The sequence below is a fragment of the Enhydra lutris genome, unplaced genomic scaffold (genome assembly GCF_002288905.1).
Source record: "Enhydra lutris kenyoni isolate GAN:26980312 unplaced genomic scaffold, ASM228890v2 scaffoldscaffold60, whole genome shotgun sequence".
NCBI lineage: Eukaryota > Metazoa > Chordata > Mammalia > Carnivora > Mustelidae > Enhydra > Enhydra lutris.
In genome coordinates, this window is record NW_019154144.1 from 9,304,337 (window position 1) to 9,376,425 (window position 72,089).

Genomic DNA, 72,089 nt, shown 5'->3' on the forward strand with positions numbered 1-72,089 from the left:
AAAGACTGAGGAGAGTAGAAGGAAATATTTCTCCTTCCAATGGCCATTTTGCTAAAGCAAATAGGCAGACTTTAGTTTCTGTTTGTTTTTTGCCCCTTGCAATGTGTTCTGATCTATAGAGAAAGATAAATGACTATTCACAAAAGTGTTGTGAAATTGTCCTGGACAACTCAAATTAGTAACTTGGGCTTTAATGTTTAAATGCTTGACTATTTCATGTAGTTTGAGTTTTCTAAAATGAATTAAATTATCAGGATAATTCCTTAGTATTTGCTATATTTCTCTAAGTTATAAAAATAACTAAGAGTAGAATTTTTTCTACATTGCTTATAATTAAGACTTATTACTAATTGTAAAATTAAAGTTACTTCATTATTTTGATATATTTATACTCAAATTTTATGTATATTTAATTATATATTATATATTGACTTATTGTATTATTTATTTTATTATTAGTCTATGGGAAAAGAAATAGATATTATTCATTTGAAACCTATTCTACAATGAAATTTAATATATTTACATAACTGAGGTAACAGCTGAAGATTAAAAAACAACTAATTGACATAGCTTGGAGATTGATGGTCACACTCCATAAGAGATAACATGAAATATTAAGAGTTCAGAAGACTATAGATTGAAGACTTAAAATAACATTGAAATCCATATTTATAATTACAGAAAGACAAGAAGAGTGTCATAAGTGTAGCAAAGATCTAAATCTCTCGACCAGATCTTTTTCCTTTAATATGGGTCTGGAGAGCTATATATATGTATATAAATTGTTTTTTCTTTGCTCTCTCAGCCTTTATTTTAAATGTTTCTAAATTGCCACAGTGCCCATATTTCTGTCTCAATAAATAAACTTATCAAAAAATCGTTTTGGAAAAATTTTTCCAATAAGGTAATTAATTAGAGGATCTCCGGATCTGATATATGCCAATATTTACTAGTCTACATTGAAACCATGAATCATATATATGGCTAATGGAAAAGGACTTTAGTATGGATGATAGTTTCCATTCAGTGATTTTAATTATTACTAGATCATGACTACAAGTGTAATTATAATTTCCTACCTTATAATATATACCTTATCTTCAAAATTAACTTTCTCTAAAGTTTCTTCAATCATTTCCAAACACCATGGACATTTCTTTATTATATCACTTTGCAGTACAGTCAGTATTTGTATATTGTTTTGATCTTTCTTAACATACACAAGGCAGGAAAATCATATCCATGTGCCTTTCTTTCTCCAGTTAGATAACACATGAGAACAGAGGTTACTTTTTCTCCCTGTTTTGGATCACTTATAGCAATCTAGTCTGGAAATAGGAATTAGTGTGATGAAGGTGATTTGTCACATTAGATATCAACCTAAATCTATGGACAGAATTATTTGGAATGTTGGTTTCCATTTGATGAGCTTTCTTGGGGTATATCCAAATTTTGAATATGTCAAATTCTTTTGGCAGATACATATTACTCATACTTAATATAGAGCCATGGTTTGCGAACCACTATGCTAGGCATTGGGGAATAGTAAATGAAGATTAATATAAAGATGGTGCTCTCTGCCTTCAAGGTGAGATTAACTGAAAAGGGGTTTGGGGTAAAGCAGAGCATATAGATGAGAAGCAGGCAGTGAGAAGCAGGCAGCATAACTTTTCAAGGGAAACAGCAGTGGTAACTTGTGTAAATCACTACTTCTCATAATGGTAAAAGAAAGTGAGTATATTTGGAATTATGACTGAGTTGAATACATACAAAACCACAATTACAGAGAAAAAGTTACCATCTTTATTTTACTATATCATTATGAGTAAGAAAGAATCTGTGATATCTTGAGAAGAGTCAGTTATTTATTCATTAGTTTTTTAATGCATATACTCACCTAATTGTCATCTATTCTTTATTCCAAGATGTATTGAACATCTACTACCTGCCATGTTCTCTTCTAGGTGTTAGGGATACAAAGGAAATTAATGTATCATGTTTACCGTCATATATGATTTCACAGTCTATTTGGAAGAGATTCATAATCTACCTTGAATAAGAACAAACCCAGTCTTTGCACTGGAGGGCCAGCAGTGGTCCAGGCCAATTCCATTGCCCCAGGATATCCATAGCAGCACCTATTTCCCCACCATTATTATTCCAATCTTTAAAGACATCAAAACTTTCCTCTTTATAAAATCCTTTTCAGAACAGAAATAATCATTGAAGGATCACATTCAAAACTATTGCTAGCTAATTCTAGTGATCTGGCAAAATTTTGGAAAGAATTCATTAGATGCTCAGATAAAAATGGAGATCAAAATACATTTTCAGTGGAGGTCACAAGGGCACTGATAGAACAGGTAAAGGTGCCAATTCATTTGTGATATATTTTATTTTTTTTATTTTTAATTTAAAAAAAATTTTATTTATTTATTTGATAGAGATTACAAGTAGGCAGAGAGGCTGGCAGAGAGAGAGGAGGAAGCAGGCTCCCTGCTGAGCAGAGAGCCCAATTCGGGGCTCCATCCCAGGACCCTGGGATCACGACCTGAGCCGAAGGCACAGGCCTTAACCCACTGAGCCACCCAGGCGCCCCTGTGATATATTTTAATGTTCTGTGAAGAAGAAAATGACAACAACAAAAAAGAAATGATGGTGTCACCATATAGAGAAATAATAATCATAATGCTATTTTAGAGATATTATTAGGGAAAAATGTTTGTTCACAATATGCCAAAACATGAAAAAAGAATTTTGGAAAAGTGCTATGTTATGAATATTTACTTTGTTGAAATACATATATAACATATGAATAGAAAAAATCATAAATATATAGACCAAAAAATGTGTTAATCCTGAACAGTTGGATAAATTTATGGTTGATGTTCTAAGATTTTTCTAGTATCTGGAGCCTGTTTTACTCTGTACTCTTTCTACCATTTTGAACTTTTTAATTGAAGTATAATAGAAGTATACAAATGTGTGCAAATCATAAGTGGATAGCTTGATGCCTTTTCACAAATTGAGTCCATCCATTTACACAGTGCCCAAATCAGGAAACAAAATATTATCAATATCTCAGAAGCAGCCTATTTGCTTCTACTTCCTTCTATTTACTGCCTTATAAATCATTTTCTTAAAGGTATTAACTTCAGTCTTGGGTAGAGTTCTGTGTGAACATATGGCATAATGTTAATGTACAAATTGCTGAATTCTTTTTGTGGTTAATGCATGTTGGGTACACAAAGTTCCAAATAGTTAACTGAATCAGTATTTGTGAATATACTTGTAAACCTAAAATACACTGTGCAAATGCAAGTAATTATTTATACTTCTCTGACCTAAGAAGCAAAGATACTAACTGATTGCTTCTGATTTTGTTTCTCATTTTTTTAGTTAACTGATACTTCTTTCACACAATTTCGGGTTATTCATGTAGTTAACAGAATACAGTTCAAGGCTTTTTAAATGACGGCATTTTCCTATTCCAAGACAAGGATCAGAGATTTGGCCAGTTTTGTCAAAGTGGATGACTAGTTTGGAAAGATTACAGTTTAGATTGGATGCTGTTTTCTGAAAGAATCTGTGCTTGTCAGCTTCCCAAACCGGTCAAGTCAGCGACCAAATCCCCATGAGACTGCACACATGTAAATGATATTTGTAAAGCCTCTCAGAGTTAATGAATGTGAAATTTATAGCAGTCTCTCAGTTGGGGAACTGGCTTTCTGGATGGATGTCAGCTTTAACCCCGTAATTACTTCTCCGGATTTCTCCCAACTCCTCTAAAAGTACAGTATTTTCAAAACTAGAAGCCAGCTATATATTATTTGAAATCATGATTCTCAAATTTTGAATTAATAAAGTACCACTAAAGTAAATTATGCCCATTTTTAAAATGTATTATTTTTATCATATATAGTAAACACGAAAGGAAGTTAGTTATGGGAAGATTTAAGATATCAGCCAAGAGCTAAATAAGTTTATCTTTTTGCTTCCTTCTTTAATAACAATTTATATTAACTGAAAAAATATGAGACCAGCTTGTATCAAAGAAGAACACTTCTGCAAAACTTAGGAAGCTTTGAAAAGGAATGAAATAGCCCTGTATATGCCAATATGGAAGATATTTATAATATAGTACTATTTAAAAAAAAAGATTGGCACAAGAAATAGGTTTAATATGCTACCTTTGATGTATGGAATGAGTAAATAGATAAACAGATAGATAGATATGCTCATATTTGCATAATATATTTTTTGAAAAGAACACAGAAAATTGGAGAGAATGGCTAGGACAAGGAAGGAGATTTTCTTTTTAAAAATATGGTCATCTCTATTTTTTATTTCATGCCACATATATTTATTATCTCTACCAAAACATATTTTGAAAATAAGAAAATGGAATACTCTGGACTGTACAATTTAGGACCCTAAGAACAAAGTCAAACCTATAAACCCTTGATTCAGATATTTAAACCTTGCTTCCTAATGAAGTTGCCTTCTTTCCATTTTGTCACACTGTCACTTAGAGCCATAGGCCTTTCATAAATCATTTTTGTTAGTTTCTTTTCTAGTGTTTTTTCAAATACATGTTAATTAGTGTCTGTGACCAGCCATGCATGGTAGTCAAGTATATGGAAAGGCAATGGATTCAGTTAATGAAGGTGCTTTGGACTCACAATAGGTTTTTGTGTTGTTACAATTGATGTCAGAGCCTCTATGGAAAAGCCAATAAATTAATCACCTAATTGGTTTGTAATCTTCTTAAAGGTGTTATTTTGCACAAAGAAGTGGTCAGTACTTCCATGTTTTACAGGCTTTGCTATTATTATAACATGGTGAATACTTTGTTTTTTTGATGTTTGGTATTCTGTTTTCTAGGAGTTTTAAGCAATCAAACTTACTTTTAGCAAGCATTTTATTTACTATTTCTGAATTATTTATGTATAACCTGAATTAGACTCAGTAAGATAAAAATCCAAACAAAAAATTAAAATTTAAAAGGTCATTAAGGTGAAATACAGTCATATTATGTGTTTATTGGCAGTTTAACATAATCCTATTTTGAGCAGTTGGTCCCATACAGTAGAGACTCTATTTTAACAAATCCACTCTTTCTTTCTTTTTTTATTATGTTCTGTTAGTCATCATACAGTATATCATTAGTTTTTGATATGGTGTTCCATGATTCATTGTTTGTGTACAACACCCAGTGCTCCGTGCAATATGTACCCTCCTTAATACCTATCACCAGGCTAACCCATCCCTCTACCCTCCCACCCTTAAAACTCTCAGTCGTTTCTCACAGTCCATAATCTATCATGGTTTGCCTCCCTATACGATTTATCTCCCTTCATTTTTCCCTTCCCTCTTCTAATGTCTTCCATGCTATTCCTTATGTTCCACAAATAAGTGAAACCATATGATGATTGACTTTCTCTGCTTGACTAATTACACTTAGCATAATCTCCAGCCCCATCCATGTTGATGCAAAAGTTGGGTATTCATCCTTTCTGATGGCTGGGTAATGTTTCATTGTATATGTGGACCACATCTTCTTTATCCATTCTTCTGTTGAAGGGCATCTTGGCTTTTTCCACAGTTTGGCTATTGTGGACATTGCTGCTAGAAACATTGGGGTGCATATGGCCCTTCTTTTCACTACATCTGTATCTTAGAAGACATGAACAGACACTTCTCAAAAGAAGACATACAAATGGCTAACAGACACATGGAAAAAATGCTCATCATCATTAGCCATCAGGGAAATTCAAATCAAAACGACATTGAGATACCACCTTATAGCAGTTAGAATGGCCAAAATTGACAAGGCAAGAAACAACAAATGTTGGAGAGGTTGTAGAGAAAAGGGAATGCTCTTACACTGTTGGTGGGAATGCAAGTTGGTACAGCCACTTTGGAAAACAGTGTGGAGGTTCCTCAAAAAGTTAAAAATAGAGCTACCATATGACCCAGCAATTGCACTACTGGGCATTTAGCCCAAGATATAGATAAACAAATCCACTCTTTCAACCTCATGATTTTTTTTCTCCTTTATAGGTCCCAAGAGTTTATAGTCAACTAGTTTCAATTCAACTGAATATTCCAAAGAATTACCTTTTATTTTGTATTTTGTACACACTCTTCAAATTTATGCCAGATTATTAATTCTTCCTGCTCTTTCACTCACTCTTGTGAACCCTCATTAAGCTCTCCTTTTTAAAAATCTAGTTTCTCATATAGATCTTAGTTTTATATTAATTCCATAGAATATTTAAATGTGCTTCTCTAGCACTGTCAACTCTCCTACTCACAAATTTTCTCTTGTTCCTGCTTTCTTGATCCCTAACATTACATAGTAAAACTTCTTTGTCCTTCTTCCAGCTGTTACGAGCTGATGAAGAAAATCACAATATCTTTAGAATCATTTCCAGCATAAAGATGTGGTCTAAACTGGAAAGTGACCAACAGCAGAAGGCATGTGGGGCATGCTTATAGGTATTTTGAAAGGTGGTGTGGTATATTTAACAAGATGTAATTCAATATTCAGAATAGTGAAAAAAAATCACAAATTTTTATTACCTTGTTTTGGTAATACAGATCAAAGTTCAATAAAATTTTAAAGTTTATAAAACAGGTAGAGATAACTTCTTATGTCTGGGTAAGAAGCAGTTAATTGCAGACAAAGACTTCCATAAAAGCAAGAAAAAGCTGGAGAAGTTATTCAAATCATATTTCATAGGGAGCTTTAGAAAGAATGAGTACTAGATGAGATAATGTTCCAGAGAGTGGAGAACCTTTCTGTTCCTCCAACCCAAGGGACATCTGCTGATGATTGGGCTTAATCTTGACAGAAAATTTTTGTTGGGATCTGGAAGCTTAACTACTGCTCTTAGTAGTCATACTAAGCTATGGTGACAAATTGGAAAATTGAGACATTTTTAGGGGGCATTTGATGACTCTGGGGCTCTATAGAAGCTGGGGAGCTATGATTGGTCTTCCAAAAAGACAGAATGAATCTCTGACAGTTTTACATCTCTTTAGGAAGCCAGTGCTGCAAGTGGGAAGAGGCCAGCTGAATCTCATTGCCAATCTCCACCTCAAGATATCTGCCAGATTTTGAAGCCATATTGGCAAGAAGTTGGAAAGCTTGGCTGGAAATCTTTAATACGCATTTAATTTTAAATTCAAATATTAATTATTGTTTTTAATATTTAGTATTTTAAATGCAGAATTTGAAGACTGATGAGATGGATATTTTCCACATGTTTTCAATCTCAAGCCAAGGACATATATGCAAGAAAAACTGAATTGACCCAGAAATAGATAGATTCAAACTAAATCTCTAAGGAAATGCAGAGCAAGTTTATTCTCAGACTTAATTGTTATGGACAGCAACTTAGATCATTTGCCTAATGGAGGAAAAGGGCAACAATCTGGTGGAAGATATCATCTGTAGTCTCAGGTTTTCCTTTGTATATGCATGGTATTTATCCTGCAATGAAATATTTATAACAATCAGAAAATTACAAAAATATGACTGCAAATGAAAATTTATAAAACAACTGACAATAAAGGCACAGTTAATTCAGATGTTGTAGTTGGCAGTAGATGACTCTGAAATAACTTGATTATGATATTCAAGAAAATAGACAAAAGTTGGGGCATCTGGCTGGCTCAGTTGGATGAGCATGCAACTCTTGATCTTGGGATAGTGAGTATGAGTCCCATGTTGGGTGTAGAGATTACTTAAATAAATGGAACTTTAAAAATAGACAAAAAATTGGACAAAATAGATGAAAGTACAAAAATAATATCAGAAAATTATAGAATGAATTATACTGATATTCTACACCTAAAAAATGTGATATCTAAAATTAACAAGTCAATAGATGAGATTACCAGCAAATAAGATGCATTAGAGACACAATTAGTAAAGTAAAAAAGATGTCAATAGAACATATCTGAGCTGAAGCACACAGTAAAAAGCATGAGAGTCACTGAACAGAGCAGAAATGTCTGACATGCTAGAATAACATAACATACATGTAATTGAAGTCTCAGAAAAAGGGAGAAAGAATAAGGAATAATAAATATTGAAGAGTTAACAGTCAAGAAAACTTTGAAAGCCAATGAAAGATACAACACACATGTTCAAAAAGACCAGAGAACACAAAAACTAACAACAGTGAAGGAAACAATCAACAAAACTAAAAGGCAGCCTATGGAATGGGAAAGGGTATTTGCAAATGATGTATCTGATAAAGGATTAGTATCCAAAATCTATAAAGAACTTAACAAACTCAACACCCAAACCAAATAATCCATTTAAGAAATGGGAGAAGATATGGATAGGTATTTTTCCAAAGAAGATATACAAATGGCTAACAGGCACATGAAAAGATGCTCATCATCACTCATCATCAGGGAAATACAAATCAAAACCACAGTGAGATACCACCTCACACTGGTCAGAATGGCTAAAATTAACAACACAGGAAACATGTTGGTGAAGGTATGGAGAAAGATGAACCCTCTTACACAGTTGATGAGAATGCGAACTGGGGCAGTTACTCTGGAAAACAGTATGGAGTTTCCCCAAAAAGTTAAAAACAGAACTACCCTACAACTCAGCAATTGTACTACTAGGTATTTATCCAAAGGATACAAAAATACAGATTCAAAGGGGTACAGCACCCCAGTGTTTACAGCAGCATTATCAACAATAGCCAAATCATGGAAGGAATCCAGATGTCCATCGATTGATGAATGAATGAAGAAGATGTGGCAATATGGGTGGAGTACTATTCAACCATCAAAAAGAATGAATTCTTACTATTTGCAATGATGTGGATGGTACTAGAGTCTATTATGCTAAGCAAAATAAGTCAGTCAGAGAAAGACAAATACCATATGATTTCACTCATATGTGGAATTTAAGAAACCAAACAGATAAACATATGGAAAGGGGGAAAAAGAACAAAGCAAACCATAAGAGACTCTTAATGATAGAGAACAAACTGAGGGTTGATGGAGGGAGATGGGTGTGACATAGGCTAAATGGGTGATGGGTACTCTGGAAAGCACTTGTTATGATGAATAATGGATGTTTTATATAAGTGATAAATCACTAAATTCTACTCTTGAAACCAAAAAAAGAATAAAGTAAAACAAAAAGATATCACATAATCAAGTTGATGAAAACCAAAGACAGAGAAGATCTTAAAAGCAATCAGAAGAAAAAAAGGCATATTACTATCAAAGGAGCAAAAATTACTAACTTCTCACCAGAAATGTTGAAAACCAGAAAATAATATAATGACATATTTAGTTGCTGAAAGAACATAATTACTAAATTATTATTCCATACCCTGCCAAGATAACTTTCAAAAATGAAGGTGATATGAAGCCTTTTCAGACAGAGTGAACGTGCCAATATCTAACCCAAACTGAAGGAAAAAAACTAAAGGAATTTTTTTCAGTCATAAAAATAAAAAGTTAAAAACATGAAAAAGCAAGAGGGAATAAAGAACAAAAGAGTAAATATCCAAACGTAAGTGAACATTGACTTTACAAGCAATTACTATTATACTAAAATTATGTGTGGAATTAAAATGCCTGACAACTCTAATGCAAAAGTTCAAAGTATAAGACAATGGAGCTGAAAGTTTCTAAAATTTAACAGTATTAAGGAATTGGAAACTTCCTTTGTTTTTATCCCTGTGATTATTCTAAACTTCTGTCTTCTCTTCTAGCCAACACTTTGACCAATCCCTTTCCTTTTAAACCCATGATAATAAATGAATTTACTTTGTATCATAAAGAATATTCTGGTCTTTTCATTTGGGTAGTTACAAATAGTAGACTATTATAAAAATACCTGTTTTTCTTTAGAAATGGAATATGGAAGAAAGACATTCTTTGTACTGAGGTAACTTAAATACCTTTACATTGTAAACTCTTACCAGGTTCTGTTTCCTTATTGTGTGTAAAAGCCAGATATGGCCCAAATTAGGGTTGACATAGTTTCTCCACCTCACTTTTTTTTTTTTCTCATTTGTGTATTGTCAAAGCATTGATGACTGATGATGTAGTTTTTTCACATGTTCTCAGGCTTTGGCTTGAGTAGACTACTCCATAGCCTCTGAAAATTGGAAGCAATTAATATATAAGCTTGTACAGATGGTAATAAAGTGATGTTTTGAATCCCAAAAGGAAGATCTCAGAATGTAATGATTTTTTTGATGATGGCTGATGAAATTTTGTGGATATTCAAAAAGTATGTGGATGTTTTTTGGAGAACTGAAAAGGGATCCAAACTTGAGAGTCTAGATATTGCTTCCACATATAGGAAAAAAATGATAGTTTGGAAACACTTTATAGAGATTATTAAAGGTAGTGGAAAGAAATGTTCTCCTCTTTGGTACATTTTCCTCTGTTTTTTTTTTTTTTTTTTCTCTCCCCTACTGCCTGCTTGAACTTTTAGTACTGAGGGTGCATAAAACTGGATTTAATCTTGATTTTTTAATATAATAATTCCAATTGTCAATTTTACTTCATTGTATTGTGCCACAGGAAATATTTAGAATAGTTTTTGATCAGAAAAAAAGTATTTTTAAAAAATCAGGGTGCTGGGTAATTTAGTTTCATAAATTTTGCATTTGCCTGAATTGTCTAAATGAAGATATTGCCTGTCCCAAATGACACTGACCATAAATAGAATAATGCCAAAACCAAATATCAAGCATTAAAAAGAGAAATAAAAGAACACCATGTATCTAAAGCAAATACTTAAAAATGGATACCTGGATAGAGAAAATTGTTTTAGGAAAATTATTTTCTAAATTTAATTTTAATAATTTTCATTTTCTTTAATTCCCTTCCAGTATTTTAAAAAACCCCTAATTTCCATATGTTTCCTATATTTCTTGACATGTAAATTACATTCTTGGAATATTTATTTGTTGATGTTTATAAAATAATGTAATTTCATTGTGGTGACAGTTGATAATTCTCAGTCTTGAATGTAACCAAGATGACACAACTGTTGAGGACAGTCAGAAGTTAGGTTCCTCAGTTCATTTCTCATTGATCCATGAATGTGCCTTAGGAACAGGATGAGACCTGAATATGTGCTGTGAGAATGAGGTGAGGTGCAGGTTTAGAGATTATGTAGGTAGAGGGAGTCATGGGCAAGTAAAGAACTAAAGAAGACAGCCTCAAGGATGTGGAGGAGATCAGAGATGGATTCATCCAGACATGATGAAGTGACTTCCAGTCAGAAGTGAGAAGGCAGGAAACCTGTAAATCAATTGGCTTTATGTTAATAACTGCAGCTCTAGAATTTTGTTGTCTGAGGCGGGCTCAAACTTGTGTTTTACTACGGTTTATTCTACGTTTTCCTAAAGCAAGATGGTGGGTCCTTCTAGAAACCAACTACTCAGCCCATATGTGATTATGCTAAATAATTCTCGAAATGACAAGCTCTCCATGTTTGGGACATAACAGAGTAAGAAGTTAAGTGCACTTTCTTTTCCTTTCCCCTTTCATAACAATCTGAGTGTAAAAAACAAATTCTGAGTGTATTTGCAGCAGGCAGATTGCTTTGTCTCCTGTTGTTCATTTGCAGAGAATAAAAGGTAAGAGAAGAGAAATTGAATAGGGAAACAGAGGTGAATAGAAACCATATTTTGAAGGCCTAATCAATTTTAAAAATGTATACATAAGACTGTGCCAAAGGATATTTTTGTTGCTATTTTGCCATATTATTTAAGGGATGAAGACCTTTAAACATTTTCTTTTGTTTTGTTTTAATAGTAACATCAAAAAATATGCTACATCAAAACTTGCAGGATCATCTTACTTAGATTAGCCAAGTAATAAGAAATAAAACTTTTCTTCAAAAAATATGCAGCCTATTTTGAAGAAAATATGGTTATTATTAATGTTGCTTTTTATTTTCCTCCAATCTTCTATCTGGTTCAAGTAGTGAATTTAAAATTTTTGTTTGGTAAGTTACTGCAAATGTGCCAGAATTTGACATCTGCAATTCTTAGTATATGCTATGTTAAGAAAAACAAAGTGTTCTTTTAATTAGGTATGATTTCAGACTCATAAACAAAACAGTGAAGTAATTTTTTCCTTTTGCTTCCCAGGAATGGATGTTCATCCAGATCAGTAGTTCTCAAATAGTTCTCATATTGAAACTAAAATTCATTTGGGGGATGTCTATAGATTATAAATCCTTCTTTTATCTCCCTGATATGCTTTCAGGTCCTTCCAGCTATTTTGCTATACCCTATGCTAAGAACAGTTCCAGGCATTATGCCCTGTCCAGGTGCCACAAAGTTCATGAACCTTTGCTCTTGCCTTCAAGGACCTTCTGTTTCCTTCCAGTTCTGACAAGAAAACCAATGATAGGATACAGGGAGATGAGTGCTATGATGCGTAAAATGTATTTTATGGAATCAGAATCTAAAACTAACTAACAGACTAAGGAAAGTTTGCCAGAAGAGGTGACGTTTGAGTTAACAGTTGAGAGATGAGTAAATGTAAAAAGGGCTTTAAAGGGAAAGGCTGTGTGTGTTTATAGGTATGCTTTGAGTATTGGGATTATTGCAGAGAACATTCTAAGCAAATGTGTATTCTAAGCATATGCAGAAATATGAAGAAGGGAGTCAGAATATACTAAGTACATCATTGTAGTTTGGGTAAATGGTGCATGATGAAAAAAGTGGGAGGAGACGTTCAGTAGGTAGGGGCTGATTTAATGGTAAGAATCAGGGGCACTTGGGTGTTCAGTCAGTTAGGCATCTGCCTTTGGCTCAGGTCACGATCCCCCACTCAGTGGGAAGCCTGCTTTCCCCTCTATGCCACCCGCCTCCCCCACCCCCGTGCTCTCTCTCTCTCTCAAATAAATAAAATCTTTTTAAAAAGATATAAGAATCAAAAATTAGAATAAAAGTTTTCACTCACATTTCCTTACCTGAATGAGAAAACCTGTTTAGAAAAAACAGTGAAGGTAAGTACAAAAGCCATCAGGTAAAGAGGCTAGTGCCACATAGGATGGTTGCAACATTTACAGCAACAGATGGGGAGGCAACAACAAAAACCTTCACCTTTCATCTCCCATTTGGGGGAAATGTCTGAACTATTATGAACCCTTCCAGTACCCAGAAACTCCATTTTACCTGACCATACATGTTAAAATAGAATCGCACTATTAAGCTCCCATGTTGTTCATCCAAACTTCATTATCTCCATGGAGCTTGGACTCTCCTTATTTACTCTCTTTTGTTATCTTGGACTTTCTCTCCTGATTTTATCACAGAAGTCCCCAACATGTTACACATTGTTGTACATTGTGGTAGGTTTTTTTTAGGAGAGATCTGGGTCTTCGTAAAGTTGTATGCGTCCTTATTACCACATTCTCCTTCCCACAGTGAGTGGGCCAAAAAGTGGACATGTAACTCAAGAAGATCAGCTGGTCTCCTTTGTAGGCACTGAAATATAGAACCATTCTTTCTTCTAGGCTTTTCTGGATTGGAATTATTAGTAACCATGTTTCAAACCACGGGATACCCAGAGACAAAAACAAAAACTCTGGGAAGACCTAGACATTATTTGCACTGTGTTTCCGGTCCAATTTCTAAGGTTCTGGTCTGCAGCTCTATTTTTGAATCTTAGGAGCTATTTTATTATATTTGCTAGTCTATAAACTAAAACGTTTATTGTTTTGGTTCAATTTATTTTAAGTTGACTTTCTGTTGTTACAAGCTAATGAATCCTGAGTAATAAACACATAAATATAGAAACTAAGAAGTTTGGTTTTAAAAAAGTGTATAATATTCAGTTAGATAATGTGAGAACATAACATTTAAATTAATTTTCTCTAGCTCTTACTTGTAGTGATTCATAAAACTGAAAGGAATGGCATACTGCATTAAATTTTGTATGATTCTGAATTCTGTGTCCATGCATTTGTATATGCTCTGTGCACAGACCTGACAAGCATTTATAATTATGCTTATGAATAAATAGCAATTTTAGTATTTGTAGAATGAAATTCTATAAGTTTATGAATTTTCAGGAGCTTATATTTGTGATTGGGTCTGTGGTAGTGAGATCGGCTTCATAATGGGGCAATCATTTTTGCCAAAAGCAATTCCTCATTAACAACACACTATTAAGAACCAAATAATCTCAGGGCACCTGGGTGGCTCAGATGGTTACGCATCTGCCTTTAGCTCAGGTCATGATTCCAGTGTCCTGGGATTGAGCCCCATATAAGGCTCCCTGCTCAGCAGGGAGTCTGGTTCTCTCTCTCTCTCTCTCTCTCTCTCTGCCTCTCCCCACCACTCCTGCTCTGTCAAATGAATAAATACAATCTTTTTAAAACCCTTAAGAACCAAATAATCTCTCAAAATCCCAAAATATTAAAAATATAGAGTGATTTCAAAGTAATATTTCCTGTGTGAATTGTTCTCCTTTCAGAAAGAAAGAAAAAGAGCATCTGTAGTTCCCAGAACTATGTTCAACCTGCTATTGATTATGAGCTTTTACACTTAACCAGTATAAAAAATGAGCAGGAAGGCTCAGAGGAGGAAGCCAAGTTTTCATACATGGGAAGAGCTAGTATACCCAGGATCTAATGATGGTTGGCTAATATAAAGGGATTGTGAAGGAGAATTTAAATAAAACTTGCAACTCTTAGACATTTTCCTGTGACCAATAATGACCAACAGATGTATGCAGATGAACAACAGCTTGAGAAGATTCTGAGACTACTTTTTCCCCACAAATGTCTTGTTTACAGCCTTATTGTTGAGGAATGACTGCTCAAAAAGGAAATAAATTGGACTGATTCACAACTGGAAACACTGCAACTCTGATTTAGGAGAAATTGCTGAAAAGTATTCAAGAAAATTTTGAGCAAACAAGTATTTATTTCAATCATCATTCATTAAGTGTAATTTATGTAAAACATAGCTGATTAGGAGCTATAGGGATATTAAGAGGACAAAAAAGTAGCACTTTCTCTCAAATCTAAAATTTTTGTAGGAAAAATGTCACGAATATATAGCTTTATGTTTGCTGAATAAATTAGCAAGGGAGAAATTAAGACTGGTTATAATGTGTGACAAAAGAGAGGTTCCACAAAAGCAGCATGGGAGATCAGAAGAGGAGAGGATGGTTGACTGGAGAAATGAGGATGAGTGCCATTGGTGATGTGTCATGCATTGAGCTGAACTTTCACAACATGAAGAGGAAAGAAATGTGGTGACCTCAGACCAGGAACGTCTAGGAAGTCAGGAGTAATACAGTTAGGTTGTTCAGGATTTGTCAAGTTAGTGTGAGGTTAGGTTAATGTTGAAGGATATCTTGTATGCCTGAACAGAAATTCAGTCTTTCTTCTATAGTTAACTGAAAATGCTCAGAGTTGTTGAGCAATGGAATGATCCTATCAGAGCTGAGTTTTAAGAATAAAAAGTGTATTGAGAGAGACCTGAGGAAAAAAAGAGGGACCTGAAAAGTAAACTTGAAATCTTCATTAGGGGAAAAAAAAAAAGAGTAACATATAAGGTAACATGAAATCACCAATCAAGATATTTGTGTTTAAGATGGTATTTATATAAGATTAAAATGAAAAAGTTATACATTCTGTCACATATTGATGTGTTGATATTCTTGAAAATTATAAAGTAGGTGCTTTTAGTTTTGTTTTCCTGTCCACAGAAGTTGAACAATTTTAACATATTGAGGAACGGATCTTACTAGTTAAAAATTGAGATGAGTTAGCATTTGTAAAAGTGTTGCCTTTTCCCAGAAGCCTTGAGATTATTTCTTATTAGAAGCCATGCATTAGTATATAATATTAATAATTATACTTGCTATGAATCCATGTTGTTGTATAGGGTACCACCAATGTTATAGTGAAGTTCCTGGCTTCTAATAACTCATGTGTTAAATAAAACTATAACTCATGTAGTTCTGAAAATAAGTAAATATGCACATTTTTATCTTTGTATTTACATTGTACTAGCATTTTCCAAGTAGTTTCTCTGAGTATAAAGTAGATAAAATCCAGTAAAGTGTTCTTTCCCTTATATTCAGGGTCCACCTCTGATCTGATGTATAGTGATGTCTCCTGGGAAGGAAAACATCCCTGATGCTTGGGGACATCCTTCTATCCACTACTTAACTTAATTCTATCAATTCTGTGGTCAGAATTTGGTTCCTTTTACTCAAAACTTTATTTTTTTATAAATAGGCTATCGTGTAATTAAGAGCTCAGACTATTAAGCCATGCTATGTGAATTCAAATTCTATTTCTGCTTTTGGCTGATTTAAACTGTCTGTGATCCAGTTTCCTCTTCTCTAAAATAGATAAAAATCATACTTACCTCATAGAATTATCAAGATGAATCATACGAAGTGCTTAATAGGTCCTGACATATAATAAATGCCTAATAGGTGTTACCAATTTTTAAAATCATTCTTATTTTATAACTTCTGAGTTCCACTGGAAATGTCAGATGGTCTGGGTGGTGATTGGTTATAAGCATGAGAAGGAAAGTCTTAGGAAAGCTGTTTCCCAGTGTGAGTTCATTGTGAAAAAACATACATATTAATTATAACCAAGTGATAAGCAAGAAAGATGGACAGATTTTTAGAACAAAGGCACAGGGCACCTGAGTGGCTCATATGGTTAGGCGTCTGCCTTCAGCTCATGTCATTATCTCCAGGTCCTGGGATCGAGCCCCCATATCAGGCTCCCAGCTCAGCAGGGAGTCTGTGTCTCCATCTTCCTCTGCCTCTCCCCCTGCTTGTGCTCTCTCTGTTTCTCTCAAATAAATAAATAAATAAATAAAATCTTTCAAAAACAAAACAAAACAAAGGCACAGATGATGATGCAACAGCAGAGGAGACAAGAGAGCAGAAGACCAGGGAACTTAGAAGAAGGCAAAGGAGGGGCGCCTGGGTGGCTCAATGGGTTAAAACCTCTGCCTTCGGCTCAGGTCATGATCCCAGGGTCCTGGGATGGAGCCCTGAATCGGGCTCTCTGCTCAGCAGGGAGCCTGCTTCCCCCTCTCTCTATGCCTGCCTCTCTGCCTACTTGTGATCTCTCTCTCTCTGTCAAATAAATAAATAAAAAATCTTTAAAAAAAAAAAAGAGGCAAAGGATTTAACCAGTGCAAATGATGTAGGGCAATTAGGGAAACTAAGTGTAAGAATTAGAGGTAGATGTTGATTTTTTCCTTTTTGAAGTTCAGTTCTTATTCAAGGGCATGTCTACTGTTTTAAAGAGGTCTGCACAGGCTCCTAATTGAAAGTATAGATCCTCTTAGGGAAGTTACTCTTTGAGTCATCACCACCTAATTTTATGCTCTTTTGTAATGATATTGTTTCTGACAGCCCTGCGTAAGGCAGTGGGGCACACATGTGATGAAAATAGACATCTTTTTCTTGATAAAGACACATCAGTGTGTTATGTAATGCAAACTGTGGGATATGTAAAAGAAGTTAAGAACATGAAATATATATATGGTATATGGTATGTATAGTGGAAAGAAGAGGTGGAGAAAAGAAAATGTGCCAACAGCACCTTTTGTATTTCCATTTTCACCAAAATTTAGTATAATCGTTTTTAGTTTTGCCCAAGTTTAGTATTATATTTTAAATATTTGCCCTCTTGGGATGGTGGTGTAGTGGTTTTAAGTTTTGGCAGAATGGGACTGAGAATATCTGAGTTTCCTGCTGCCACAAAGAGTTGTAAGCATGAATATAGAACTTTGTTCCCAAGAAGGATAAATGGAACAGTACTGCAGCATGGGCCAAACTGGCTAGAGATGAGGTGGGAATGTGTACACCTCAGAGCATGCCAGTGGGGACAACTGAGAAGAGCTGAGCAGCGAACAGATCCAGCTTCATCAAAGTAACCATTGTCTCCAATTTCCATGTGTACACAAGCAATTCTATACCTTCCCTCCATGCCTTGAAATTACTGCAAATGCCTCCTGGAACTAGAGGCTATATAGGATATCTAGGAAGTAAGTGGAAATTAAAAACACCTGCATTCAAATTTAAATAATTCTTCAGAGTACGTGGAACTGACCAAGATTCACTTTTCTGCCATCATACAAAATGTTGCTAGAGATGGAGACTAAGTTAAGTCATTAATGAGAAATAAATTATATTTCTTGGACATCTGAATTGGAGGCTTTAAAACCTCATACAAGAAATACCTCCTTTAGAAATGATGTTTCAGGGGCATCTGGATGGCTCAGTGGTTAAGTGTCTGACTCTCAGAGTCCTGGGATCGAGCACTATGTCCAGGTCTGCGCTCAGTGAGGAGTCTGCTTAGGGTTCTCTCTCTCCCTCTACCCCTCCCCGCTCTCATGTGCACATGCTCTCTCTCTAAAACAAACAAATAAATCTTTTTAAAAAATGATGTTTCAAATTTGGCCACAGTTCTAAAGGTGCAAATACCTGAAGAATACTGCTCCCTCAGCCCCCATCACTGACATATCCAATGTTGGATAATAGTGTCCATAAAGAAATGAATTATCATTTCCCATGTCTTACTGGTTATATGCAAATTATATAGAATTAATCTTATTTTACTTCATAATTGACATTCTTTTTCTCCTGCTGAAAGCATATAAGAATTCTGAATTACCAGAAATTAATATAAAGTCATCAACTAACACACAAATCTCTTTAAAACAGGGCTTACATTTGTGTGAAAAAGACTGATTTTTACATAATATTTAGATCTAACCTGGTGCAAGAGCATGAATTCAGCATGTGAGTTAAGCACAAAATTATAGAAAGACCCCCCAATTTGGGATCCATACCAGAGATTGGCATTTTTCTTTCTATAAAGAGTCAAGCAGTAAGTATTTTAGGTTGATGACCGTACTGTTTCTGTCACAGTTCTTCAGGTCAGTCATTACAGCATGAAAGAGGCCAGAGGAGGCAGTATAAGAAACACAAATACGTCTTATTTGTTTTGATAAAAATTTATTTACATAAACATGTAGTGGGCTGGATTTGGCCATAGTTTGCCTACCTTTTCATCTGCACTCCAACTAGATTAAGCTATATTTTTTGGTTTGGTAGTACTCCTGTAATCACATTCAAGGTTATATCACTTTTGCATTTAAGAGAATGCAGCAAGTTAACTGTCCTATTTCTCTGACCTATGTCAGAGAAAGGCATACCTATAAACACAAAGATATTAAAAGACTAAGGAATTTACCTAAATAATGCAGGTGTAAAAAGTAATTGAAATATTCAAATATTCAAGGAGTATTGTAGCGTAAGCTGTGTTAATATTCTCTTCAGCCTTTTAGTACACTCCATTAATTTTTCCAATGTATTTCATGTGTTTGGCCATAAAATTCGACAAAATTGTCCTAGTAAAACAAAATCCATGGGTTTATTTTCTCTCTGTATGTTTTTCTGAAGATCAATTAAATTAAGTTGGGACTACTTTTCATTCAGGAAGCACTTGTTCAAATTCCTTTAATTGAACTAGATATTTAATTTATACATTATTTATTGATCCTATTTCTGTTCAGTTTTATTTTTAATTCACGTGGGGTATTTCTTATATTTCTTATATTTTCAAGTTGAGTGTTCTTGTCAATCACCTGAAGTTTGTAATTAGGGAATTGTTTGATTTGTCTTTCATAGAACTCCGTGATTACTTTTTATTTTTCATATTTTTCTGTGTTTCCATAGCTTTTTGTGAGACTTCATAAAAGTTTAGGAAATGCATTAGTTAATTGCATTAGTACAAAAAGTGAAAGTCATCTAACAGCCTTATTCACATATGGTCTAATTTTCCAACTGTTGTTTTTGGAATGTAAGTTGGTTAGAAAATTACCAGTCTTTTCTCATCAGACTGCAGAAATCAATGCATATTTATTAGATGTTATGTAAAACCTTCCAAAGACCCCACAGAAGTGAGGACAATGAGCCTATTTTCAAGAAAATTGGATATGCTTAAATTTTTAAAAACTATTATTTTGGGGGTTTATGGATGAAAAGAAATAGTTTTTCAGATACATACAATAGAAATGTCAGTAAATAAAATTCAACTACTATTTCCTTTTGATCATTTCTCATTGGTTTCTGTGTGAGTACATGTGTACATTGTATAGCAATGATACTGGCTCTAAGATATTTTATCCTAAAATCCTTTTCTGTTACTTTGATAGATCTATGTGCATCCCATCAACATTTTCCCATCTGGCTTTTCTTATGATGAGTATTTTGTAGTAGATTGCTCCTATTTAAAGTTGGAGTTTGTATTTTCTTAGGGGTTGTATTAAATCTTTAGATTGAGTAGTATAGACATTTTATCAACATTTGTTCTTCCAATCCATTAGCATGGAATGTCTTTCCATTTCTTTGGGTCAGCTTCAATAGTAGTTGTCTTCACTGGAGAATTCTACTAAACATTTAAGGAGAAAGAAATTTATCCGTTCTACACGGACACTTTCTTTCTTTTTTCTTTTTTTTTTTTAAGATTTTATTTACTTATTTGACAGAGATAGATCACAAGTAGGCAGACAGGCAGGCAGAGAGAGAGAGAGAGGGAAGCAGGCTCCCTGCTGAGCAGAGAGCCCGATGCGAGACTCAATCCCAGCACCCCGAGATCATGACCTGAGCCGAAGGCAGCGGCTTAACCCACTGAGCCACCCAGGCGCCCTACACGGACACTTTCTAATAACTGAAGAGAAGAGAATTCTTCCCAATTCATCTAGTGAAGACTGCAATGTTATGATACCAAACTCAGACAAAGAAAATTGCAATAAAAGAAGATGACGTACAAGTATCCCTCATGAACATACACGTAAAAATGCTTAACAAAACTTTCACATTCTGAATATGTCATGACTAAGTGGGATTCTTCCTAGAATGAAGAAAATAGATGGGATGAGGAGTTAATATTCAAAATTACATCCATCTAACTGACAAACTATTAACAAACTAAAAAGAAAACCTACATGATCCTATCAAAAAGTACAGAAAAAATCATCTGGTAAAATCCAAAATTCATTCCTGATAAAAAATTCTCAGCAAATTTGGAATAGAAAGTGTTTTTGTCAACCTCATAATGGATATCTATGAAAAAACAGAAAACAGAGTTGCTAATATCAAATTAAACATCATACTTAAGGTTAAAAAACTGGGTGAATATTTAAGGATCATGAAGAAAAAGAATGGTCACTTTTGACACTTCCTTTCAACATTATACTACTATTCATCATCAACCAATGAAATTAGGCAAGAAAACATCAAAGGCATCCAGATTGCAAAAGAAGTAAAATTGCCTTCATTTGCAGACAACATGATTGTCAATGTAGAAAATATGATGTAATCTATAAAAAGTTACTAGAAATAAGTGAGTTTGACAAGATTGCTGAATACAAGATCAATGCACAGAAAATAATCAGCAATTGAAATGAAATCAGTGCCATTGGTAATATCTTAAAAAATAAATATTAAGTACTTAAGAAGAATCTACAAAAGAAATGCAAGACCTGTACATCAGATAATAAAACATTGGTAAGAAATTGGTAAGATAATTAAAGGAGCTATATAAACTGAGAGATGTATTTTGTTCATAGTTTGAAGACTGTTATAAAGATTCCAATTATCCTCAAATTGACCCATATATTCAATACAATCTCAAGTCAAAGTTCAGCAGATACCTTTTTGCTGATTTAAAAATTCATGTGGAAATGCAAATAACTTAAAATATCCAAATCCACTTTGAAAAAAGATGAGCAAAATTGGAGGACAAACCCTACCTGGTTTTATGACATATTTAAAATGACACTAATCTAGTAGGTATGGTGTTTCAGTTAAGATAGACAAATAGATCAATAGAACAGAATAGAAAGAAGAAGGGAAATAGAAAGAGATTCATAAATATATGGAATTTTGACAAAGATATAAAAGTGTATCAGTAGACAAAGAATAATCTTTTTAAGGAATGTTGCTATCGTGATTGGCTATCTAAAGGGAAAAAAAATAGGAAAAAACTCAACTTTAATTCATACCTTGTACCATAAACACAAGTTAATTCAAAATGAATTATATGCCTCAGTGTAAAACTTAAATATAATAAAGTTTCTAAAAGAAAACAGATCTGAATTTTTTGTGAACTTGGGTTAATAAAAGATTCTTTAGGTATGACACCAAAAACATAATCCATAAAAGAAAAAAATAAGATAAATTCAACTTTGTTATCTTCAAAAACACTGCTAAGAGAATGAGAAGATAAGCCACATACTGGGAGAAACTCTGAAACCTCAAAAAACAAAACAAAACACCCAATTAAAAATTAGCAGAAGATTTCAACAGATACTTAACAATATATACAAATGTCAAATAAGCACATGAAAAGCATACATCGGGGAGATGAAAATTAAAACCACATGAGATACCACTACACACCTGGTAGAATATGTAAAATTTAAAAAGATTGTCCATATCAAGTGTTGCCAAGAGATATCAGAGCTCCCATATACTTCTGGTGAGAATTTAAAATAGTAGAACTCCTTTAGGGTATTGTTTGGCAGTTTCTTAAAAACATTAATCATATACCTTCTGTGTGGTCCTATCATTCCACTCCCACATAGAATTCCAAAGAAGGGAAAGCCAGACAAAGAAGCCATGCATACTGTGTGATTCAATTTAAATAAAAGTTTAGAAAATGCCATTATCTAGAGTGACAGAAAGTAGATGTTTCTTGGAGACTGTTAGGAAGACTTATCTGAAACTGCAATCTTAAGTCTTAATGCTGAAACCTGTATGCCACTTATGCAGAGGATGATTAGAAAGAGCTGAAATCAGGTAAGACAGAGTCAGCACAATTGTGAAAACAATCATGTTTGCTCTAACCCAGGTTTGTACTTGTTGGGTAATGAACATGTGGCAAGTTGATTGATGGCATGTTTTAAGATTACAAGGCAAAAAATGTTACATAAACTAATTGGGACTCATTTTTTCATATAAAACTAGAGATAACAAAACTTAGAATTTTTAAAGGATTCAATGTTGAATGTAAAAGCACTTACTACTATTCTGCCTCTTCAATTTATAGAAAGTATTTGAGTAGGATTTATTATATTATTTATTCATATATCTACTTTTAAATTTTTACTTTGGGGGTTTAAAATTATTTTTTCATATATTTTAAATCTTGTTTTTTATTTGTAGTATTGTCTTTATATTTTGTTAATAATTCTTTAAATTTTATCGTTAACTATATTTACATGGGTCATTTGAAACTCTCTCCTTTATCAGAGAGTTATGCTAGATCTTTGTATGTGTACTAACCAAAACTGACTTATTTTTTCAACCTTGGTTCAATTAAAAAAAAATTAAAAAGGCAGGACATTAAAATTAGCAGTCTTTAAAAAGACTTTAACCTCATTGCCATCATACTGGACTACCATATTCAAAGTCCAACTCTGGAACACCTAGCTCATCATCAAATGAATACCTTGAAGGGTGCTAAAGGAATAAGCCAAACTACACTTGTTTTATGTAATTATCTTGGGATCTTCTAGAGGATCATGACAAACATGCCATCTGGAATGGTTGTCTTTGTTGAGGATGGTTTAGTATATTCTACCAGTACCACCTTATATAACCACTTCCTCTGAATCACTTTGGGATGATCATGGCCACACACTTCCAGTTGAGACTGAAGTCCCAAATGCTCTATAGGAGTAGTGAGCTGCTAGGACATTTTGCTTCCTGGCTAGGGCTTAAAATGCTATACATAAATCTCACCACTGTCCCAGAGTAGAAAGCATTCTGGAAAACCAAACCTTTTGAGCACTCCCTCAGTAAGAGTCACTGCCAGAATTTTCTATTTTACTTCCTCATCCTGATTGCATCTCAAAGACACAGTGCTTTCACCTACTCAAAAAAATCTCTAGATCCTTTAGTGGTACTTTAGTACTGAGTCTCTCATCCAATCTGGACATCTCTGATCCAGACTGATACCTTCAGTTTGGCCTTCCTCAGTTTTATAAGCATGGTATAATTTTATTATACCGTTACCACTCACTTTCTCCTCAGTATGGATTCTGTTCCCTGATTGCCTTTATTTCAGTTAGACCAAGTGATGTTTGATACTTGCTGAAATCTGACTAGATCAACTGATCTCTTGTTTCTCTGCAAACAAATATTTTTCTTACCCTCTTTTGCCATGCAATGGACTCTTACATTCAGTCTTACTTTACTCTTACTTCAGTCTCAGTTAAGGGCTTTTTCTGTATCTAGCAAAAGCCTAGGAAAAATTGATTGCTATATTTGTGTAGTACCATTCATTCTACTATAGCTCATGGTGCATTGTGAATTATTGGACATTTGTCTCTTTATTCTTTGAGGGCAATAACTGTCTGATTCATGTTTTAGATTCTCACAAGCTAGCACAATTCTGGGTTATATTAGGCACTCATTTGAGTTTAATGATTACTTCGTTGTGTAATGATTCTTTATATAACATAAGAGTTTTAAAAATTCAAGAAACACTAAATTCATTCAATCTCCTTTAATGAGTATTTGCTATAAAAAAAAAAGAGGTATAAAGTCCTGTTCCCAAGTCCAAACCACTTATTAATTTAAACCTTGAGTTTTCTGAACTACCCAATTTAAAGTATTTCTGTTTATAACTGAAAGAAAATGTTTTATTGAAATGTTTGAGATAAAAAATATGTATTGCAAAAAGCATATGACAAACATTTCAAGAGTACAAAATTGGTTGTAGAAATAACATAATTTACTGGTAAACCCACATTGTATTAGAAATGTGCAAAGCCTTTCGAAGTAAAAGTTTTGTTATTTTTTAATACTGAGCACCCATTTTTATAACTTAGTTTCTCATGAGAGGTACCTGCTTGCATACATTTTATCTATCTCTTAGATTCAAGGCTCAATCTTCTCAATGGAATATGAGATTTAAATTGTAATAAATCCATTGACAAGAATTTTCTTTGGTGGATTCCAAAGTTAGCCAGAATTTTAAATTTCAAGATATAAAAACCTGTATGCAAGGTGTTCTATTTCCTTCAGTTTCTATCCTACAGAAGATTAACCCCACAATTTCATTCAGAGAAAAAAAGATGAAATTTGTATTCAGAACTGTTCAATGATTGCTTTTTTTGTGCTGGTGGTTCATTTCCTGAAGTCAGTATAGCTCTCATAATTTTCTTTTAAAATCATGTTATTCATTTAGGGTTGAATAAACTTTGTTGTCTGGTTGCTGGAATTTTCATTGAGAACGACCTTCTCTTGATCGTCTTCTAGATCCTGATAGGAAGAAAAGAGAATGCATAAATTGTAAATGTGATAAAACTTTAGAATTTAACAATGTGGTATTCTGTGCATGACTGTATCTGTGAAGACCATCATTTCTTATTGTAATAAACATTAGATTATGTTTCCAAGTCATATCCTCTGTTTATGATGATAAAATCAAGGTTATCTTTTGATCAAAAGTATATGAAAATAGTAATTTAAAATCTGAGGATTTTAGTTGTTTTAAAAATTTGGATGGATTAGGATGTTTAGAAGAACTCTATGATAAAACCTTCAGTTAGAAATTATTTGTGCAATTGATTTTTAATTTCAAATGTCTGTATGGGACTGGCTTAAAATCAGATATGTCTATAATGCATTTATAAGCCTTGTGATTTCTTTTGACTATTAATATGAATTATTTTATACATTCCAAACTTATAATTTGTTCTAAGTTCTGCATGAAAAATCTTTGATAATTTAATGTGTTAGAATGCAAGATAACCTAAGTGAAAGATTAGAAAATGCACATAACTATAGTTATGAAGAAAATTATGGTGCATGGGTGATACATACATGTGTATAATCTACATATTATATCAAAATTTTGTATAAAGTTATATTAATAACTTTCTTTATGTGTATTAATTTGCTTATGTTTCAGACTTTAGTCTGATCTCAAATAATAACAGTTTAGAGAGCTCAAGCTCAGTAGCAACCAACTTTTGCATGGCTCAAACTCATGGATAGCTTTTCAACTTAACTCTACTTGAGTCTACCTCAGTGCATCCAAAAATCTAGCAGTTTGCATGTGTATAATTGCCTTTCCTTTAACATTTGTTATTCTTAGATTTTACTAATAATGCAGAGCGTGAATAATTTCTTTTCTGATTTTTATCAAAATACTTTGCCTCAAATTTGCTAACTTTTCTCCCTAAAAGACAACGAAGTCCAATAAAATATATTAAAACCCTATCCTTTGGCTTCTCTTAACATAATAAAACATGTATCCCATACATTTACCTTGAACTCTTTTGTTGGCTTGTATCTTCCTCACAGGCGTGTCTAAAATTAAATAGTTGTAGTTAGAAATACTTTGAAATTATGGCTAACCTCAGACAAGAGACCGTAAGTAAGGAAAAGTATAAAGTTTTAAGATAAGCATCACTTAAATATGTAGACTTTCCTTTAGAACAGTGAGAGTTTTTCATAGGCCATAGACAATTGTTTTCCATAATCATGAATGCTCCCTATTTGCAAAACATTGTTTCATTATGGCATTTGGAGCCCCACACAATGTGTCATTTTTGCATGGAGTAAGTGACTTACAGGACTTTTCACCTTTCTTATAGAAAGCATTGATTTCTGATAAAGGGATATATAACATTATATAAAGTTTAGCAGAAGGATCTTCTCAGAGATATCCAGTCATTTCTCCAGTTATTCCTACTTGTGACATATCAGATTTCTGCCTAAAATTCTCCTTGTGAATTAATTCATGATTACCTTGCAGAACATGAGGACAACAAATAGCATCGGCCTAATAACTCTAGAAATATAATTTTACACAATTCAAGAAATGTGTGCCAACTTACTCCCAAATTTAACTTTAATCCTACAAAACCATTTATAAAACGAACTAGTTAAAAATAATAAAAGCATTCTTATTTACGAATATCAAATGTTTCATAACTGTAGTTTTTTGTTGTTAGAGTTCCAGAATATTTCCCAATTCCTTGTTTTTCTTTAACTCATCAGGAAGACCTAATTCACATTGTCACTCTGCTATCAGATGCTTAAGATCAAGGAGTAAATGTGGTTTCTACAGTAACTTCATTTTTCTGCTTACCTTTAAAATTTTTTTCTCTAAATTTTTACTTCTTGCTTTTATATATTAACTATACGCAATAATCAGGTCAAAATTTTTCTATTATATACATTTTTTCAATTCTCTGAAATTCTGTTAAAAAGGAAAGCAAAAAACTACCACCAACAGTAATGTTGGCTGTATGTCACCAAGAAACATTTTAAAAATATTTGAATAAGTTTGTTTCCATGTGGTGCATTTCCAACATGTTTTTTTCACACAAAATATAAGATGGATGACCATTTATAATATTATGTTAATACTATAATACAGAACTATAGAAAACCTCATTAGATTGGAAAATAGGGGAAAGTTTGAGATAGGATTATTATAGAATATGCTCCAATTGATACATTTTCATTAACTTCAGGTTTATTTGATAGCAAAATAAAGGCTTATAAAAAAAAAGAAAAGATGGATCCAATTTTCATCAGTGATTTAGACTATTTACAGTAAACTTATTTTTTTATTTTTTTAATATTTTATTTATTTATTTGAGAGAGAGTGAGGGAGAGAGAGAGAGAAGGAGCAGGGAGAGGAGCAAAGGAAAAGGGAGAAGCAGACTCCCTGTGAGCAGGGACCTAGATGTGGGGCTCCATTACGGGACCCTGGGATCATGACTGGAGCTGAAGGTTGATGCCCAACGACTAAGCCACCCAGGCGCCCCTATAATGGACTTATTGAATGCCAAATAACAGTTATAGTATAATTTAAAATATGGTCACAGAAGTGTTTACAACATTACATTTCAAAACAATCACTTACACTCAGATTTTCTTTCATAAACTTGGTGGCATCCAATTAATGAACATCCATTAAGTAATTTATTAATTTATTACTATTTTGCTATGGTACTAGTAAAATAAGAAGTATTAATTGTGACAAAAAATATCTTTAGAAGAAAGCCTAAATAAAGTGCAGAAAATCAGATTTGTCCCCAGTGGCTGTCTGCTATCTTAAAATAAATGAGAGTTGTATCAGGTTATGCTTGGAGAAGCAAAATGTGGCAAGATAAACCAATCCTATGAATGATCCCACACAAATGTTCCACGCTACCATGTTTCATGAAACATCCAAAATGCTTCAGCCCAGTTATTTATAAGCCTTTTGAATATTTATATGGCTCTCAGAAATTTAAATTAGGTGTAAAATATTACTTTCTTAAGTTTATCTCATATAAGTTTATTATGTAAATATAACTGACCATGATACTGATAATAGTTCACATTACTGGGAGCCTGTATTTGCTGAGCATTATTCCAAGTGCTTTCCATACATTAACTCATTAAGACATAGGTAACATTAGCAGCCTCATCTTCAGATGAAGAAACCAAAGCAAAGAAAGAATCAACTTACTTAAGTAGTTTGAGTTGGAGCCCAAATCAAAAGCCACACCTACAAGCTGATCCTTATTCTCCACACAGGCTTTACATGTTATATTGGCAGATATATCAAAATCATCCAAAATGGCATCTTTTTTGTTCCTTTCTCTATAGGTTGATATTCTTCCTTAATTACTTTAGTAGTTTCAGTAAATGTAGCCTTACCTAAGATAAGTGTGAAATTCTATGCATTTCATGAGAACATTTTTTGAGTTAAGGGCTCTGAAGTACTTCAGTGATGAATCACAATATTGGTACCAAAAGGACCACGTAGCCATGTTACTAGTCATGACTAAAATAATTGAGGAATATGCTCAATTCATGAAAATGTACTATATGCACCACTGTGAACAGTCTAGATTGGAAACTCCAAACTTTGCGATGAGGACTGTAGTTGGGATAGAGGTCAATTATCTATATTCTGAAAGAACAAAGGCCAGTTTTGCGTAATGTGACCTTTATTCACAGCAGATTCTTTGTAAATAAGTATCTCAGGATATAGACACTTGTAACTCGGTGATGACCCACTGATTTTATAGGACGAGAAAAAAAAAGTACCATGTCCAACTAGTGTTCAGATACTAGTAACTTATCTTGTCTTTATGATGTGAAAATAACCCTTGAAATGTTTTGAAAAACCTTAGAAATGTTTTAATAAAAACTTACGATGTGGTATTGTGAAAGTTACTGCTTTAAAGACATGTAGAGAAACCAAATATTGGGAATTAAAGGAATCAACCCTCTGGGATAGAAGAAACAGGACTTAAAGAAAGATTTCATTAAATAAAATTAGAATATCGTATTCTTGTAGCAGACATATTTTCTTTTGCCTGAAGTTATTGTTATGTACTTAATTCCTTGTTTATCATCAACTTGTTAAGCGGGCCTTATTAAAGAGAGGAAAACACACTTACCTGAAGTTTAAGCCTAAATAAAGTAAAGCAGTGTGTGTGTGTGTGTGTGTGTATATATATATATATATGTATAGCTACTAAATGATTCATTCTCTAGAAAGCACTGCCATTCTACAAAGCTGCTTACTATGGTAAGGACTTAAAAAAAAAAGAATTCAATTTAATCTTCATAATATCTTCCCCTCTTCTTTCATATCCCTGCTTTCCTAGCAGAAGGTTAAACATTCGTGGGTAGATGAGTGAATTCTGTATTAGATCATACAGAAAACCTTGGTTCTTTTATGGCTCTGGCTGTGTCACACACTCCCTGCAGTCTGAGAGGAAATCTTGTATTTTTCAGACACATATTTTTCTCTTGAGGGGAAATTCAATCATTGGTTCAATAAAATTATTTTTACTATCTCTGAACAGTCTCAACACTATATAGAGATTTTAACTAGGTTAAAATAAAGAATAAAGAAACAATTGCCTATAATATGTATGGTTCTGAGAGAATTTACATCTTCTTAAACATAGGGATACAATTTAAGCAGAAAAGCCATCTAGGATGATATTTTGAATAAATACCAAACTGCAGTTGTGTTTCTGAATTCATAGCATATTTCAGGAAGTGTATTTGATTTTTCTGAGTAATTTCAATACTTGTTTCTCTAAAGCAATTTGTCATCTAAATATTTTTGTTGTTAGTAAAATGAACTAGAAGTTCATTTATTCAAATGCCAATTACTCAAATTATATTTTATTAGCATTTACTGTTTCTTCAAATAATTGTTTAGAGTTTGTCTAAGATTTTGAATTCTTTTTTTTTCTCCTTTGCTTTTAAAAGTAGGTCCTTTTAATGCCATAGACAGAGAACATTCCATACTTTAAAGATTAATTTCATATGCAAAATAAATTCCATCTCCAGGTATAGATTATCACCCAAACTGTTAGAAGAAACAGATATCCATTCTCAAGAATGTAGTTTGGAAAAGAAAATTACTAAATGCACTTGTTTTTTTGCTAGATCTATGCACTTAAAAAAAAAATCCATAAACATGCCTTTTATTATTGTTCTGGGGGCAGTGAATACGTTTTTTTAAATGTAAAAAGTATGTCAATTTGGGCTTCTTTAAACAACTACCACTTTAAAAAGTATTCCCCTGTCAGATACTTAAAATATTCTTATGATTATCTGTATCAAAGAAAAAAATATTCATTGCTCCCCAAGTTCTATATCATAGAACTTTTTAAAGACTGTTTAAACTAGTAATCATTTCTCCGTTATTGTTATTTAAACTCGTGGTGAACCAATCAATCTCTTAAGACAACAGAACATGTTGTCTTTTTCAACCTTATTAAAAGAAAAACCTGAATGTTCAGTCTTTAAAAAGTTGAAGAACTCAGTCTCCAGAACCTGTTAAGTGGGTTAGTTGTTTCCCTTTTACTAACCTCCCTGAAGCAGTCTTTTAATTTCTTCATCTTCAAATAAATGACCATCACCACCTTCAATGAATTTGGTGACCTTGGTGACCTCTGAGAGGATACACGTTTATAGCAGAAATTGGTTTATGTAATAAAAACACAGAACACTTGATATGCTATATAATGGCATCTGGCTAACAATGAATTCCACACCAACACTTGATTCTTTCTCCAGTTTTTGTGCTGTTTTTGAACAATATATAACAAATATATTAATAAAACAATCAATGTGATTGTTATTTGAGTTTCATTCTCTATCTTTGGGCATCTTTCCTATGTTGGCGTGGAATTTGAACAAAAGAATGAGATAGAATAGAAAATATGTTAAAAACCTCAAAGATTATTTTAGACTTTGAAACAGCTTAGGTAAAGTCACATTCTTATTTTTCTAGACATGCTGACCTTCTTGAAACAATTTCTTCAAAGTTTCTTCTGTTTCTCCCCCACCAGTAGAAATCCTAGTGTATTTTATTTCAGGACCTGAAAGAAAGACAATTTTTAAAAAAAAGTCTAAAATAGCAGTAGGCAAACATCCACTCTAAAGGGGCAGATAGACTTTATAGGCCCTATAACTTGTGTTGCCGCTATTTAAATAGTCATTCTAGGGGAAAAACCGTTATAGGCATTATACGAAGGGATGGTCACCCTGGGTTCCAATAGAACTTTACTAAGTAGGTGGCACAGGCCATAGTTGCTGACTGCTCATTTAAATGAATAGTTGTGAAATAGCTGAATTCAGAATTTTTTTTTTAAAGATTTTATTTATTTATTTGACAGACCCAGATCACAAGTAGACAGAGAGGCAGGCAGAGAGGGTTGAGGAAGCAGGGTCCCCGCTGAGCAGAAAGCCCGATGCCGGGCTTGATCCCAGGACCCTGGGATCCTGACCTGAGCCGAAGGCAGAGGCTTTAACCCACTGAGCCACCCAGGTGCCCCTGAATTCAGAATTTTAAATTAATTCATTGGTGGGAGACTGATACAGATGCTTACTAAAATTAGAGATCCGTTGTCTTATAACAACTTTCATATATTTTGGTATGTAGATGTGTAGACCTTAAGCTAAACAGGAAATCAAAGGAGGGAATGGTTTTTCTTCTAAGATTTATTAACTCATTGATAAATGGCAAAGCAAAAATATTATATAATATGTATGAATCTGCATAGTAAAAAACATGCTCATAGATTTGTCCACAAATTCCAATTCAGAGAAAAACATAGATTGCATATTTAGGATAATATTATTTCTGCCAAAAAGAAATAACTTCAGTAACCACCATGAAAATGACTTAGTCAATTTCTCTCATGATTCTTATAGAGAGAGATATTTTAAGATTGGCTATGGTTTTACTTTTATAATTCAGGCATAGTTCCATGTACGGAATCAAAGTTTACCTGTAATGATTCGTTCTTCCCTTGTCTCTTTTTCAGTTATTTCCACAGGCACTCCATCAATGATTTTAGTGTATTTTTTAATAATTGGCTCTAAAAGTAGGGGAAGAAAAATGCATTTGATGTATCCCCTTATGGATACATAAGCTAGACATTTTAATGATTAAATATATTTCTCAAAACAGTACCACTTAGAATTCAATCATAATCATTTTGGGGACATATCTCAAATAGATTCAGATCAACAAATATCTAAATGGTAGAGCTATGTCCTGAATCTTGGGTGAGGGAGAGAGCCAACTGGCAAGTTAACTCTCCATGTCATACTCTCATACTTGTTTTCTGACTGTGGAATGAGTGTTAGTAAGAATCCAGGGAATTCTACATCATTAGAGTGGGAGCCCTATCATCAGTCTCCGCAGTGATTTATTAGCCAATCTTAACACAATGGCTATTTTTTCTTCTAAGTCCAATAGATTACTTTGTATTGACATTATTGTTATTCTATTTCCTAATCATCACTGGCGTATGCACAGTAATGACGGTTTTGTTGGACCTGGTGACTTAATGGATAAATTAACTCCAAGTAGTTAAAAACTACTTTAACTTCATTAAAGGTAAATTGTATTTTATTTGATTGGAAGAAAACAAAAACAAAAACAAAACAAAAACCCTACCTAGCAGGAAAAGCCCATAAATGAGACAAATATTCCCACAATTTAAATAAAACAAAAGCCAGGAGAAAACAGATGCTCAACATATTTAACCCAACACTGTTTCAGAATAATCCCATTGATCCTAACTAGGCTTTAGGAATACATATAACGCACCTCCATGAATCACTTCAGTTACTGTTTCACCTTCTTTAAACAGTCTGAACTCAGGTTCACCTTCAATTTTGACCTTTGATATTGTGGGTCCTGAGGTATTGTTTTAGGAGACAAATTATCATGTTAAAACAGTTCTTAAACTTTTGCAGAACAGGAAATTTATTTCACCATTTGGTGTTACTGAAACGTCAAAATGGTTTCAGGCTTTATGAAATCAGTTTTAAACATTTCCCATTGTCTTCATATTAGGCAGTATTTATGAGAACAAATGACAGTCTATTGGTGTGCTGCTAAAATTACTTTCATCTGTTTCAGCGTTTAGCATAAACCCGTCCATTTATTCATAGTCATAAGGTAGGATCAAACAAGGTATTATGTACTTTGTGAATCACACAGTATGTACGAAATTGAATTGCTCTCACGATAACTAGTGTAGATCTTACTTTACTATACTGGTATCATTGATCACTCTTTCCTTATTAAATTTAATTTAATTTTTAACTACTCAGTATTGTATACTTTTTATCAGATGGGCATAAGACTGAAATTAAAAAAAGATCTCAACTTCATGTCTATATTTCAGATGCTGAATTTCAGGTTTTATGGGAAAATGGATTTGAGTACTTACCTTATATATGAAAATGACGCAAAAATTTACTGATTAATAATTAAACAGTCCTTCAAATGCAAGAGTTAAATGTTGCATTTGACTTACAAAATGATTTCACTTCCAGAGAAAATCATTTTGAATGTTAGAAAGCTGATTACTACATTAGTTAACCAAGACTATTTCATAGAGAAGGAGAGTAAAGTTCAGTACATTTAACTCATACTATAACACCCTTTAACAGTTGAATATCACTGTATTTGCTTATCTTTGAGTGGATTTATTTGCTTGTCCAGAAATTGTTAATGTACACCGTTACCCAGAATTAGTCTAAAACAATCTAAAATAGTGAAAACAATTGTTCTTTCAAATAAGGAGTGCTTCATACCGTACTATTGATCTACGGGATCAAGGGATATTGAGAATCAAATGCAAGGCCAGGTTTTTAAGGTTAAGGAATTTCAAAAGGAAAATACCTTTAAGGAGTTTAAGAACAAGAAATGAATTAATAAAATATCCGAATCGACATTTCTTTGGAAGAGCCTAAATTGAAATTTCAGAAACACCTTCTTTCATTATGCACTATGAAGGCAGGGATTTTTATCAAATCTTTTTTTCATATTTACTCCCTGCACCTAAGAGAGTGCCCAGCACAGTAATAAGATGTTCATTAAGTATTTGTTGAAATGAATTTCAGTTGATTTATTCTTAATTCTATAGTCTGGTTAAAAACATTTTATAAGAAACATCTTAAAATTGTGTTTTAGAGCCTAATACATTTATAAAGAATTCAAGAATCGTCAAGGAACCTGCAAAAGTTCGATGAGAAGGGAACTCCAGTAGCAATCTTAGAGCTGGACAATTGTAAATGGTTGCCACAATAATTACTTGTTTCCTTCAGTATGTTACACAGAAGTAAAACTTCTGAGTTTTTGGACTGAAGACTTTTTAACACATAGATAACAATAAAAATGACCCCATTTTTCATCCTGTTCCCTTTATAGGAAGAACCCAGGTAGGACTGATGCTTCACTGTGTTCCTAATTGAAGAAAGATTAATACAGTAGATTCCCACTGACAAAGATTGAGAAGATAAATGGGTTGAATGAAGAAGCTTGAAAGAAAAGGTAGGAATCTTTGAAAATAAGAAGAGCACATGTGAATAATTTTGATTATAGAAACTGTGTACAAGTGATGACACCAAATTTTAGGGGATCTAATTTTAAAAACAGTACGAGAATGTTAAAATCAAGTGTATTACCAAGAATCATTTGATCACTTTTTATTAAAATCATCAAGAAACATTTTGTCAACAAAAATTTCAATGATTTAATTTCTTAAGACACGAAGTTCTCATCAAAATATAAAAAAAATCAAATGACCATAGGTAAAGTTTTTGTTTTTTTTTTTAATAAGCACAGATTTCAATATTAGGTCTCAAGAAGAAAATAAAATATGGATGACTAATTAGCTAGGAAATAAATTTTGCATACAAGCTTTCAATATCTAGTTGTAAATCATGGCTTGCCTTTAAAAAAATAGACAAAAATACTCAAGAAACTGCCATCTCAGTTCGGAGAATGAGAAGAAATTTCAAAATCAAAGAAATTTAAAATAAGAGTTTTTTTGAGATTCAACTGAAAACATGATTTTTTCCTTTTTTGGAAGACCATTTATATACTTCTTACAGAATAAAGAAGAAAGCTTAGTCTTTTCTCTGTGGCAACTCACCCCATTAAGATGCTTAGACATAAGGTCCGACCCTTGGTAATAATTAAAATACATGAAACGAGGGTGGCGTCAAAGATGTTGGGTAGAGTTGGCTAAAATAGACAGTAAGTGTAGAAGTTCAGGACTATAATTAATAATTCTAAGGTTTGACTCATGGCACCAAATACTTATTCCTTCTTCTGTTTCTGGTGGTCTAATTTAAAAATATGTCATATGTGGTTCTAATTTTAAACTCTTTCATCAATGTATAGCTTCAGTGCTCTCTTAGGTCATTGAATGAAAAATGCCTGCACTTTTTGGAAGAGCTTTTATAACAAGAAATCATTTGGGGAGATTGGAGATAAAACTACAAAAGAAATTAAAAAAAAAAAGGAGTCTAACTGAAGTAGGAAAAAAAACAAAAAAAAAAGCTCGAGATTTATTATTTGTTTGTTTGTATGCTTATTTATTTATCTGGGTACTAGTGTGAATGCAATGGCCAATTAGGTTCAAATGAAATCAAGTACAAGCAAATGTACTGAAAGTATTAGGAATGCACCATCTACTCTGCTAAATAATTTGCATTCCGCATTCTGCAATTACATGAGCATGCCACTGGTATAGAAATATTTAGCATGTTAGTTTCAAAAAGAATGTAGATACATTCATAGATATCAGTCTATTATTTGAAAAAATGTTTTTTTACAGTAAAAGGAACCATGATTTTTTACCTTCAGTTTTGATAATAGGCTGAAGACTGCCTTCAATCACTTTAATTTTTGGTTCCACAACTTTGGTTATAATTTTAGTTGCTGAAAGTATAGAAAGTGGAACATAAATGATGTTTACATAAAAACAACCTGAACTAAATTGTCCTTTTTTTTTTTCTTTAATCATTGTTGGGTACTGAGGTATAAGTTGCAATAATATGTTCAGGCCATCAGATACAGGAAATATTCATGGTACATTATCTATTTATCTTCTCATGTCCAGATGGTATACTCTAAAGTCCAGTGACTTGGGTTTGTTCCAGTGAAATATATGCACACTAAGTGAAGAATGCTGTCTAGAAATCTGTAATTTTGAACTGCACCACTAAAGCTCTTTACCTTCTTTTGTACTTCTTGAAAATATTGGCTGCATAGCAACAGAAGACAAATAAACATGATTAATTTCATGCAATTCATAATATCTTAAATTGCATTGTTGGATTTTTTTCTCAAAAGACAAACTTGAAAGACAAAGACAAAATATTTTTTCATGCATCTGATAACAGTGATATAGAAAGGAAAATATGAAAAATAGTTCAGAATAATTACAAGTAAAAAATAAATTTCAGCCAGCCAAATATGAGCTCTATGCAACAAACATGATATGATCAGTATTTATCAGCTAAAATGTCTTTAATTTTCAGCTTTAATATCATGATCATTTTTTTAAAGATTTTATTTATTTGGGAGAGAGAGAGTGAGTGAGAGAGAGAGAAGGGGAAGGGGCAGGGAGAGAGGAAAAAGCTTCCTCTGAGCTGGGAGCCTGACATGGGGGCTCAATCCCAGGACCCTGAGATCATGACCTGAGCTGAAGGCATCTAGATGCTTAACTGACTGAGCCACCCAGGTACCCTCTATCACAATCTTTTTTTTTTTAATTTAAAAGTATGTATTTTAAATGTATCATTTACCCAACTAAGACAATAATATGCAAAACTTATTTAAAATAGCAAACTATTGGTTTGGCTTTTGGTTTTACAGATAAACTGGAAATGTGCCTCTGGAGCCATTCATCCAGGGCTACTGGCTTTTTGTCATTTCTAATTAGAAGCCTTAAAAGATAGCTCCATTAGACAGTGGGGCTGTGCTAAAGCTAACTGTGCAATCACAACAGATTGTGTTGACACATTAGAGGTGAGATGTTAGCACAGTTTGGGTTTCTGTCACGTTCTCACCTCAGGCTTCTGAAATGTCAACTTTTTAAAATTCATATGGGGTCTAGATCTTAATTATGACTATGGTTCAGTCATATCAAATTTTTTATTTTAAAATCTTAAATTACGAAGCTCTAAAATATATCAAATCTAGGCATCCAATTACTGATCCCACAAGTGGTCATGCCACAGAGGAACCTTTCCATGAAGGCCAAATCCACAGAGGTTTCTGCCTCTACTATCAAAATGGGTTGATTACTTTTACCTTAAGTTTTTACCTCTTATTAAGGAACTTGAAGTGTAGGATATTTAGTTGGTTGGTAGTTTTGTTTCAATCTTGCTTGCCTGAAGAATTAAATAGTTTTGACAGGTTCCGGACTGGGGATTAAACACTGATTTTATTCTGCTCTACCTCAATTGTTACATATTCAACGATGTATATGATAGAGCTCTTTTCCCCCATACAATTGAAATGTATGGTATTTTGGGGACAAGAATAATATGTAGCAAGGAAATTAAAGAAGTTTTAGAGATAAGTCAATGAAGGAACACAAAAATGGAATCTTAGGTTTAATTGCTCTCTACCACTATTTGAAGTTCTTCTAAACAGCAACATGCCCATCTGGGCAGGGGTTAAAGAAATATCTGGCATTGGAATGTAAATCTCAGAGCTGTTTCAAGAGCTTTGAGTAGATAGACAAGGTTTATTGGATTTGCATGATTTCATAAAATATAATTTATTTTCTGTGAGTGCAGATCCAATTTTAATAGAGGAAAATAAAACAATTGTAAGATTCTGGCTCATGGAGCAAAGTATTTCATTGGCCTATGTAGAAGGTAGTGGACCTATCATGGGTAAAGTAGGAAAGGTAAAGAAATGAGAAAGATGACATAACATTTCTGATGAATAGAGCCCATAATGATTCTTTAATTTATTTTAAAATATATACAAGATTGAACACTTCCATACTGGAATTTATACAATGTTGAATCATATCTATTCCATCTCAATCTTTAAAATAGTACTGAGCTGGCCTGATACTGGATTTGCTTATGTTACTATTATACAACTGAAATCAGGAAGAGCAGCAGACATTTTGTTTTGCTCCTTACATTGCCTTCATTCTTCCATATCTAGTGTAAATCCTGAAGAAATAATTTTTTAACTCAATAACAGAATGCTCAGAGTATAAAACAGAATTCTTTTCTGGCCAGGATAAGAGTGGGAATTGAAGTAATACTTTTGCTACTGGTACATTTTGAATGTTTAATTGTAGAGTCAAAACAAAATGAAAAGAATTTCTGCTTTGAAAGCTATGAAGAAAGAAGGAAACAAGAAGGATGAAGAAAAAGCCATATTGAAAAAGGAATACTACAAGTTACATTTATGAGACTGGAATACCTTAACCGTTGTTAAGTAGTAGAGGTTTAATTTTGATAATCTGGTAGAGTCAGTGATAAAAGAACCTTGGCATCTAGAAATTTTAGTTTATCACCTGGCAAATTCTTTGTTCCTTCATCCAGTTTTGGATGGAAAGAGTTTTTGAACTGCCAACTCATAAACATTAGGATTCCTTGGCACACAACGGCCCACCCTGTCCTTAGACTGCTGACGGCTTGAGGGTGGAAGGAGCTACAAATCTTTCAGCAGTGTTACATCTGTGTCTACACATCTGAATTTTCAGATAACTCTGGAGTGCCTTTTAGCTGTCTCTCCTCTTTGTATGTTTGTATGTCTTTTTTTTTTTTTCCCTGCCTCTTTTCCATGCTAGCTATTACATTTTACTGCTATTCTCATATCTTATTATTCCTGTTTTTTTGAGGAATGGGGAAGTTCAGTTTAGTTCATAGGATCTGAAGGGTATGGCCCCGGCTGAGAGGTCTCATCCAGACCTTAAGCCTGCTTCAAGTGGGATGAAATTTGTCTTTGTTTGGAATTCTAAATACCAGATTATCAATAATTTCTGCTTCCAAGTACAAAGAAAATTATTGTATTTTCTTTTTTTTACATCTTGCCATTGGTATGTGACAAATATTCTTTATATACTTACTGTAAACAGTCATGGGGATTTCTTTGAAGGTGCTACCACGAACAAACTGAAAATAAATATTTGCATTTAGTAATGTGAAATTAGTAGTTTTATTAACAAAATTATGACACCACTTTAATTCATTTTGCAATATCCTGTTATTGGTCCAGATGGCATAAAAAGTACCAGTTTCTTACTCAGAGTCTTAAAAATTATAAAATAGCTAATCTAAAGTGAAATAGATTTTTAAATAGTATTTCATATGTTTTCTCATACTTTGACCCTACAAGGACAGAGGAGCAGAATACCTTTTTACCTGTAACCACTGGCATTAGTGATGGTTTTTTACAAGTAAATACTTTACCTTTTATACTGTAGCAAAGTTATTTAATAATAGAAAGATTATAGTTTTTTTTTTTTTTATCATCGTGTCTTTTCTTTCCAATTGGGCTATAAGTTTTTAAATAAAGGGCCATCTCTGATTCAACTTATATTTCCCATTACTCTTAATACACTGCTTGGGCCCAAGTAGCTTTTAATAGATATTTGTTAAATAAAACCATAAAGAAATTATGTCATTTATTCACAGGAAAGCCAGTGGTACATATTCAACAAAGAGCAATCCACATACAGCATACATCTACCTATTTATTTATACATTTCTAGTCTTTTATGTTAAAATTGCAATATCTGTTCAGCACATTGCAAACCAACCCAATAAGGTTCTGTACCTTAATTTGGATGTATTTGATCAGTTTATTAAGTATTTCCAGCAACCGATCATTTCCAACAGGTGTGTCTAGGAAGAGGAAGATTAGATGAATATTGATAAGAAAGTGTGAAATAAAAGTCTAGGTTTCTTTTGAAAATGATTTAATTCATTAATGAGTTCAATAATTACCAACCTGCTGGGTAGAGGAGTTTATCTACAACATGAATGACACCGTTTGTTGTCATAATGTCAGATTCTTTTGATTTCACTTCGTTCACCAGAAGTGTATCATTTACCTATCAAAACAAGAGTTAATATCAATGAGAAATTAATGAAAAATTAACTTTAAGATAATTGAAAAATAGATGAATGCTATCCTAAATTCATTCTAAAGAACTTACTCCTTTCAGATAGATTTTGCTTCCTTGTGTGGTCTTCAGAATATTAGTAACACCAGGTTCGAATCCTTTTCCAATGAAAACTCCTGGTGTTAGGTGATAAAGGATGATGTTTTGAAGGGCATTTTTGTCACCTGGGGGAGATATGTATATGTATAACATGTTATATTTTTTGATAGTTTGATGCTGGAAAGATTAAGGATAGACATATTTCTTTGTCTTTGTTTTTTCCACACTGTAATTTCTCATCATATCATTGTTCTCTCAAGTTGCTATCAATGCCATGTCGAAACTGTCACTTCAGTCTGTTCAATCAAAATATTAGCCAACCTACTGAAAGGAAGGAAAATCAAATTATTTTTGGGATTGTGACTACTTCCTTTGTCACCTAATTGTGTGGAATTTAATAGAAATAGCATAAGTGAACATCTAGCTCTACAATCATGACAGCAAGCAGTTAATTAAGAATATTAATGAGTGACCTTCCACATATTCCAAGTGGAATTAAAGGAAACTAAGGCTAGACATGAGTATTAAAGAGGGGATATTTTTGAGGTTGATTTCTGGGCAGGAATGCTTGAGGAAGAAATGAGATCCTGAACCCTAGGGGCAAATACCTGGTATTCACTTCTACTTACGAATCAGAATTTCCTTTTCTTCATTTGTCATTCCCTTAAAGGCATCGTTGGTTGGAACGAATAAAGTCCAATCCCCAGGTTGTGTCAGGAGCTCTTTCAAGTCTGCAGCTTCAAGTAGGCTGAGGAAGACACTAAGCAGGAAAGACACATTTATTCTGTTAGATTTAGATTTAGGTATGCATGGAATAGAACAGAATCCATTTACGGTGGAAAGCATGAGAAATTTTCATGCATTTTTTTTTAAGATTTATTTACTTATTTGAGGAGGTGAGGGAGAGGCAGAGGAAGAGGGGGAGAGCGAGAATCCCAACCAGACTCTGTGCTCAGCATGGAGCCCAACACAGGGCTCCATCTCACGACCCTGAGATCATGACCCGAGTCAAAACCAAGAGTTGGAGACTTAACTGATTCTGCCACCCAGGCCCCCCTATTCATCCATTTTTATGTTTCAAATGCAATTTACCTGTTAAGAAAGTTTTATCATGGGGAAATTATTTAAATATGCATATGGTTTTTAAATCTCCTAAACTAAATTTTTATCTTACAAAACTTGACAAGGTCACACTTCATGACAAAATAGAAATTATGTTTTTCATTTAATATTCCACAAAATAGTCTTTGCTAGTATTTACTGTCATTTTTTCAAAAACTTAAATATAAAAAAAAATTGCAAGGAATAGGCCAATGTATTCGATTGTTTCCCTCACCAAATCATATTATGGTACATCAGGAAGCAAAATACTCTTAAGAATATATTTCAGGGGCGCCTGGGTGGCTCAGTGGGTTGAGGCCTCTGCTTTCGGCTCAGGTCATGATCCTAGAGTCCTGGGATCGAGCCCCGCATCTGGCTCTCTGCTCAGCAGAGAGCCTACTTCCCCCTCTCTCTCTCTGTCTGCCTCTCTGCCTACTTGTTATCTCTGTCTGTCAAATAAATAAATAAAATCTTTAAAAAAAAATGATTTAAAAAAAAAGAATATATTTCAGTTTTGAAAACATTTGCATGGACTTCTTATTCTAAATTCTATTTTCAGCAATACTGAATAATTGAATACCTTTTGGATACTAACTGTGACACAAAACTATATCAATAGTTCTCATGTTTTTGTTGTTTGTTGTTTTTTGTTTATTTTTTGTTTGTTTGTTTGTTTTTGGTGGGGGTGAATCCATTTGGCTTACCTAAAGCGCTTATCTTGTTTTAATTTTTCATGGAGGGATTTCTCTGCTGGTTTGATGATTTCTTGGAATATATGAATAGCACCATTTCTTCCTTGTTTGCTTCCTCTCACCATGCATGAATTTTCAATGCAGACAGCCTAGCAAAGAAGGGAAAGATACAACTGTCTATTTCCTTACTTGAAATGTCCTATGTGGAAGTATATGCAAAACTGAGCTAATGGATTGACTCTTTTAAGAAGTCTCCTTACCTCTCTGGCCAAAGGAAATAGCATCTCACTTCTTTTTTTAAGGTGTGGCATAAACTGACTTCACACTTCTTATTCAATCAGGTTATCTACTACTAGTTAACTACCCTATGTGTCAGACAGGTAGTTTCATCCATAAATAACAAAAATTACATAGAATTCCATGTCTGTATTTTTCATCATTCTTCTCCAGGTTTGAACCATTCTTCCACACCCTCTTTAAGAAACTTTCACTCTCTAACTCTTTAGGACCATCTTTAACCATAAAGTTCCCTGACTTCAGTACCTTTTGAGATCTTCACAGATATTTACTATATTTTCCTGACTATAAGGTTCTATCAATTATGTCACATTATTAATTTTGTTATAGTGTTTTTTGAACAAATATATGTATATGCAGCCCATTTCCTGCATCTTATAAAATGTGTGTCTTGGAATTGTGGAACCATCGTGAGCAGCTGCTATGTGTTGTATCAGGTAATGCTTGACTTCTGTAAAATCTCTGAGCTCTAGATGCATCAGTTGCCTGGACAGAAATTGAACGGTACCACTACTTGCATTGTAGTTTTCATAAGCAATATTTTCTAGAAATAGTTCCTCAGATAAAGTATGTTAGAACTATTTTCTAGAGTTCAGAGATCTTTAGATGTCTATAAAAAATTATTTTGTAAACTTACAGGAATCCATAAACCAAAAGCTTATTTTAGAGGAGTTTTATGATTTCTAGAATGGAAATAATTAATGTTTTAGAACAGATAATGAAACAAATGCAAATTATCTGAATTGTTAATACCCAGCACTTTTTGTCACCCTTCCTCACAGTCTTTTCATACATTACTCAGTTCCCGATCTTCCTATGAATATTTACTATTACTAAAACCACATTAATAAAATTCTGGACACATATGCTTTAATAATATTCTTAGTCAGGGAAATGTCATTTGACATTTAGGTCAATGTAGATATATTATCTTTTTCTGATTGACTTACTGTACGATAGACGAAGACTCTGAGCTGTTTGCCTCCAATGGTTTCAAGCTTTTGTCCATTGTAAAGCTCATTAAGGCCAACTTTTACCTTCAATATGTGATTTTGCAGAATTAATTTAAGAAGCCGCTGATCCATGCTCAGAGTGTCATCTATAAATAAATTCATGAAGAAAAAGGATTACTTAGAAAGCATTAAAATTCCTCCTGATAAGAAAAAATCATGAAAATGGATAATCCCTAATACTATGGATATTATAGATTCTGCACTCATAAAATATATGAGTCAACTGAATGCTCAAGGCTACAAATTCCATGCACTAATTAGAAACTCTGTGAGCTCTTTGATCAAATGACTGTAACATTCTTCTTCTTCTTTTTTTTTTTTTTTAAGATTTTACTTATTTATTTGACAGAGATACAGCGAGAGAGGGAACACATGCAGGGGGAGTGGGAGAGGGAGAAGCAGGCTTCCCATGGAGCAGGAAGCCCAATGTGGGGCTCGATCCCAGGATGCTGGGATCATAACCTGAGGCAAAGGCAGCTGTTTAACAACTGGGCCACCCAAGCACCCTGGCTGTAACATTATTCTAATTTTTATGAGAATTTGACATACACTGGTCACATGACACTACTGACAAATCATTTATAAATTCATCGTTACTTACGAAGAGAAAATCAAAACACAGTCACCATCCTAACAGTTATTACAAAGAGGAATAATAGCATTTCTAGGAATTTGAATTTTTATTAATAATTTTATACATTACAATTTAACATCTGGGAAAATGTTTTTAAAATAATACTTATTTTTTAATTACTAAATTTTGCTTTACAATTTAAATATGTCTTTGTGAAATCACTTTTCTAGAAAAAGTGGCAGGTTACACTAATATAAACATCATCCTTGAAGAGCAACTAGTAGATAAAGTACTTATAATAATAGTTTACATAGTAACATAGAAGTATATAATAAAATAGTCTCTTGTTTTTATTTATTTATAATTTGACACCTTATATCAAATGTTGAGATGAAAAATAAACTATTTATTCTTTTTTTTTTTTTTTTTTTACATTTTATTTCTTTATTTGAGAGAAGAGAGAGACAGTGAGAGAGAACATGAGCAAGGAGAAGGTCAGAGGGAGAAGCAGACTCCCCATGGAGCTGGGAGCCCGATGCGGGACTCGATCCCGGGACTCCAGGATCATGACCTGAGCCGAAGGCAGTCGCTTAACCAACTGAGCCACCCAGGCGCCCCTAAACTATTTATTCTTAAATATTATGTTGGTGTTAAATAAACAAATCAGATTAATTTTTCTTAAGATCTACTAATACATCGTTTGTGTGTATTGGAATTATGAATAGATTCATAGAATAACTGAATACCCTTTATCACAAACTTTTACTCCCTGTAGGCTATTATCTATTATAATGAAATCTTTTTAAATGAAGGACATTTTAATAGAGACGACATAGTACTAACAATGTGTAGCCAATAAAGAAATAATCACCACCTTGTAAAATGTCGGTTATTCCTTAATGCAAACAATCATGGTGAAGAAAAATGTGTGTGAGGGTTGGTGGGAGAGGGAGAGTAGGAATGACAGTGTCCAGTACATACCTGAAAATGCATTATTCACAGGTGCCAACAAAGTGTATTCCCCATCTGGCCGTAGAGCGGATGCCAAGCCTAACTGGGCCACGAGGTCTGTGAAAGTGGTTTGCTGATTTCCAGCCAGCTCAATAACTTGTTTGGCTGTAAAGTAAACCATCACCATCGCAACAATGTCATCTTTGTTACTATCATCATCATCCTGAAATTAGTAAATCAGTTCTTGGCTGTTCTCTATAAGCTATTTGCTGCCATGACAATGTGATAAGATATCCTGCCCTTCCCTAGTAAGAGTTCCAGATTCCTGTTTTGGGGGGTTGATAACCACAGAGAATTTTAAAAAAAGAAAATATTTTTCCAGCTTCTTAGTTTCATTTTCTTTAATTCTCTATGGCTCACGTCCCACCTTTCTCTGCTCTTGTGAGTGCCATAGCTCTTTCATTTATCCAAAGCTGACCATTTGGTTAGATAGATCTGTCCTTCCACTTTCAAGAAAAACTGTGGTACTGTGAAAGAGCCTTTATAAATATTAAGTGTTAGAAGCCGGGGAAAGCGGAAGTTCCGTGCTACCCAGGAGCCCGTGGCTACACAGGCTACCTAGTTAACTCAGTTCACTGTGCTGCATTTGTGCTTCACACGCCTTTCCTTATGCTACACATTCACTTTTCGTGCATTTAGTCATGTGGCATCATAACTGGTAAACAGTAGTAGGTGGAAGAATCCAAAACTGCTGCTCACCAGAATCAGGAATTAGGACCTGATCAATCAAATGGATGACACCATTATTTGTCACGATATCTTTTTTGTTCACCATTTTGATTCCATTTACTGTTATGCTGTCACCGTCACATCCTATCTCAATGGTGTTTCCTTCGAGAGTCTCAAAGACTGCTCCTCCCATGATAGCTTCAGAACACTGGAGGGTGTTCAAAAGGTGGTACTTCAAGAGAGCTGGAGGACAAATGAAAAGCAGCAAGTTTTGAGATCAAGGGAAATTGCACTTAACCCTTAAAGACATAGTTCACTGTGGACCTGAGAATTCCTAAGAAATATAATACATATAAGACCTAAGTATTAAAAGAAAAAAAAAGGCCTAAGTATTGACTGAAGGGTTTTAAATTGTTTAAGTTCTAGGAACGCTTTTTCAACACACTATATGAACGATTCAATAGAAATAGCTCAGCTCAGTAGGAAGTAAGAAGAGAAGATCAGTTGCATGAAATGATTTGTGTAGTGCTTAGAAAATGTGTTAGAGCAAGTTTCCACCCTCATAAGAAAGTAATTTCGGACATGAAAACAAGAAGAATGATCCCTGTATTTACTAGAGATACCTATTCTTAAACACACAAGCAGCATCTTGCATAAGCCACTCATAACAGAATAGCTGCATATGATTTATAAAGAGTTTAATAGAAGAGGAGGGTAGGACAAATAATTCTCTAAAGAAAACATCTGGAAAGTAGCCAAAATAAAGATGATTTCTTGGAAGATATCTGAAGGGATCTGTCCTTCAACCATATTGTCTCTATATCTGTATCATCAAAATTTCTCATTTTAAATTGGTTAAATGTTGGTTAAATGTTAGTTAAATGTACTCCTCACAACATAAAATCTATTTGAAAATAGATAGGGAGACTAGAATGAAGCCAAATTCTATGTATAAATAAATAATAGACCAAGAGAACCGTGTAATTTTCTCAACTTAATTATACATTTTAGCATAAATTTAGAATTAAAATCATTATGTAATACATGTACAATACTAAAATTTGATAATCTAATATTTCTTTTAAACCATGGCTAAATCCTTTTTAATGCCTGCTACTTATTTACTTGAAAGCAATAAAAAAGAATATGATCTTTAAGATATTATTTTAAAATTAATTATTAATTATTTAATTACTCTGCTGACTCTTTCAAAGGCTTTTTTTTTTTTTTTTAAGATTTTGCAGTCCACTTCAGAACACAAGTTTTTCTTTGCCTTTGCTTATCAAAGTTGATAATAGGAGCATGACTTAATCTTTTTTCTTTTTTTTTTAAATTTTCTTTTCTTGGAATTCTGGGAGGCTTCTCAGAGAGGAGAATATTTTAGTACCTTCAGAAGCCACTTTGTCTCCCATGATCCTTTCTAGGACACCTCGTGGAAGCTTCTCAAAAGCCTCATTGGTGGGAGCAAAAAGGGTGAAGTGACCATCTCTTCCCAGGAACTCCAGTATATCAGATGTGATAGCAGCTGCCTGAAACACAAATGTGCTTGTTAAGGGTTGTATGTTGCAGATCCAAAAGAAAATCACAACACACTTAACCTAGGCTGTCATGAGGGAGTTGATTTTGTAGAAAATTAGAGAAGTTTGCTCTTGTTAGATCTTTAAAACATGATTTGTTGGCACAACAAACTACATTCTTTCCAAGGTTCCTCAAACCTGTTTGTAAGAATGGGAATCCTGCCCATGTTTGTGTGACTCTAGCAATATCCAGCAGTATATATAACTGAGATGGACACATACTAAATACAGTGAATACACTATGGGCACATAACTAACTATTGGGTATTTATCATGTCCACACAAGTATTATTATGTCATATGGGATGATTTCTTCCCTGTAGAATAAAGCTCTTTTCATTTCAAGAAATATATTTGTTATATTTCTGCCAGATTTTTAAAATAACATTTCTATTGTTAGATTTCAGTGATGCAAGACAATCTGCTGTTATTTCTTGTACTTACCCTAAAAGATGAGAGGTCATCTTCTGCTTCAATGAAGTCTTGAATTGAGGTACCAATTTGTGTAAGGACACGGTCAATGACATGTACAACACCATTTGTTGCAATCTGGTTCCCATGGATGATTCGAGCGCAGTTAACAGTGACAACCTATAATTATTTGAGAAAATCAAAGTGCAGAAATTAGAGCCATCAATTGACCACTGAGACTGCAAGGCCATTATCTATCTTTCATTTCTACTAGTAAATGTAACATGAAGGAGCCAACATTCTAAATGTAAGTGTTGAGGATAAAGACATATATTGCTCTGTCTAAAAAGGAAACTAAGAGAAAACAGGACCAGTTGAGTTACACGTAACATATCTAGAAAATAAGGGAAAAAAGCATTTTTTTTTTCATTTGAGTTATTGCTTCCCCCCCCTTCTCTTCCTCTTATAGAGATAGTCATAAACTGTTTCAGCTGCAGGTCAGTGAATTACATGAAAAAGTTCATCAGTCCTAAAGTAAGTTTTGAAAGAGAGAAATAGTTATTGCACAAATATAATCAGTTCTATTCCAGTAATTTCCCAATTATTACCTCATCACTGACCCTTTTCATCCCTGGAAATTTGTTGGAAGAGCCCTATGACCCTGTTGGAAGTTTCCCGCAAGGACTCTACACACAGAAGAACCTAAATCAGTATAGTAGCTAGAGGGTGAATAAAGGAATATTCATTCTCTGGTATTCTTTGATAAATTCTTATTTACAATTTTTCTGTAGTTATCATTTTTCAAACACATCAACTACTAAAATTTCCCTTTTTTTAGGACATCTAAGTCTACTGTCGATGAACTGTGAACTTAATTTCCTCCTCACAACCACTCTCTATAGAAGTCAGCCACTGAATTAGAAATTTGCATGCTCTAAATGTGGGGGGAAAGCACAATATAGTGCTTACATTTACTAACATTTTACTATTTCTGTGAACATGATATAAAAGGTATAGACAAAATTAAAGGTGATATTACTCTGAAATGTACTTTTTATTCATGAAACTTACCCCATTAGGATAATGGTTAATGAAAAGCCCCAAATTGTTATACATTGAAGGAATAATCATGCCATTTTTTAAGTCCTTGGTCAACATTCTGTTATTAACCATATGGCTATGTAAAGCATTCAGTAATTCAACATTTACATTGCTCTCCAAGCCTCTCCGGATATCCTAGGAAAAATTGAAATGTTAGAAGTTTATTTTATTGCAGTTCATCATTAAAATACTTATAATTACACTATAGGTAAAATGAGGAAAGGCAGCTATTCAAGGCTTGGGGATAGGCATTAAAGAGTAGATAGGGTAGGAATAGTAGTGATTGTTTTAAGTCCAGTTGCTGACACAGGGCTGAATGTTGGGAGAGAAGATTTTACTCAGGTTGGTTAGCATATACTTTATGTTCTTAGATAACATTAAGAAGGAATTTTAGAAAAGTGTGTGGGACAATAATGTGGAAGACTTTAATGCCTGAGTAAACTGGCAACAAGGAGCCACTGAAGATTTTGTTGTATTGGAATAAAATTATTAGACTGGGCTTTGGGAAGGTTAATCTTGTGAAAATGTAGAGCAAAAATGAAGATATTAGTGAGGAGGATGAAACATGAGACATCGATGACTAACAATAGTTAAGAATTAGAGCAGGAGTAGAATGAATCACCACTTTCAAGTCTAAACACTTCAGATGGGTACTGCCAATTATGGGAAAAAAGGCAACTGAAAAGCAGCTGTTTGTGGGGAGAAAGAAAAGGGCACATGTTTTAGATAACTTTTTGTTTAAAGATGAAGTGGTGTATCTAAGGAAAAATATTAAGTGGTATATCCAAGGAGAAGTATTAAAATGGACATTAGAAATATTTTCCTGAGGTTCCAAGGAGAACAACTACAGAAACAGATTTCATGGTTATATGCACTGAAGTGATGGCCGAAGCCATTAGAAGGGTATATAAAGAGCAAAGTCTAATTCCCAGAAGAGACTTTAGTAAGACTCATTATTAAGTGAAGGAAGAAGAGGAGTCAGCAAAAAGACCCAGAAAGGTGGTTAAGAGATGAGGTCAATGGCAACTAACAGAGAGAGTTCTAGATAATTATCTAGAAGATCCTGCCTTACTAAATATTATTTGACTCTAGTCATAATTATCAATTTGCCTTCATATCTAGTAGAACGTAGGAATATATTTCTATACCAGTTTTACAGATTGGAAATTTAGTATATTACAAATTATGCACAAAAATTCTGAAAATCAAAAGCATTATTTATAATAACCATACATATTTATAAATGTCAATATCTGAGAAGCAAATATATTTACATATAATTAAAATAATTATTTATGTATTTATAATATGACTTATAATAAATTTTAAATTCCACTAGGCTTCTTAATTTACCTTTCTGTTGAATAGGTCATCTAAAATTCAATATGTTTCTTCCCAATCAAAAAGGAAAGAGGAAAGGAGTAAAATAGAATAATGATAAACACCAGTTCAGTCCACCCTTGGTTTGCCTTTTTTAAATTAGTCTATGAAACTACTGGGGAGGTATTCCATATACGGATATATTAAAATGCTTTCATCTTTATACTTAATATCATCATATATGTATAACAAAAAAGAGATATAAGATCTCTATTAATTTCCAAGTTAATAAATCAATTAAAATGAAATCACAATAAAAATAATTATATTAATAAAAATAATGAATTACAGAATCCAAGTTGTCCCAAGCCTCATTACTCGGTGCAAAGTAAGTGAATGATCCCTTTCCTTCAATCTCTTCCCTCAGTCTTGAGACATCAGAATAGCGCTGTGTTGTGGTGGCTCCCACGATGCCCAGAGTGCCATAAACATGGTCAATTGGCAAAACTGAAATAATGAAGACATGAAGAATTACTTAGAACAATATTTCAAGATTATTATTTCACAATCATTTAAACTTTTACTAAATTCCTCAATACATTTAACTGATGATTTTAGCAATAAAATTATATGAATTATCAATTTTACACAAAAGCTGTCTTTTAAGGGTTAAATAATAAAATAACATTGAAAACTATTATTTCATATATCCTTTGTGTTGAGGAAAAATGAATTAAATTATCCTGATTAACATTATGTATTACGTATTAGTGTATGTAGGTGTGACTCCTGCTATGTCAATAATAGTTGAACTGTAATTATCAGCAAATATTTCTGATTCACTGCAAAAAAAAAAGATGCTCCTCACTTCTCACTGAGGATGGCAAAGGTAATATTTTCTTCCATGTTGGCTTAAACTCCTAAATGGTGTAATATTGTTAGGTACTGGGTTATTAATTTTTATAGATTTGGGTTTTTAAAAGAAATATGTAGACCTACTTCTTTTCAGCATAATTTCAGGGAGAAAATAGATGGAAGTATCTAACGCTTCCAGAATATTTCTCCTGAACTTCAGAAAAAATATTAATATATGAATGTCAACCTGAAAACTGATGCAGCTGATTTATTCATTTTTTGACCCTATTTGAAAATTCATATGATTTGGATAATGTCATAGGAGAAATGGTTATTACATTTGTGAATATATAAAGACTAGGTGACAATTAATAAATTATAAAATCAAGACCCCCAAAGACCCCAAAAAGATGAGGAAAACGAGTCAAAATTAACAAATTCAAGATAACAGAGCTCAATGTTTGTCCTTATGCCCAAGCTGAAAAAATAAATCCTAGAGAAAGGCCTGACTTGATAGAAAGAACTGTAATTGATTGTAATTGGTCATAAATTCATTACAAGCTAATGATAAGACTTGGTTACCAATGACACAAACCAAAATTCAGGGGCCCCCAAAAGTGAAGTATTTGTCTTGATTTTAATATCTCGGCTGCTGGGACCCACAAAGAATGCAGACACCAGTTTAGAATCACATTCAGAAAGATTACTGGATTAGAGGATTTTTATGCATTGGTGTCCATAATGGTGAGGGCCTCAAAGTTTATGTTATATTAGAAGAACTGGGAACGATTAGCTCAGGGAAGAGAAATCTATTGAGAAAGAAAGGATAACCAATGGAAGTATGTGATGGTTGGTGTTAAATATCTGAATGGCTGTCATTTCAGAGAGGAACTAGATTAACTTTTTTTTTCTCTAGTTGGCAATTTTAGAAAACCAATTTTCAACATGAGGGTTGTTATAAAATCAGAGCTGTTCAGTTACAGAAAATTATGCCTTCCCAACTAGTCCACTCCACGTTTCTAGACAATGTCAAAGATGGATTTTGTAAAGAGGATTTTCATTTAATTTTTTCATTTGAATTTAAATTTATGATCAGGTTTGTGTTGTATGGCCCAACATTCACTGAATGAGCTGCATGTTTTAATACTTTGTCACCATGAAAAATTAATGATTAGCACAAAGATGGTGGCATATCTTAGTATTTATCATGGTGCTAAGTTTATCATGGTGCTAAAACACACACACACACACACACACACACACACACACACGCACACACACACATACACATTGGCTTATCTACAAGCTAAGCTACCTCAAGTCTTTTTCCTCACATAAGATAAGTTCCTCATTTATTTCAGTAATTGAAATTTTACCTGCTGGGCAACCTTTCATTCCTTCCATTCTCATGTAACCAGGGCAACATTCATATAACACAGTCCTGTATATCGGAAGAAAATTAGTATTAAAATGGGGAACTACATAAAATTCATTTCCATATAATCTTAGCAAAAATATACCACTTATTGCCATGATTTATGAGACTCTTGAATTGGTTTTTCCCCCCTGATTTCAAGTTTGTTTATATTAGTTTGATTTCTCTATATAGTTTCATGACATTGTAGAAAGTTCCAGGATCTTAATGCAGATGAATGAGGTTCCCAGTTCTGTCCTTGGTAGATGTATGACCTTGAGCAAGTAATTTGACAAATTTGAGTCTCAGTTTCTCCAGCTTTTTAAAATGGATGTAGTAGCTATGATAGCTACTCACAGGCTAGTTGTGAGTATCAAATAAAATTATGCTTTGGAAATCATTTTGTGAACTATAAATAGAAATGTTTATTAGTATAAGTTATGAGAAACTAGAAACATCAGTAAATACATTAACCCAAAACAATCAATAAAAGCTATTCCACTGCTAACTAAAATAATATTTTAGGTTTGAATTGCCAGTAGAATTATTAATTTGATCATATTAAATATAATCTTTAAAATCTTCTACAAAAATATTCAAGAAAATGCTATTTTTTCCAAGTTAACAAAGTATAGTAAGTTTTATATAGGCATAATTAAGGCAACAAACCAGAAAATTCAGCAAAGATATATCTGAAATAAGTTTGTATTACTCTGTTTTGTTGGAAAATAGTAACCTCAAATCATCTACATAATTGCTTTTATTTCTTACTTTATTAAAAATATAATCCTAATCTTCATTTTATCAAAGTCCATTTGACATTTTCTGGACTCCTCAAAATCTAGCATCGTATTTTTAATTAAAATTTTACATAATGCTCTGTTTCCTCTCAATAGAAATATGAAGGTGAATGTACAAAATAAAAATTGTAAATGGGGAATATTATAAGTAAAGAGGAAATACAGACCATTTTATAATTTTTAATTGATTAATCCCATGTCATGCAGTTTAATTACTTACAGACTGATTATCTTATAATTTAGTAACTAAACATGTATTAAGTAGTTCAGATATTATTTATTTCTTTTTTTTTCTAGTTATGATAATCATATTCAAAAAGATGAATGAATGAGAGAATTTGGATATATTTAAGGAAAAAATCACCATAAGAAATACTTTTTCTTAGTATGATAAAAATGACAACAAAAGCAAGTTTGTAAAAAGTAGAATTATTAATGATATACGAAACGGTCTTCTATAGTTTGTAAATAAACTTTTCAAATTAAAGCCAGGTCTATTAATTGATTATCCATGGTTTATGGTCTTGTTTGTGACCTTATGTTCCCATTTCTTTATTTTCTTGATGTCAATTTAAAAAGTAGAATGTAACATTATTTATGCATATACATGTATGCAGTGAAAAATGAAAGATGAATGAGAAAAAAATTTCTGGCATGGAAACTGACTCAAAGATATTTGATAGATTTAAAAAATGGACAAAATTAAGTGGGAAATGCCAATTTCAAATTGTTCATCAATTTTAAAATAATTTCAAGAATAGCTGTTATTAGAAACATATGGAAACTATATGGGGGTCTTATAATGGCCCTGAAACAATTTATTTACTTAGATCCTCATATAAATAAATTTGAATAATTGGATGCAAAAGGATTGATTCAGAATTTCTTACATGTTAGCTTTAGCATATATTGTAAACAATTTAAAAAATGAGATACATATTTAGTGGTCCAGTATTGACAGTACTGACTTGAAGTAAAGAGTGACTAGAAGAGGAAATTGTTAATGTAACAAAAATTTCTGTAACACATGCTAATATGACCCAAGGATTAGCCTTAATGTAGACAATTAGTGCAACAGATGGAATAAAATCCAAAACAATCAGCTGCAATTTCAGCTGATATTTGAACAACATGGTTATCTGAGTTGATATTTGAAAAACAAATTGTAGGTTTATTCAGGAGAACATTTATTCTATACAAAACTTAAATTTCCCACATGTTTAGTAGGACAAAACAAGAGTAAAGAAAAATCATTACTATGTACATCTCTGAAAGTGGAAAATTTATCTTCATTTTCTGATTAGCTATCTAAAATCTCGTGAAAATACCAGCTGAAAGGAGTCTACAAAATACTGTATTATTCGGCCAATATATATTGTAGGAACTATCTTAAACTTGGGAAATTCGTGTTTATCATTAGGCCTGCCCAATTACTTCCTTCAAATCTGCAAAGCAACTGTTCAACCAAAAGACAAACATTTCTGTCAACTGATACAAAAAGTCCTAAAGACGTCTATGGAAAAACAGGCATTCCTGTTGTCAAGGTTATTGATTTATTTGATTATTCAAAACTAATATCTAGCATTTACATTTATTTCAGAGCACAGATGTAAATGTGTTTGTGAAAACGAAGCTACTTGGGAGAAATAAGCTAATATAATTTAACAAAGGAGACACTGTTATGTTTCTGGTAAAAAGCCAGCCTTCAAAGCAGGATTTTTTTTTTTAATGGATAACAAGAAAGAATGTTGGCATAACCTTTGTACAAGCCTTGGCATCTCTAATATACTTAGATGGTTAAAATGAGATTATATCATACTTTCCTAACTTCCAGGAAGGATATAATAAAGATATCCCCTGAATAAATTCAGAGAGCAGGTCCTTATGTAGTTGGTGTGCATTCCAAATATGCCTCATGGTAACCATGAATATGAAGAACAAAGGGAAGAGAATCCAGAGCCTTGGAGTTCCCAGCTGAGGTCCAGCTTGCATCACGGGCAAGATCACTGCAACCACTGACTTACATTGTAATTGTGTGAATGACTCATGAGTCTAGCAGATGTCTGCAAACTAACAAGAATAAAGTCTAGGCCAAAAAGTATCATCAGTTGAAACTCTAGTAAGCAAATGAACAGGAACAGACAGCAAAGTTCTGTGGCGTCCTAGATCTAGTGACCACGGAGAAGTAGAGTCCAGCTAAGGTTATATGCATTGAATACATGATTTTTATCTGGAAATAAAGATAATCTTATGCATTTTAGAGAGGCATTTGGTCACAGTTCCTTTTCCCACCCACACATATCCATTTGTTTAAGTACTTTAAATTTAAGGACAATTGATATTGTGAGTTACTTAGCAATTTCACATTCATCAAATCATTCTACCATCCTCCCCAAAACTCTGTAACTATAAAATCCACATTTCACAGGTAAAGAAATGAAAGCTCCAAGAAGTTAAGTGATGCTGTGTTTAGTATTTGTACCAGCATTTTTAAGTTAGGAATAAGTTTTTAATAATCCCCCAATCCTTCCACCTATTTAGGGTAATGAAGTTTAATGATGATGTAGTAAGCAGATTCTCATTCAGATATTTGTTTCTCAAGTCCTCTTTTGTTGAAAGTGGAGTCCAAATCAATGGGAAGCACTGCTTTTTTAACCAGCAATGGTATCTCTAATTTTTCTAATACAGTAACTTACTCTATGACTCAGATCTTTCACTTTAAAATGAAGAACTTGGACCACATGAGTAATTCTCAACTTTTATTTGCCCACGATTGTAATTTCCTACCAACACTTATTGATTGATTAAACCAATACACATTTCTTACAAGTAATGAAAATATTTTCTGATTTTAAGTTAATCAGTGAAATACATATCTAAATAAAGAGTAATTGTCTTTCTGGCTACTGAAATAGTATATGTAATGACAAGTTTTACACCTGTTGGGCCCCTGTGGATCTGGTAGTTTGGGATGAAGTAACTGGATTAAATGAAGAGATGAAGCTTAAATTCTTTCCAAATTCAAGCTTTGATGAAAATTTTGAGGTAAACTGGAGTATTTCAGATAATTTCCAAATAGATGTAGGTGAACATTAATTAGCGCTTCAAAAATCCTGATATTTGAGATCAATTTGTTCTTCTGGCTCTTTTTTTTTTTTTAATAAAATGAGGAAACTGAGGTAACCATTTTTATAAAATGAAGCATAGAGATTAAGTGTCTTGTCCAAAAAAGGGCCATACCAAGGGTAGAAATGCCATGGTATCACACTGATTCTATACATCACCATGTGATTTTTTTCCTTTGGACCTCCATGACACATAAATTCAGGGCTCATGAGAGGTCCACTAGCAGAGGTAGAAATACAGAGAGAATTTCTTTATTCACGTTTATGATCCAGTTTTTGTTTTAAAGCTTGCAACTTGGGAGAATTTTTTCAAGTAAAATGGTGTATATGTCCAAGGACAGAAATAGACATCTCTGGGACTGGTGCATTAGGGAAAAGATGAGACTTACGTTTTCTTTCCACAGATGGCACCTTGGTACCAATTCCTACAAGTGCTGAAGTATTTCTTTTTGGTGCCTAAAATCTGTTGAAGGGCGCAGACATTTGGGCTAGAATACAGGGAAGAGAAGAAAGTTAATGTCCTAATGACAATGACTTTTTCATATCTTCATGTCAGATGGTTCAGAAAAAAATTAGCATGTGGACTCAATTTTGAAACATGTGATTCTAGTCTTACACAAATCTACTTCTTCATCCAAGCATACTGATTCATCAGAAAAACTAAAGTCTATGGGAGAGAAAAATAGAGAGGAAATTATATATCCAAACACCAGTGTTTCAAAATTTAATCTAGTAGGAATATTCAAGCAGCATTAAGTTCAACTTAATTTTGCTTTCATTCATATTACTTTTATAGTAAGCCAATCTAACTGACCCTTTTTAAACCAAACATGCTCATTTTGGTCTCTAATCTGGAACAACGGACTCTGGAACAATGAGGAACCAAGAGAGGAAAAGACAGTTTTTACTAGGTCCAAAGACAAAATATGCTGTAATTTTCTAGGTATGCAATCACAGAAGAAATGAGTGCTACAATTAACTGAATAATATGGCTGCACAAAGGAAAATCTATTTCTTTGAGTGGAAATAGTAGATCAGAACATCCTCTGCCAGAATTTTAAGAGTCTTTCTCTCTTAAAGAGATAGGAAGTCTTATTTGCACTGTAAAGCAAAGGAACTTTTGAGCAATGTGAAAATTCCTCTGAGACATTAGAAGAAATGCCAAGATCCATTTAAAAAAAATCATAAATGGTTGGTTAAATTACTAAATTATTCCTATTAACTTTAAAAATGCTAAGTTGTAGTTAAATTTATTCCAAGAAATATGTTTGCAAATTTTGCAGAATGCAGAATTTAAAAGCATTCTTAAATGCTTTAAAATAGTCAAAGAACTAGTTACATTAATCATTTTTAAATTTTCATACATAACTTAAATGAAAATTTCCTTAACAGCATGTGAAATATTTCAAAGCTGTTCACATAATGAAAGCCCTAGTCATATATTTTTATTTTGGAAATCTCATTTCAGGTTTTCGGAAGGAAATAAAAATACAAATAAATATAATAATAAAGAAATGCCTGTTAAATGTAGTCAATTAGGTTAAAATTATATAATGCTACAAAAAAGCAATTACATGCAAATTATTTTGACAGTAATTTTTAAAGTTTAAAATTTAAACTATAAACATCTATAAATCGCAGAATACTCCTTTTTTTTCCTTTTTCATACTACTTTTTAATAAGTAGAAAGAAAAAAAGACCTCAGTGTATTTAAGGAACTTTAAAGATACTTACACATATAACAAGCTAAGTAAAAAAAAAAAGAAAACATTTATAAAACCTAACCACTGACTTACCCCTGATCCCGGCCCCTGATTCGGCTATGAGCCAAAATCTTGTCATAATGGCCATTGGCGTTTGCAGGGTTAACAACAACCAGCAAGAGGAGAGAAAATATAGGTAAGAAGGGAATCATCTTTTGTCTCTCCGCTGCAGTTAGTCCACGAAGAGAACTGGCAGTGGGCTTTGGAGAGCTCAGAGTTTATATACATGTCAGAGTCTGTGGGAGGGAGCACTGAATAACCTGGGAATCTGAGCTCTCTCCAAAAAACATCAGCAACTTCAAGTTGGAAGCTAGTGTCCACTTTTCCTAGTGATGTTTACTGAACACATTGAGCCTCTTTTATATTTCATTCTGAAGAAGATATTTATTTTTATTGTTAAATTATTTATATTCCCCTTTAATAACTGACTCTTTGCCTGTTCCTATTATAGTTTTATTCCTTTGCACTTTGGAGGGGTTTATGGAAAATGGTTTTGTTTGGGTTTGAAGGACTATTCTGCAATCCATCCCTTACAGAATATATGTTCCTGTGCTCAATGAGATCATGGTTTGATCTTATCACATCACTCACATTTAGTTCACCTCAGAACTGAAGGGTTATTATTTTTCACCAGAAAGCAAATGTAGATGTAAGTTCAATAATCATAAGGCAGTAGTGGCTCTTGATTAAAAACAGATGTTGGATACATTTAAAACTTGTACAAAATATGAAATAACTCTGATTGCTGATGAAAAATACAGGAGAGACCACATGTTCCTTGCAATACTACTAAACAAGGGAGATATTTCCATTTCACTTCTCTTTTCAAATATCAAGGAATGGATAGAGTTAACATAAATCTAATTCTGCCAAGTTTTTCTAACTCTTGAAATGAAGCAGAAAAGAAAACCATTTGTGCTTTATTGTTTTTTCATTACACGCTTCACATGATGATGAACTTGTCTAGGCAGCACATCTGATAACCACTGGACAAAAGTAGCCCCTATTGGAAACAAGTATTACTAATCTAGCTGTAATAGATTAAAGACATATTAAGAAACAAGAGCATTGCCAGAAATCTTCCTCTGATTTTTATCAAGAATAACTGAAGTCTTTTAATGTTACACCATGAGATTCTAATCCAAGGGAATATGCGCTCTTACCCCTTCACACATGGTATGTCAAACGTTCAAAACACCGGATTAAAAAAATCCAAATGTCAGATGTCAACCATAAGCTGAACCGAAACCTGCAATGAATCTTCTTGAATACATAAATTGCACACTATCTTAAAGTAAAAGTGTAATTCCAATATGTCTTGTTGCAAAGTGTTCCTTCCATCATGGCACATTGGTATTGTTGCTCCACTGGCAATATAAAGAAATTTGATACTGCCTCACCATGTTTTCCAATTGCAAAGTCTTTTAGGGGAGGCTGGATGGGCCCGAGGTGATTCCAGGTATCAAGAGAGTTACATCAAACTTGGCTATAGAATTTTGCTTTGAGGCACCAAAATAATTCCGCAACTGGCAGCTAGTTTATTAAGAAAGCATACAATTAGACAACATTCTGAAATATGATTCAGAGGCCTGCTTTCAATTTGAAAATCTTGGTATTACGGTGTAGAAAATGAAAGAGCAATTCAAAAGGAGAACTGGAAAGAAGAAGGCATAAAAGGTAAAGTAAATTCTGTCCCTGGTCCCTTGCAGGAAGAAGATTCATCTAACATTTATATAACTTTGAATGGAATTATTCTAACTGCATCGGTGTGTTACTGGTTTGCTTTATGTTATAAGTTTCTATTATTCTTACATGCATAAATTATTAGGGGGTCAGTAATTGTTTATTGAGTAGGATGGAAAAACTGTTTTATGAAAAGTCCTTCTTAATACCAGTAAATTAGCTGTTAGAATATTCTTGGTAACATAGTTATATAAAAGTCTTCAATACTAGCCTGTTTAGATATTATAATGTAGATTATGTATCCTCTAAGACATAATAATGGAATTTCGGAATTATAGAATGATGAATTAAATTTATAATACAGAGATTTCTCTGACAACACCATTATAAATGGTCATTCATTCTTTACTGGGATGCTCACTGTTATTAATGCAACCCATTTCCTATTAGACAGCTACAACTATTTATAAGCTTTTCTGGAATGAAGTTGAAATCTGCTTAAATCCAATGGGGTTTGATTGGAGAGGAAGGATTGAGGTATTGAGAGAAAGAGATACAGACTTGGATCATGTGTATCAAGGGTGAAAGATGTCTTCAAACAGAATCCCAAATGATGACAAACAGACTTGATTATAAGTACAGAGGTGAAGGCAGTATCAATAATTTCCTATCATGTAACCTACTTTCTTCATAGTGTCTGCAGTATATTGAAAATAAATTGATTATTTTTAAGATCAATTTTGCTCTAGTTTTTCCTTGTGACCATTGGAATCAGTGGCGTCCTTTCACGTAGACCACTGATTCCTTCAATGGTCTAGATGGACAAATAATTGCATGAGATGAGTAAGAAAAATGAATACACATTCATATTTCAAAAGAGGACTACTCCTTCCTGGCTGGAGATACAGGTTTACTTTTTATAAAAAGCATGGTATTTGCTCATATACTAAAAAGTTTCTGAAATCTTTGGTTTTTTCAGTTTCAATAATAGAGTCTTAAATCTACCCATCCTGAGCATCACATTGGAAATGTATAAGTCCCATGGAAGTCAACAAATGCTAGCCCTTGGTAAATATTTACACTTAAGATGAGTAATGCCGTCAAGGAAGATCTTGAAAATGAGGACCAGACTGTACATATAAACTACATGTAAACTTAGAGGTTGGAGAGCATTCCAAGAGAGGGACAACTTTAAGGTAAATATAAAAACATCAAAGCACTGTGACTGAAAAAGCCAAGCTCAGCCTGGAAGTGTGATATTGTATGGTATTATGGAGTGGTCGAAAGTCCAAACAACTGCTTTAACCATGATCCTAGCTTCTAGGAGGCTGATAATTGAACATAGTCCATGTCTGTTGGGCAGGGTAGGGTGAGGGAAGAAAATAGTTTCAGAGAATGGAAGAGAAGGTAGTCTAAGAAGTGGAAAAGAGAGAAAAAGCTTGAGAAGGACACCATTCTCCCTTTTCAGAGCACTCAGCAGGGGTCAATCTCTAATTCTTTCTCCCCACACAAGGCCCTTATTCTCCTGCTTCATGAAAGCATACTGCCCCTGGGTTGGCTACGTAACTTTATTAGCAGTTTTGAGGAGGATTGAAATCTTGGCAATTGAATCTGACCTTCAGGGTTGTAAAGTCTGACCTGGAAATGTAAGTCATTAATGAAAAGGAAATGGCTTATTATGCAACCAAAGAAAAATAATGTGTCTGAAAGACAAAGACATTTGTTTCTAGCTATCAGGATGCTAATTTATGGGCAGTTTGCAAATTATCCAGTGGATCTTTGCAGCAAGACTTGTAGCCTCTGGAGACTGTGAAGTCATTGTAATATCATGCTTACTCTCCCTCGCATGTAACCAACATGACCTACACTCTCTAGGATTGGACATTGTCTATGGATTCAACAAGCCTGGATACCCAAGCCAAGAGTAGATTTTTTAAAAGGCATTTCCTTGGTTTTGAATGATCCAAAGTAGTCACGTGCCCCAAGTTATGTCTGAACTCCTGCTTTTTAACAAATGGTCTGTGGGATCTTGAAAACCTTTCTTGAGTATCATTCTACTTTCTTACTGGCCTATTTGTAAACTATAAACAATAGAACTTGGTTATAAAACATGACAAGGCCTTGAAGTTAGTGCCACACATTCATTGAGGCAGCATGTCTCAGTGTCCAAGTGCTTGCCCAGTGAAGGTCTTAGCATTTTTTGGTACTTGGGTTTGCAGCCCTATAAACTGAAGTCTAACAAATGCCCAGTGATCTTTGTTTCCTTTAAGTGAGGGAAAGCCAACAGTAAAAGGAATTCAAATTAAGCAAAAATAAAATTTTGTGATTTTTTTCCTACCTCTTTATAATATTAGCTAATATTATAAATATATATATAAATATTATAAATATGTAGGGCACCTGGTTTGGTTAAGCATCTTCCTTTGGCTCAGGTCATGATCCCAGGGTCCTGGGATGGAGCCCTTATGGGGGGGGTCCTTGCTCAGCAGGAAGCCTGCTTCTCCTTTTCCCTCTTCCTGACACTCCCCCGGCTTGTGCTTGCTCTCTCTCTCTCTCTGTCAAATAAATAAATACAATCTTTAATAAAAAATAAAATATTAGCTAAAATAAAATTGAAAATCAACACCTGGACTTAAAGAAGTCAAAAGGGCCATATATAGGCTCAGATATTTGTGGCTGACAAAGTGTAAAACCTACAAGAAGTGGTACCTCCGAAGCCATACTCCGAATATATTTCCAATGGAGAAAATCCATGATATATGAAAGGTAAGAAATCATATTCAGGAAAAGAGATGACTAATTTGCCCCCCAAGTAAACAATATATGATGTCTCTTTAATGTTAATTCTTTTGGAAGTATATAGAAGGTTTTCTGTGGAAAATATGGGTAACATGCCATCTTTCTTGTTTAAATTTAGATTCTCATATCCTTTAAAAGCCTATCAACTGAAAAGTCTCACTTTAATATTAAGTAATCAGTGTAACTATTGTCCCTAACTGAACTGAACACTTCTGAAATTTTTAAACTGGGTGCTTATTTAGCAGCATTTCTTAACAGTATTTACTTGTATTTCTCTGGAGACATCTAGTGGAGAAAGTACAGTATATGTTTCTAGAAGCACAGATACCATTACATTTTGATTTAAATAATTTATAGGAAAATGATATAAAAAATTAAACAACTTATATATATTTCAAAATGCCAAATAACTGAAGATTAGTAACAATCCCTTAAATAAAATATTTGAGAGCTAATTTAGATCAACCACAACGAATGATGACAAATGTAGATTAAAAACTGAAAAATCTGGTCTTGTTTCTTTTATGTGACTGAACAATAAATTGCTTTACTTTTTATCCGAGATTTATGTTGTTGTTCCACACTGACATAGACTAGTGACAACAATAAGAAATTGTGACAGATTTCTCCACCTCACATAAATGATCAGAAATAATCATTTCCATGGTCTGATGTCACTCACTGGCTCCTTTTACATTTATAAACCCTTACTTTCTCATCTCTGGCACACTTGACACCATTGACATTGTGCCTTTCATCTTTTTTCTCATTTAGATCTGGACAACTTTGTTTCAGAGACAGTCAAGACCCTAGTCATCATCCATCTCCCATTAACAAATGATTAATATTCTTCTAATAACTTCTAAAAATCAGACTATAAGATGAAGGAGTGCATAATTGCTGCAATTAAAAGAAATCTGTAGATGGCCATAGCTTATAGGATGAGAGTTTCAATATCTCATTTGGCATTTTTAGTCTGATGAAAGAATGGTCTGAATTATGATAACTTTATAATTGATAATCACCCATTTAAAACATTCTTGGGCCTTTTCCATCTGAAATAGAAATATTCTCAGGTCCCGTACTTAGACCTCCATCTGCTGATATCCCCTCTGTTTATTTGTCCATGACAAATGCCCTCAAATTCTCTTCATCTTCTATTTCCAGTGTTTGTAAATACATGTTATATATTCTCTCTCCCCCCACTTCTAAAAAGCTCCTTGTACCTCTGCCCGGAGGCGACAGAGGGGGTTTTCCAACCATAATGTGTCTGCTATCCTCAAAGACATTGAATATATTCTGCTTTAAAATAAACTTCTGCTTCTCCAAATATTGGTCTTAAATGATTAATTTCCAATTGCAGAGATTCAGTATTGTTACTGTTAGAGATTCTTTCTTGTTACTCTCCCAATATATCATGAACTTTCCTGCTTTCTTATGCAAATATACTTGAAAATGTCAATTCTCTAAATGTGTGGATCTGATAAGGGTTTTTAGTCACTACAATTTTCTTTTATGTAAACCGATATGGGGGTGCTATGGGGGAACAAAAGTGGAAAAGAACTGCTAGTTGTTTTATGCTAACAAATGTGTGACATTCTTTGTATTTTTATTCTTTTTCCCAGTGATACCCATACTTGTGGAAAAACTGGAATAAGACAAAGCAAAGTTATGGTACTGGCACAAAAACAGATGCACAGACCAGTGGAACAGAGTAGAGAGCCCAGATATGGATCCTCAACTCTATAGTTAAATAATCTTCAACAAAACAGGAAAAAATATTCAGTGGAAAAACACAGTCTCTTCAATAAATGGTGCTGGGAAAATTGGACAGCTATGTGTAGAAGAATGAAACTCTACCATTCTCTTACACCATACACGAAGATAAACTCCAAATGGATAAAAGACCTCAATGTGAGGCAGGAATCTATCAAAATCCTAGAGGAAAACATTGGCAGTAAGCACTTTGACATCAGCCACAGCAATTTCTTTCAAGATATGTCTCCAAAGGCAAAGGAAACAAAAAAGAAAATGAACTTTTGGGACTTCATCAAGATCAAAAGCTTCTGCACAACAAAGGAAACATTCAACAAAACAAAGAGGCAACCCACGGAATGGGAGAAGATATTCACAAATGACAGTACAACACACACAAAACAGATAATCACATCAAAAAATGGGCTGAAGACATGAAAAGACACTTCTCCAAAGAAGAAATACAAATGGCTAACAGACACAAGAAAAAATGTTCATCATCATTAGCCATCAGGAAGATTCAAATCAAAACCACACTGAGATACCACCTTACATCAGTTAGACTGGCCAAAATTAACAAGACAGTAAACAACATGTGTTGGAGAGGATGTGAAGAAAGGGGAACCCTCTTACACTGTTGATGGGAATGCAAGTTGGTGCAGCCACTTTGGAAAACAGTGTGAAGATTCCTTACGAAATTAAAAATAGAGCTTCCCTATGACCCTGCAATTGCACTACTGGGTATTTACCCCAAAGATACAGATGTAGTGAAAAGAAGGGCCATCTGTACACCAATGTTCATAGCAGCCATGGCCACGGTCATCAAACTGTGGAAAGAACCATGATGCCCTTCAACGGAAGAATAGATAAAGAGGATATGGTCTGTATATACAATGGAGTAGTATGCCTCCATCAGAAAGGATGAATACCCAACTTTTGTACCAACATGGATAAGACTGGAAGAGATTATGCTAAGTGAAATAAGTCAAGCAGAGAGAGTCAATTATCATATGGTTTCACTTACTTGTGGAGCATAAGGAATAACATGGAGGACATTGGGAGATGGAGAAGAGAAGTGAATTGGGGGAAATCAAAGGGGGAGACAAACCATGAGAGACTGTGGACTCTGAGAATCAAACTGAGGGTTTTGGAGGTGGGGGTGGGGTGTGGGGTGAGCCTGGTGGTGGGTATTATGGGTATTATGGGTGGGTATTATGGAACACTGGGTGTGGTGCATAAACGATGAATTTTGGAACACTGAAAATTAAATTAAATTAAATTAAATTTTTAAAAAAGACAAAGCAAAGACTTCAGATTATATCTAGTTATACATGACCTACACTACACAGGAGTTTGGACAGCTTAGATTACCAGTATATAATGAACAACTAGAAAGAAGTTTACATTATTAGAAACAGTGCTGGGGAGGAAAATTTTTCAAGTAGACAGATTAATTCAGGAAGTTTATTCAGGAAATTAATTCAGAAAATTAATTCAGGAAATTCAGGTTCTTATTCAGGAAAAATAAAAGTTTACAATAGTGAAAGTTTTGGCCTTTATATGAGAGAAGAAAATAAAAACCCAAAATATTGATTCTTTAAGTCTGCCTTTCAGCTTCATAGAAACAAATACACACAGTTGTACATTTTTGCCTTTAGCAAATTATTTTCAGTTAAATAGAATAAACTCTTAAGCATTATGCAAAGATTGGTAAAATAATAATAACAATAACAGATACTAAGTATAATGGATATGGTCATATGCATTAGCACTGTTTGGAATTTATTCACAAAGTCAAGTGTTGCAGGGAAACTACTCTTTTGGCTGGGAGCTGATAGGGCTAAGACAACAAGAACTTTTAATCACCAAACAATGTAAAGCTATAGAGTTTGCAAATTAATAATTCTTCAGCCTGAAAGAATATTTTGGGAACTTCACTTTTGAAGTTCAAATGTCAAATTTTGTTTGACAAAATTTGTCAAATTTTCAGTTGTATTTAAGCATCCATCACACACATATTTTTACAGTTTTCTGTAAAACTGTAATAGCTTTCTCTCCACTTTTTTCCTCAAACCCTACTCTTAAAAAGTTAATAGCCAGAAGGTAATTGAGAAGAGCAACCAAATCACTTGCCCATGTAGACCCACATTTTGGATATTTCTGCTTTGAAAAAAGCCCAGTTGAAGAAAGGGAGCTCAGGTAATTTCTCTGGGTGTTCCAGTTACCTATTTCTGCCTAACACATCACTCCAAATTTGGTGGCACAAAATAGGAGTCCATTTCTTACACTTTGGTGTCAGTGGGTCAGGCATTTCAACCATGCACAATGGAGATTGTTTATAAGCCATCCTGCTCCATGATGTCTGTGGCTTCAGCTGGGAAGACAAGAATGGCTAGGGTGATTCCAGTGACTGCCAGATACCAGCTTGGAACACCTTGGACTAGAGGCTCTTCTTCCAAGATGGTGTCTTCACTCACATATCCAGCACATTGGCAGTTGGAAGACTGGGCTCAGCTGGGACTACTCAGGGGAAGCACCTCCATGTGGTCACTCCAGCACGGTGGCTTCTGAGTAGTTGGACTTCATGCATGACAGCTCAGTTAGCCACTTAAAAAGCACAATATGCATAATCTTTTTTGAGCTGGCCTCCTGGCACACATGGAGATATGCTATGTATGCTAATTGTTGAAGCCAGTACAAGACAGCCCAAATATAAGAGGAGAGCACATAGACTGCAACCTTCAAATGCAGGAGAATCCTAAAATTTCTAGCTATCAAAGAATAGCATTTAGGCTCTTGAGACTCCTCATAGACCTGGAAATGCCTATAGAGTCCTCTAACTTATGGTTAAATTAGATAATGTATATGGAAGTTTATATATACATATAATCATTACTTTATTCTCATAAAGTCATCAGAAAATCACCAGGCTGTTAGTGATTCATCTTTCCGTGTTACTAGATTACATTTTTCTTGGAACTTTGCAGCTTGGCTTAAATACAGTGTAAAGCACCTCTCCACCCAGGCAGGGAATGCTTTGAACTTTTTGAAAGGAAATGGCTTTTAATAATGAAAGAAAATTTAGAAAATATTTTGAAAATCAGGAACAGAATTCTAAACTGGATGACTTTAGTATCTGAGCATCATATTGCAAATTTAAATGTCTGACCTCTACTGGTTGCAACTAATTTTTGCAACTGTAAGTCTGTATGCGTTTTTGGTTTTTTGTTTGTTTGTTTGTTTGTTTGTTTGTTGTTTTTTGGATATGAATCTTCACAAAGTATTTTATGCTGTTTGATTCTATGGTAAATTTTTTCCATTTAATTTTTCAACTGTCCATTGCTAGTGTTTTCCCCTTATGTTTCCTTTTGGGATTTTTACCTGTCAGGTCGTATGTTTAAGGATTTAACCCATTTCAAGTTAATTTCTGTGAGTAGTGTAACATAGGGGTCCAATCTCTCTCTCTCTCTCTCTCTTTTGTATGTGAACATCCAGTTTTCCCAACATCATTTATTGAAGAAACTATCCTTTACCCATTTAGTATTCTTGACTTCTTTGTCAGTCCTTAGTTGACCATATATGCATGGGTTTATTTCTGATCTCTCAATTCACATGAATCTATGTGTCTATTTTTATGCCAATACCATACTGTTTTGTAATACACTTCGAAATCAGAAAGTGTGATGCCTCAAGCTTTGTTCTTCCACAAAATTATTCTGGCTATTCAGGGTCTTTTGTGGTTTCATACAAATTTAAGATTGTTTTGTCTATTTCTGTGAAAAATGCCCTTGAATCTTGATAGAAATTACAACGAATCTACGGATAGCTTTGGGTACTATGAACATTTTAACAGTATTAACTTTTCTAACCTGTGAACATAGGATGTCTTCTGTTTGTGTCTTCAACTTTTTTCATCAATGTCTTATATTTTTGAGTATATTGGTCTTTCCTTGGTTAAATTTATTATTAAATATTTTATTATTTGTGATGTTATTGAAATTAGATTGTTTTCTTAATTTCTTTTTCAGATAGTTATTGTTAGTATATAAAAACACAACTGATTTTTTAGATCAATTTTGTAACCTGAAACTTCACTGAATTTATCTATTAGTTCTAACAGTTTTCTTGACGGAGTCTTTATATTTTTCTATAGATAAGATAATGTCATCAGCAAACAGGACAATTTTATCTCTTTTCTAATTTGGATGCCTTTTATTTCTTTTTCTTGCCTAATTGCCTACTTGCTCTGAAGAGACATATATATAAGAGGAATTCTATTTTTTAGGGCACTTGGGTGGCACAGTTGATTAAACATCGGACTCAATGTTTCCGCTGGAGTTGTGATCTCAGGGTTGTGAGATGGGGCTGGTGTCAGGCTCCACACTCAGACCGAGTCTTCTTGGGATTCTCTCTGCCTCTCCTGCTCGTGCTCCCTCCCTCTGAAATAAATAAATAAATCTTAAAAAAAAATAAGGCCAATAAATATAATATTGCAAATATTTCTATTTTTTTCACCCACTGAACTTCCTGTAGAACTTCTTCCATCACCTGCTACTATTTGACATACGTAGAAACTAAAATTTCCTGAGACATCAAGGTCACATGGAGAGGACTCAACCCTGTTTATTATTCCTATAATCCCTCCAGAATATTTAAAAGCAATCTGCTTGTAAGGAGTTTTGCTTATCAACATAATCCAATTAGAATATTCACTAGCATTCAAGGAAGTATTTTATTTTTCTTCTACTTCTTTCAGCTTCATGCTGTGTTCACGCTTTTGAACGGGCATCCAAATTTTTAATCCCAATTCTATACATTAATTTTGAAAATAACAGGTCAAAGATAGAGCTCAAGTTCAGCAGGAACCTGGTGACCATCTTGATCACAGCTTTTTGGGAACAATTTTCAGCCACTTACTGTCCTGGCATCTAGCCCATCTTATCCTTATTAAAAAGTTCATGAATGATTAGTATTAAAGTCCAACATACTCTGTTTACCAAATTTCCCCTCATAATATTACCCTTATAAAAGTAGTTTATGAATAATTTTATATTAAAATCTACATAACTTTTCTGTCTACAAGTGTTCCCTTTCATTTGATCAATGACATAGTCATTTGTTAAGTTAACCAGGCATGAGTGGCTCTTAGTGAACCCAGGATTGATAATCATGTCTTCTTCATTTATATGCTCAAAAAACTGTTAAATTTAATAACGAGATACAGAATCGCATCTGTAGGGAATACAGATGTATTCCCATGTTCCCAAATCTTTCTTCTTAAAATCTGAATTCCATTTGCTTGTGCGCCGTCCCCCAGCATGTGTCTTCTTCAGTCATAGCCCATTATAGACCAACACTGGCCATCCAGTGATCTCCTCTGCATGCACTGGCAGTAGCGTGGGACAGAAGTCCTCCTGGTGGATGAATTTAAGCTTATGTGAGGCAATTAGGTACTCTTACTTTCTTACACCTAGACTTTCATTTTTCTATAATAAATGTGGGGGTTTTTTTTTTTTTCCCTATCAGACTGGAGAAAAGAAGAGCTTCACCTATGTGAAAGATCATTCTCTAAGAATAGATCTTTTCCTTTCCTGATTTACTTTTTTTCTGTGGAAATATATGATAAAGACTTTTGTGGTTACTTTTACAATTTTCCACAAACCACAATTCACTTTGCGCTTTCGCCTTCTTCCATATTCTTATTCTTTTAAAATTACGTATCTTCTCCTTTAAATTCAGAGCTCTTTAGGCAAATACCCTAAGTTTTCTTAGGTTCTTTTGCTTTTTAACTTTAATAAAGCATTATATAATTTACCATAGGAGTTGTATTTTGAGAGTTCCTCTCCTGAACTGTGTTCCTCTCCAGAGTCTCTAGCCAAGGCCTAGAGATTTTTATTCTGAACGTTATAAAACATAAGTCCTAATATATTGGATACTTGTCTGATTTTGTTCAGACTTGCCCTTGTAGGGATAACAGCCTTTAACACAACATGGCATTTTCTCCAAGGGCTCTCAAAGCTTTAATCTGCTGAATAATTTTGTACCAGAATTAGGGATCTTTTGTTAAAGAGAATTCTTGGACAGCTCAACATGTATTCACACCCATTAAAAACCCAATATTTTCTAATCACTACATTTCCAATTAAGTGCCTTGTTGCTAACTTTGTGCTGGTGGTCCAGAACATATTCGGAACATTTGCATTTAAGTATTATATACACAATCATGTGCCTTAAAAATATGATCTATTCAAGAATAAAAATACACTTCCTTTTACTTTGCTTTTAGCATCATCAGAAGTTCTTGATTTCTAATCTTCCAAAGTATTAGATTTATTGTAATAGCTCTTCATTAGTGTAAGTGTTAATAAAACAAAAATAAATGTTTTATTTTTCTTTCAAACCTTCAAGAAGAGGCATTTTTTTGTAGCTTATTCAGACATAACTAACCTAATTCCTTTGAGATTTTATTGACAAAATAGCAAATCTAGGATGTAGCAGATGAAAATGTTTTTGGTAAACTGTTAGTACCTAAAGTCTTAGAAGATGTTTAACTCATCCCTATATCCAGTTGAAAACCCTTAAAAAATGTAAAGCTTTTATACTTACTTAGGGAAGAAAATTTTTTGACTATCATCCAGCTAATTTGGGCTCTAAAGCATTGTTTTTTTAAAAGAATTTATTTATTTATTTGACAGAGAGAGATCACAAGTAGGCAGATAGTCAGGCAGAGAGAGAGGGGGAAGCAGGCTCCCTGCCAAGCAGAGAGCCAGATGTAGGACTCGATCCCAGGATCCTGAGATCATGACCTGAGCTGAAGACAGAGGCTTAACCCACTGAGCCACCCAGGCACCCTGGGCTCTAAAGCATTATTATATAAAATTTCTAAATCAGTGTTTGTTGACCCTACCTACACATTGGGATGACCTGAAGAGCTTTTTTTTTTTTTTTTTTAAATACGGATAGCCAGACCACCATCCCAGAAAAATAAATAAATAAATAAATAAATAAATAAATAAATAAATACTTGAGAAATAAGAATAAGCATCCAGGATTGAGAACCACTGGTTTTGGTGAGTCTGATACAAGTATTACCAGTTGGATTTTGTTGTCGACCTTTGTAAGTTATTCCAACTAATGTTTTAAATTTCTCATAAATAGAGCATGTAAAAATCTCTTGAATAGATAAAATATTTAGAACTAAATATAAAGATTGTGAGTTTAGATTAGTTCAAAATAAAGCAATTAGATTAGATGGTTCTTCAGATCACTTTTGATTCAAATAGTGTTCTATAACCTCACACAGTTGAAGATATGAAGATGGGATAGATGGTATTTGGAGTGAGCCTATCGACTGGTAGTGACCCTAACCATCAAATCCAAATGCTGAGCATAAATTCTTACTGGGTGCAATCTCAGAGACCAGAAGAGATACTCTTCCTTCCCTTCCAAAGTTTTCATTCTTCTAACGTCTTCCACCATTTGATGTAGCCTGAAATTCTACTGCATGAAAGTCTTTGGGGTTTTTTGTGTTTTTTTGTTTAAGAATTTTATCTGTTGA

General features: G+C 33.6%; 1 protein-coding gene across 8 annotated transcripts; it reads right to left on the minus strand.

The window, feature by feature from the left end:
• Window positions 1-24,572: 24,572 nt before the first annotated feature.
• LOC111158526 (periostin) lies at window positions 24,573-58,684 on the minus strand. 8 transcript variants are annotated; one of them, XM_022520608.1, is made up of 23 exons: window positions 58,328-58,684; window positions 56,921-57,019; window positions 52,569-52,633; window positions 50,687-50,844; window positions 48,988-49,152; window positions 47,950-48,096; window positions 47,316-47,457; window positions 45,959-46,171; window positions 45,230-45,364; window positions 43,612-43,760; window positions 42,377-42,513; window positions 41,201-41,331; window positions 40,566-40,696; window positions 40,358-40,460; window positions 40,184-40,251; window positions 39,474-39,519; window positions 36,230-36,310; window positions 33,182-33,271; window positions 32,355-32,444; window positions 31,365-31,442; window positions 30,930-31,013; window positions 26,359-26,400; window positions 25,202-25,347 (listed from the first exon to the last, which is right to left on the minus strand). In XM_022520608.1, exons 1-23 carry the CDS (start codon window positions 58,444-58,446, stop codon window positions 25,310-25,312), a joined length of 2,511 nt encoding a protein of 836 aa, XP_022376316.1. In that variant the 5' UTR covers window positions 58,447-58,684; the 3' UTR covers window positions 25,202-25,309. The 8 variants fall into 8 exon arrangements, with proteins under 8 accessions (XP_022376317.1, XP_022376320.1, XP_022376324.1 ...); XM_022520609.1 differs by lacking the exon at window positions 36,230-36,310 and having other exon boundaries at window positions 24,573-25,347; XM_022520610.1 differs by lacking the exon at window positions 30,930-31,013 and having other exon boundaries at window positions 24,583-25,347.
• Window positions 58,685-72,089: the final 13,405 nt, after the last annotated feature.

Coding starts and splice junctions, on each gene's coding strand:
- LOC111158526 (XM_022520608.1), bottom strand. CDS start 58,446: ATGATTCCCTTCTTACCTATATTTTCTCTCCTCTTGCTGGTTGTTGTT. Junction 49,153..50,686: donor CTTGGGACAACTTGGATTCT/GTAATTCATTAT, acceptor AATTTTTCCTAG/GATATCCGGAGAGGCTTGGA. Junction 40,252..40,357: donor TAAACTCCTCTACCCAGCAG/GTTGGTAATTAT, acceptor TCCTCTTCCTAG/ACACACCTGTTGGAAATGAT.